We start from the raw sequence: 72,089 nt of genomic DNA on the forward strand, positions 1-72,089 counted from the left end.
CGAGGGTTAAATACATACCTGTCTAAAATATCCATTTCATATCACTTACCAATCGTCTCTTTACATCTCGAAATTTTCCTCCATTTGAGTAGAACTTTACCCGTTGAACACATCGAATATAATTCGGATACATGGATAACTTGCACATAAGTGCCATATATGCAATCAAGCAATCATGTAACCCGCCCATAAGCGAACTCGGACTCAACTCAACGAGCTCGGGCGTTCGTATCCATAAGTGAACTCGGACTCAACTCAACGAGTTCGGATGCCTAGTTACATCTCACGAACTCGGACTCAACTCAACGAGTTCGGACATTCGCATCCATAAGTGAACTCGGACTCAACTCAACGAGTTCGGATGCTCAACCATCCTAGTGACATGTCACTTGTATCCTAATCTATTCCTAAGGTTCAAACGGGCTTTTCCTCGAACACTTATCCTTGCCGTCTTCCGTAGAATGCGAAATCAATACTCAGTAACAATTATATTTAACAAGTAGTTCACATAATTTACATATTATTTGAAATTAACCACAAAGCATACATTTCATAATAAAATTCAGCATAACACATAATTAATATCAATAACTTAAAAATAACAATTATGCTACATTATTTACACATGAACTTACCTTGGTACCAAAATACAAAGATTTTGCAATTTAGTCCACAATCTTTTCTTTTCCTCGATTGAGGTCGATTCCACGTCTTTCTTGATCTAAAATAACACATTTAGCTTATTTAATACTCACATTATCAAATTAATCCTTAACTCAAATTTTGGAAAAATTACAATTTTACCCTAAACTTTTGCATATTTACATTTTTGCCCCTAGGCTCGGGATTAAACTTTATTCCTTATTCTTATGTTTTACAACATGCTGATCACTTTTCTCTTCTATGGCAACATCAAATTCTCACTCTAACATGTACTTGTGACTATTAGGTATTTTTACCGATTAAGCCCTTTTACTCGTTTTGCTTAAAATCGAGTAGTACAAGTTGTCTAACATAATTTAAAACTTCATATTCTATCATAAAACATCAAAATACACAAATTTCACCTATGGGTATTTTTCCAAATATAAACCCTAGGTTAAATTATTGCTAACATAAGCTTTATCGAGTTCTGAGATCTCAAAAACGTAAAAATCATTAAAAGCGGGCTTGGAATCACTTACTATGGAGCTTGGAAGCTTGAAACAAACCCTAGCTATGGAGAACCCTTGAAATTTCGGCCTAATGAAGAAGATGGACAAAATTGGCTTTTAATTTTGTTTTTAATTCATTTTAATAACTAAATGACCAAAATACCCTTACTACTAAACTTTCCAAAAATTCCTTCCATGTCCTAATTTTGTCCATGAACTTAAAATTGGTAAATTTTCTATTTAAGACCTCCTCATTAATATTCCAAAACAATTTCATACTAAAAACTTCTAGAATGCAAGTTTTGCAACTTATTCGATTTAGTCCCTACTTTCAATTTAAGCACTTTAGGCATAGAATTTCATCACGAAATTTTCACACAATCATGCAATCATATCATAAACATCAAAATCATTGTAAAATAATTATTTCTATCTCGGATTTGTGGTCACAAAACCACTATTCCGATTAAGCCCTAATTTAGGATATTACAGAAGAGGATTCAGCCAACCTAGGGCTTCTATTTGGTTAGCTAATCCGGTGACTAATTTGTAAAACTGTTAAATGTTGTGGATTATGTCATTGATGAGTTTTGTATATTCTTGGAATTTTATGATGGATTATTAAGTTTAATTGTTAAATAAGACAATTCTGTAAAGTAGTTTTTGATTATTTTAACGTTTAAGGACTAAAACGTTTAAATGACAAAGTTACTTGTACTTGATGTGAAATAATTGCAAAAAATGGGTTGTAGAAAGGCACTTGAATATTCGGCTAAGCTGAAATTTGAATAAAAATGGTTAAATTGCATGTTTTGAGTTAGGGGCTAGATTGCATAAAAGTAAAATATTGGGAGGAATTTTGTAAAAATATAAAAAAGGATTTAATTGCATAAAATGAGTTAATTTTACTTTTGGAATTAGTTGATTAAATTATATTATTATTCTAGATCAAGTATGGTTGAAAATCGAGGCATAAAGAAGTTACATAATAGTCTCTGTACCTTATCGTGCTGTAGTTTAGTCAGGTAAGTTTGTAATATTTCTTTTTTGTTACAATGATTCCATATATATTACATGTTTATTATAATTAGATCTAACATTAAACTTAACTATTGAATGATTTGGTAATAAATAATAAATGAATATGGTGAACACGTGATGTTTCTGAATATCAGGCTTCGAGCTAGTGTTATCTAGCAGGCTTTGTGCCAGTGTGTTTATCGGGCTTTTGCCTAGTAGGCTTTGCGTCGGTGTTGTCCATCAAGCCTTGAGCCAGTGATACAAATCGTAGTTATGGCTGAGATCTTGCATGTGCTGTGGATTCTATACAATTTGTGTAAGCAACATCGTGAGCTGGTGATTATTTAACAGGTACTATGTATCATTGATACAGACTGTAACGATGGTTTGAGATCCTGCATCTGTTGTGGATTCTCTGCAGCTTGTGTGAGTAGCATTGTGAGCCGGTCAAAAATTTAAAATTAACTCGAATGAGTGATACCCTTTGATTACTTAAGATTATATCTTATTTATATGACGACTGAGAAAGTGATGTGAATTAATGCACTGTGTAATATTCACATGTTGTGAGTTGTGTTTGACAGGAACTTCATTATTTAATCTTATAATTTGATCTGTTATGTTAATTTGGTAAGATTTATCGTTTAATTTAGCGAATTTACTAAGCTTCAAGTAAGCTTACTCGTGTCTTGTCCTTTGTTTTATAGATTACATTTTGTGATCGAGAGTTCGGATCAACTCGTAGAATCACACAATCCCAATGACTCTTTTGGTAGATTTTGTAAACATTTGACTTATATGGCATGTAATAGGGCAAATTGTTATTATGCTATATTTCATGGTTATGTGTGATGTTTGGTACTTGATGATAAAATGATAGTCTTTGTAGTATGATTGTTAAACTTTAGGTAAATTTGAGTAGGAGGCTATGAAACGGTAAGTGTCATATTAAGTTAGCATGGTGTGTTTGAAATGGGTTAGTTTGGTGTATGTTATGGCTTATAGATTATTGTTTTGATATCGGATAACACGAGCATTATAATGTGTTTTAGTATATGATACTTGGTATGGTTTTAGGTGATTGAAAATTACATGTTTTGGTTGTTTAAAGGTGTGTTTATAGACTTGTGAACATGTATTATGAATTGGTTTAGGTACCTATGAAATTGGGAGAGGAGATAACATGATCTTAGTCATTTTTGGATACACACGGCCTGAGACTCGGGCTATCATACGACCACGTGTCACATGCAGGCAGCGCACACAGGCGTGTGCCTTGAGTGTGTTAGGTACAAGATTCACACAAGCTAGCACATGGGCTGAGACATGGGCGTGTGAGCCATGTCAGTAAGTTACACGAGTGAGCATACGGTTGGATACATAGATGTGTGGGGTAGCCACACGGGCGTGTGGTATAGCAGCACAACCATGTTTGGAGCCACACGATCTGGGTTCTATCACATGGCTTGAACACACCAAACATCTCAACTCTTTCACCGTTACGGAATTTTTATCCCTTCAAATTATATGCTCTATGCAAATTGCTACTCAAACGAATGGCAAGTAAGAAATACATATGGCAGCCCATGATTTGTCCATGTGTCAATTTTTATTAGGAATTAACACTGTTAGGTCAAAGTACTAAAGTGATAATCGAAAAAAATACGAGTACCAAAGCGAAGAAATTGAAAGTACAAGTATCATGTTGACAATTTTATTAAAGTACAGGAGTAAATCATACTATTATCCCATAATTTAATATATAAATTGTTGATGTGTCAAGCAAAACACTGTTCACTTTTCATCATTTTAAATATACAACCAAGGTTATTTCTAAAGAACTTGTAACATATAATACTAGTTTTTATCCTATGAGATGTTGATAGTTTATTCTATAAAAGTATTATTATTTAAACAATGATATATTAATTAAAATTATTTGTGAAACAATATTAGAATTACTTATTAATAAAAGTATATTAAATTACTTTCTATTTTATAGAATTATGTAAACAATATGTTCAAAAAGTAATAATAAATAGTAAATATTATTTTCTCTCTTGTACTTTTATTTAAAATGTTTATTAGAAATTTTAGAATATAAATCCTAATATTGATAGAATTGTGAAATTATTATTTTTAAAATATTAACAAATTTTTTAAATGTTAATATATATATATATATATATATATATATATAAACACAAACTTTAATAAACTTTTTTAAAAAATCTAACTAAATTATAAGAATATAAAAAGAAAAACTATAAAAATATTCAAAATCCGAGTGGATTTAAAATAATTTTTAGTATAACTTGAAATTGAAATTAATTAATTAGTTAATTAAGTGGGTTTAATATTGTAAAAGTTTTTTAATAAGGTGAGTATTTTTTATTTAATAAGCTATTTTAAAACATTAACATGCGTTTTTTAAATATTTAATATACCCCTATAGGACATTTGTCAACCTTTAATCCATCTTGTGGAGTTTAAAAACTCCATTGTCAGTGTAACAAATAATTTTTGTTATAAAATAAAAAGACAGAAAGTAAAGAACAAAGAGAATGAAAGAACAAATAGAGCGTATTTTATTGATCAATCTGGATATCTACAAATCTTCTCCAAAGTCTATTATAAATGAAGTAGAGATCTACTTTTAATGACAATTAGAATTTAAATTACATCAAAACTTATATTAATCTTGATGGTCATTCACTTAATAAGATATTCATAATACTCCTTTTGGATGTCCATTTGTAGATAATGTGTCTCGTTAAAACCTTACTAAGATAAAAACCCCGTGAGAAAAAAATTCCTAGTTAAGGGAAAAAAGTACACATATCCATAATACGCATAATATGTTGCCTCATTAAAAACCTTACCAGGAAAATCCAATGGAATAAAACCCTAGTTAAAGGAAAATGAGTACAATGCATATTTACTCCCCCTCATGAAAACATCACATAATATCTCACATTCTACGCATTCAATCTTGAATACTAGCTTTTTAAATGAGCATTTATATTACCATTCTTTTGAAAGTCATGAGTGAAGGAAAATTTTGGAGAAATATATTTTGATCTCTTCAGAGTTTCAATAATAATCATAATAAACTTTAATCATGATTCTTCTATAAAACACAAATAAATATTTTGGATCATTTTATGATCCCTTTCAACTACTATTCACTAAGTCAAATTTACCACATATGTTTAAATTATTTCAATTCATATAAATGAACAATTTCCCAAGAATTTCAATATGCTTCTAGCATTCTAAATCCTTCAAGAATTTTAATATAAACTTTACCATATAGTGATTCATAAAAGGTTGTAACAACAATCATTAGGCGTAAGTTAAAACTTTTATGAACTATCAATTCAATAATATATCTAAACATTATTGTATCCACCAAAAATAATATTATATCTTTTAATAATCAATGTTAGGAGTTAGCGAAAAACTTCATTTATTTTGCTTTTGCAAAACTATTTCATTTGCACCCTCATTGGCTTTATACCTTTAGATATTTGTACTATTGATCCAAAAACTCCACGGATTTAATTTTACTTAAGTTGTATTTCTATTTTGACCAATTTATTTCATATCTATATTTCTCAATAGATTAATTCAAGATCCTCCTTTTATTTCATTATTTCAACAATAATATTCCATGCAAAACCATTGTCGATTAATTTTATTATCGGTTCCACATTTTCTCAATTGACATAACTTATCGAGATATTTTATTTTCACTATTTTAATCTTCAATTTCAGATATCTGAATTTCTTTTGGAGTTTTAGTTATTAGTTATGTCTTGGGTCTCTTCTAGAGTACCCACCTCCACTATATGACCACCTAGAAGAATTTTCATCTTTGAAACCGATCAATCTATTATTTATTCTAACTGATTGTAGGACTTTGATTCAAAATATTAGATGGTATATACATCTAATAGGTAACTTGTAATAATGTGAGTTATCCTTTTTTGAACTTCTGGTTCAAATTACTCTATATAAGAATCTAAATAATGATAACTCATTACAAGTAGTGATTTCATTCAACTATTATTTCTCTCCCCTAATATCGGGAAAACTATCAAATCAAAATAGTAATCACACATCATCTCATAATTGAATCTCCAAAACATTCAAAACATCTAATAATATAAGGAGACTTGTAATTAATATATATTTCCAACTTTCTTTGAGGATTCACTCATCTTTGTGCATTGTAGTGGAGCAATTTCAACATATACTCACATAAAAAAAAAATAAAGATGAGAAATATTTAGCTCTTGACTAAAAACTAATTGTAATAGAGAGTATTTATAACTTATTGGCTTGATGCGTACAACACGTAAATCAACATAATCTCATGTTAAAATAGGAAATTTAGTTTTCATTAGTAATGGTTTAGATATTAATCAGATGTGTTCAATTAATAATTTCTCTAAACTATTATGTGCATAAATAATAAGCTTTTGCGAAAGTTTTTCAAACTCAATCAATAAAAGTTTGAGATATAAACTCATCAGCTTTAGCAATATGAATTGTCTTAATTACATAATCTGAAATTAATTATTTAAATAAGAAATCTTGCAAACGACAGGTTGTAAGTTGATAACACATATGTAATTATTTTGTAAATGCATCTATCAAAATCATATAATATCAAAATTATCCATATGGTGGATGAATGAGCTCATATTCATTTTAGAAATACAAGATATTAAATCTCAACTTCGGTTAGTGAGTTTTTAATAATCAATTTTCATTGAGAACAAGAAGAATCTTCTGGTTCTTTAATGAATGTCCGTATAAATTATCAATTAATTTTCGCATCATATATGATTCAAGATGGTCTATGTAATACCCCGAAATTTTTTACAGTAAAATATTATCCGTGATATAGTAAAATAAGGAAATAAAGTGACAAAAAGGGAATTTTTGAGTTATATCAATATTGGGAAGTATATTATGATATATTAATTCAAGAAAGGACTAAATTGCAAAGATGAGAAAAGTCTTGTTGAACAAGAGTAAATACTCAAAATTTAAGGGGTTGAAGTGTAAATATAAAAAAGTTGAAGGACTAATGGTGCAAATATTTTAAGGGTGGAATGATCTAGAAACCAAGAAAAATTGATGAATTAGGACCAAATTGAATAGGTGAAAACTTATGAGGGACTAAATCGCAATTTTACCAAATTAAGTGATGACTCAAGGATGGAATTCTAAAAGATCATGAAGGGCAAAATGGTCAATTAGTAAGAGAGAGAATTCTAGAATGTAATGATTATGTTGATGATATTTTAAATTAATTAATTAGATAAATATTATTTTATTAATATTTTTATGAGATGTTTATTATTATTATATTATTATTTATTTAGTATAAAAGGAAGGAAAGATGAAGAATTAACATCACATTTCCTTTCCCATGCAACCAACGTTAGAAGAGAAGGAAAAGAAAGGAATTTTGTTTTCTTTACAATTTGGTCCTTCCACCAAAAATTCACCATTTTCACCTAGAAATCAAAAGAATTTCCATAGCTACTAAGAGAGAAAAATGTTAAGGAGACCATGGGGAGTTAGAATATCAAGCTGGATTCAAGAAATAGAAGCTGGAGGAGAGAGAAAATCAAGTTAAAGATTAGTATCAATAGAACAAGGTAAGTATATCAAGATTTCAATATGTTTTTAAGTTTGTTATTATTGACAAAGCATGGAAATAATGTTATAGTAGAGTTTTCTTACATAAGGTCCTATGTTCTTGATATGTTAGTGAAGAGAAAATAAGAGAAAGTGATGAGAAATGGTGTAGAAAAAGAAAATAAGGGTGTTATAACATGGTAATTAATATCTTGTACTAAAATAGTTTTAGACAGCAGTTGTAGTCTAACATTGAAAAATCATCAAAAAATTGTAGAAATATAATTATAGGATGAATAAAATATTAAATTAAATCTTATTAAGTCTAGTTTCTTATAGAAGAAATGATGTAAGCAATGGAACTGTAAATCATGAGATATGATGAATTTTGTGAGACAAGGTCAGAATGATTTTGGGTTCCCCTATTCTGACTTTATAAAATAATAAAAAATTGGATAGAAATAATTATGGGATTAAATTTATATTTTTAGAATCCTGAATGAGTCTATTTTCAATAGAAACAAACGGGAACATCATTTGAATTCATACGAGGAGATAATTAATTTTAGTGAAGAAGGGCGGAAGCTGTTAGGCAATGAGCAGGGGTAACTTTAAAGAATAAAATGTACTTATTGGCTAAACCAAAATTCTAAAATTTTTTTAAGAATATATAGAAGTCTAGTTTCAGTAAAATTATTGGATCTTAATTTTGAGTTATATAGCTCTAGATATAAATAATTTAGTGACTATGATGCAGATAGACGACTTGAATATTCATAAAAGTAAATAATAAAAATTATGGATAATGTTACTTACAAGTGTGTTATCTACATTAAGGATGTGGAATGGAGATGAGGAGGAAAAATATGTATGAATATTCATCTAGCATGGCTAATTTGTATATTTTAGGCTCAGAGACTAAATTGAATAAAAGTAAAACTTTATGGGCAATTTTGTAAAAATGTCAGAAATGACCAAATTGCATGAAATGGATTATTTTATTATTTAAATTACAAAATTGAATGAAATTATTAATTTAGTTCAAGATCGGGGGAAAACATATTTTAGGGATTAAATTGAAAAGTGTTGAAATTATGGAAAATTCTGATATTTTATAGAATTCATGAACTGTTATCAATACATATGAGAATAATAGCTGGAAATAAGGATTAAATTGCCAGAATTTTATTTTCCCTGACCCTAAGGATGAAATCGTCATTAATTAAAAGTTTAGGGGCAAAATGGTAATTTTGCCTAGTGCATTAATTAAATGCATTAGAATATGAAATAAATGAAAATGATGATCAAATTTATTTATAAAGATCCGGACGACTCAAATATGAGACTTGATCGTAGAAAAGAAAAGATATCGGATTAATGAAATTATAAACACAAACAAGCAATGAGGTAAGTTCGTGTAACTTGAATTATATTCTTAAATGCTTGAAATGTATGTTATTGATGTGAAAATAATTTGAATGTTCATTGTATGAAAATTGATGGAACATTAATATATTTGATAAAAAGGGAAGAAATCCGGTTGAATAAAAGGAAATTTCGATGGATCTCGAAAAGGAATTGACAAGTAAAAGGATCTAGCCAGACGGGTGATCCTATCTGATATAGCCCTCTGAAGAATACGTGTAAATGGATTTAGCCGGACGGGTAATCCAAATTAGGGTCTAAATTTAGCCTGGACTGGTAATTCAGATCCAAGCTCATTAGACTATTTTGTCGTTCTGGGATTTAGCCCGGGTAGTAATCCCGACAATACTCTATGAGTTTATATTACGGATTTAGCTTTGACCGTAATCCCATTGTAAGGATGAGGTTCATGGAGTGTGCTCTCGATATGAAATGTGTAAGACCATGGTTGAAAGATACCATGGCAACCTGATATGAAATGTGTAAGACCATGGTTGAAAGATACCATGGCAACATGACGGGAAATGAATAAGACCATGGTTGAAAGATACCATGGCAGCGTGACATGAAATGTGTAAGACCATGGTTGAAAAATACCATGGCAACATGACAGAAAATGAGTAAGACCATAGTTGAAAGACACTATGGCATCATGTCAAAGATAAATAAGACCGTGGATGGGAGATGCGATGACATCTATTGAACAATTGATATTCAGGTAATATGTATCAGATGACGAATGGTTATATGAAATAGTTGTGTGAAATGTTTACAAGAACTGGTCATATGGAAATATATGTACAAAATAGTTGTATGAAATAATTATGAAGATAGATAAACAAAATAAGAATAAGAACATGGAATATAATTTATGTTAAGTTTGATATAAACTTTACGAATAAATATATATAAAATATATGGAAATGATGTGCATGAAATATTGATATAATGAAATGATTGATATATACTTATGAAGAAACGGTAAGAGAATGATATGTTTCATGACATGTACATATATGATTATCTTTGATATGTTAATACAAGGAAATTATGTAAGTAAAGACAATTATTAAACTCAAGTGTAACATGTCGAGAAAATAAGTATATAAATGTTGAATTTATATGAAATATATGCAAGTATACTAACAATGATGTTGTTTGACGCTTAGACAAGTGTCAAGCTATTAATTGAATGGTAACATGTTTAATTATAAGAAGTATTGAAATGGTAAGTACTTAGATGAAAATAAAATTTAAGATTTTGCGAAATTTTTTTATGATCCCGATTTAATTCAGTTGGTTTTAATGTATGTTTGGGGCTTGAGGGCCCAATAGAGATGTTATGATTATTTTCAAAATATGAATAATAAATGACTCAGAATTATCTGAAAGTATTCAGTAAACTCCAGTAATGCCTCGTACCTTTTCCGACAATGGATACGGGTAGGGGGTGTTACAGTCTAACTGGTCACGGCAAGTAGTTAATGCATTTTATCAGTAAACGTCTGATTTACTTTAACATGCATTTCAATTGTACTAATAATGTCAATATAAATTGTGACAAATTGATAATTTTACTGCCATTCATTTTACTTTGTATCCACATATAAGTACTATTGTAACATTTACTACTAAAAATGTTTAAATTAATGTGAAGTTTATAATGCCACTAAGTCAACAAAATAAATATAATTTCCAAACAATTATATGCAGTATTCGCTTCAAGGAATATGCCAAAATATCCATTATAATGTATATTTTTAAAACTAATGTATTAACCATATCTTTTATTTCTTTATGTTTGCATTCACTTCGGGGAATACAACAAATCTAGTAAGACAAACTTCTAAATGCCTCCATTGATTCTTTATTTCATAATCACCATCCGAACATGCATGGATTTCAAATAAGAATCTATCTATTCATGTGGTCATGATTAGTCTCCAATTATAATAAACAAGATATAATAAATAAATCATAGTAAAAAATATTTAAAGATCTTTAACATCATTGTCATCACCCATATAAGGATTATATAAATTTCTTTGGATAATGATTACCTATAGTGCGCAAGCCTCAATTCAACAAATTTGGAGTGACCATATTATAAAATAAAAGAGAACCGTGCTGATAACGTGTTATAAAACAAAAAAGAGAGAAAGTAAAGAACAAAAAGAATGAGAGAACAAAGAGAAAGCGTATTTTATTGATTTTACAAAGCTTATCCAAAGTCTCTATTTATAGGCATAAGAAGTATAAATGAAGTAGAGGTTTACTTCTAATAACTATTAAAATTTAAATTACATCAGAACTTATCTTGATCTTGATGGACATTCATTTAGTAAAATATTCATAATATTTTTCTTTTTAATATGGATTAGTATTTGGTACATTGACAGTGCACTTTTTTTTTCCACAAGTAGTCCTAAAAAAATGTTATGTCTCTTTTTTTTTAAAAAATATTTATTTTTAATATTATACTACATCTCTATAAGACACTTGTCAATTCTCTAACCATGCTTATGGAGTTTTTAACTCCACTGGCAATATACCAAATATTATTCCTTTTAATTATATTATTTAAATATTTAAATAGTATTTTAACAAATTTTTTACAATGTATATAAAAAAATGATTGGTAAGTCGGCTTTAAATTTTAACAATACTTAAAATACTTTATTTCTATTTTTAAAACCGTTAAATTATCTATTAGCATTTATGAAGAAAATTAAATATTTTTTAAATAAATTTAAATTTCATATATATTTTTACTTTTTAAACAAATATTAATTATGTTTGTTATTAGTTTTAAATAGTATTGTTGAGAAATATTTTTAAATTATATTTAAATAAATTTTTTGTTACTCGTGTAAGAATACTGAAATGCCAAATGGCAAAAAATATAACGTTAGTACAAATTTTTTAGGAACTTGTAATATAATATATATTATTAGAGATTTAATCTCTATTCTTCAATTTCTAATATAATTTGGTCTTCATATTTTTATAATATTTGTAATTAATTCAAATAATTAGTATTGTTGATATGTTATTAATTAGTCTAAGTAATTAATATTGTTAATTTTTCGATTAAAATATTACGTGGTTATATATAATTTGAATACTTTAAAAGTTTGTTGAGATAAACAAGTTTGTGTCGCTTATTTGACATTAAGGCAATGGTTAAATTTTAATTTTGGCCTTAAACTATGTTGAAACTATCTATATATTTTAATTCTTAACATAATTCAATCCTTCTACTTTTACAATATCATTAGTCAGTGTAAATAGTTAATATTGTTAACTATTCCAATCAAAATATTGTTGTCCAATTTTCTCAAAAACACTTTTTTAAGTAAGGGTGAGTAAAATTCGATCTGATTCGAAAAAAAATCAAATTTTGAGTTAACTGATTCGAGTTATTTGAGTTATTTGAGTTAACTCAAATAAGTAATTCGATTTTCGAGTTAGAATCGAGTTGAATTTTTCAATTTGAATAACTCAAATAATTAAAATAATATATTGATGTAAATACCTTTTGGTCTATGTCAATTATAATAAACTAAAAAAAATTGTAGAAAGTTAAAATTTTAAAAATTTTATAAAATAATAATTTTGAGGACCTAAATAAGTTAGTTAATGATTCAAGTTTATCCTACTAAAGTATCTTTTATTATTATTATTTTGCTTTAAATTTTTTTTCAAATATATATGATTTTAAATTTATGTGCTCTAACATAGAATTAGTTATATTGAAACAAGATTTTAATTTTTTAAATTTAACTCGAACAATTGCACTTGATTCGGCTCGAATTTCATTTCACTCGACTCGATTAGAAAAAATTTCAAATCAAGTTAGTATGATAAAATAGGACTCGTCAACTCGGAATTTTTTCACTTGTTTCGATCGAACACTCACCTTTATTTTCAAGAGAAAAATTATCATGAGAATTTTGAATGAGTATTTTAAGAAAAAATCTTAATAAATATTTCCATTATTATTGTTACATAGCTATCAAGTGAATTTATTTTAGAATTTCAAAACACAACAAATTCAGTAAAAGAAATTTAATGGCACTAATTGAACTTAAAATTTTAAATCCAAAAGTAGGAATATATATATATATATATATATATTATAGAAAGAAATATATATTTTTTAAAAATAAAAAGTAAGTGAGTAAATTATAAAGGTATGAAATGTATAGAAATTTAAAGCATATTTTAACTAATTTTTATTTTAGAACAAATAAAAGCGTGGACTGGAACCATGTTCCATGCTGGCAAGAAAGAACAGAAAGGGGCAGAACTAGATTTTTGTTTCACATCACAGTTCACAACAGCCTAAAACACAAATCAAAAACATAGTAAAAGGGAAAAAGAGATGAGCACTATAATTAAAAAGGTCTTGGCCCAGGTGCCCCAGGTGGCCCAGGCGGCCCGCCGAACATTGGCCCACAGCAGCTTTCAAATATGCAGCAGCAGCAGAGAACATAAAAACTGTACCCCCAAAATAAAAGAAAACAGGAATCGAGGTTAGCAATTTAGTCCCCTAACTTTGAAGTGGAAAAGGAAAATGCTAGAATTATTAGTAACGTGTAATGAAAAATTGAAATACTCAAATACATAAACTGAGCGTAAAACTTTAATAACAATGCAATTAACTTAAATTCAGATCATATTTAGGATACGTTTATACATTGGATTTAAAATTCATATATATTTTAATATCTAATATTACAATTTTAATGATTTACTTCAAAATTAAAATTAATTAATTTACTCCTAACAACTTTTAGATTTTGCATCTAAGTGACTTGCACAAATATGATACCTCTCTTAACATATTGACACCATGTTGGTTAAAAATATCTAACAGTAATAGTCTACATTAAATAAACAATTAAATGTTTTTAATCTATTTAAAATTGATGGAGGATTAATAAATTAAAAAAGAGAGAAAGAAATAAGATATAAAAAATGCAAAACTAACATAATTTTCTTTTGTCACAACATAAGAATTAACAAGGCATGATAAAGAGTTGAAAATGCATATATATATATATATGTGTGATCAAAAAAGGCTAGCAAAGGCAATAAAATGACATACCCAAACAATACATTTATATGATCTTTGTAATCATAAGATAGTAAGCCTATTTAACTCACCAAGAAGAAAGAAGACGGCAAATACCACCGCAAATAAAATCAAAGCAGCCACATAAACCGGGAGGCCCCGGCGGTCCTCCTGGAGGCGGTCCCCATCCTGGTGGCGGCATTTTTCTTTGTCTCTTCTTCTGTCTGTCTGAATGTGCTTTGAGATTATTATGTATTTATACACTTAAAATATTGGAAAGAAGCTTAATGGATAAGCAATGTCTGAATGCTGGCATTGGACTGGTAGGTAAGTTAGTATACTGTACATCCCATCTGCTTTTCTTTCAACTTTCAACCTCTACCCTTCAAACTAGCAATCAGTTTTTGCCGTGCTTTCCAACGTGCCTTCTTCCTTTAGGCCACTGGATTTTTGGTCAACAAGCTCCTCTAAAATAACTTGTCAGAGTTTGATCCATTGAGGACATGGGTGAAAGTGATCTTACCGTGTGAATTCTTTGAAACTCTTGGTAGAGTGGTGTGATAAAACATGGGGTAAAACCAAAGGGAATATAAATGAATCGAGTTTGAACAAATAGATCTCTGTTCATATTTATTTGTTTATTTTTAAGCTTATTCGTATTCATTAATAATTTTAAAATGTTTGTTCATGTTCTTTTACTTTAAATTATATGTTCATGTTCGTTCGTTTAAGGTAAATGAACATTCATACAAGTCGTAAGGCCCAAAATCAGGCGCATGAACGCGATGGGCTAAAATTTCCTGGAGGCCCAATAACGAGGTTGAAGGCTAAGCAAATTCGAGCAAGATTGAACAGGACCATCCAAGACTTCGTTACCAAGGGCCTAGATGCGCACACAATCAAAAAAGAAAATCAAGATTCAGTTTCTTATTTTCAAGAATCTTGGTCCAATTTGATGTTTCAGACAATTTCAAGAATCAAGAAAATCAATATTTTAAATCCTGAAAATCTTGGTCCAAGAAACCGAATCTTGTAGCCAAGACGCATTGGATTTCATGTATGAGCTTGAACAAGTCAGTTTTAAGAGCAAACGAATCACAAGACCAAGTTCTTGAAAAAATGATCCATTAAGATGTCTACAAGCCCATCCAGAAGTTTGAAAAGTAATTTAATTGAATATCAGGCTAAATTATCAAAGTGGCCCAAATTGTAAAATATTTAAACTTTGGTCCAATTTTATTTTAATAAGTGGATCATTATGTAAGAATTCAGCCAAGGAGCCCATTTAATTCCTTTGATCGAATTCCCGTTAAAAGTCCACACTTAGAATTATTTTGTTTTGTTTTTTTATTTGATGAGTTGTCATGTCAGTTATTCCATTAAGGTTAGGAAAACTTATTTTGGGGGCCTGTAAGTAGCATGGTCGTCCACCCTTATACAAATATAATTGATTTTTGTTAATAATAATTCTCTTTGAGTGTTTCTTCAAGAATTGCTCTTGAGTTTCGAAGACGTTTTAACAATCTTTTAGGTTGTAGGAATACCTTCAAGCTTTTTCTTGTCAAGATCAAGAAAGGGGAATTAGAACCATTGAAAGGAGTTGTGGATTCTTAATGCTTCCAAGGCTTCTTAGGACGTCATATTCTCTGTTCTATCCTTAATTGATTGTTTCTTATTTATTTTAATTTAGTTCTTGCTATTTTGGTTTGCTGATTTTATTTATTTTCGTTCTAGGTTGAAATTGCTTCAAGAAAGACGTTCTTCTATCTTGTTCCATCAAGAAACACACCAAAACTAGGAGTTTCAATTTTTTTCTTGTTGTTTCTAATATTCTTACACAAATTTGTTTGTTTTTGTCTTTAAAATCGCTTTTAGCAAATTTGTTTTGTATTTTGTTTTCCAGACCTGGTTGGGGTCTTTTCTTGAGGTCAAATGATGATTTCTTTCCATCCAAGAAAACCTAATTCATTCTTTATTGGACTCTTTACAAGTCGGATCATCTTTCTTTTGTTTTAATTTCATTTGACTCTCCTTTGTGACAACTAATCTGTTTCCGTTATTTTTCGTTTCAGTTTACATTCTTCTATAAATCTAGGACAAATTTGTAACTTAGACAAGCTACAATCCTATACCATTCGCGTGTCCTTATTATTTCGTATCAAATTTGAGCGTTTTAGGTGTTCTTTGTGTTCTTATAAATTGATTTTTAGCAAACAGCTTCAAAATAAATTTTTTTTATGTAGTAATTTTCGGGGAAAAAAATATTTTTAGTGGGTAAACATTTTTCAAACGATCTGAAATTTTACATACTATTTCTTGGAACTATTTAAGAATATAAAAAAATATTTCCACAAAAAAAGTGATTGAAAAAGTACAGAAAAAAGAAAATATAAAAAAAAAGAAAAAAGAAAAAATATTATGTGGGTTGAATTTTGTGCCGAAAGTTTTTAGATCAGTTCTACATTATTAGGGGAGGCCCCAGTTTAAATTTTGTGATATTTGGAAACCGGGAACACCTCGAACGAAGTTTGTCAAGTTGTTTTGCAATTTTTTAGGTTTTCGAGTTTCAACAATTTTCATTGACTCTTTTGCTTTTTGTTGTTTCTTTACGCATTCTAACACTTTATTGTTTCTTGTGTTAGTAGGTTAAAGCATGTTGCACATTCCTTTCTCCGTGCAACATAATTCTTTGGTGTCTAGCTGGTTTTGGACTCTTAGTGCTACTAGGTTTTCTTTGTTAGTTTGATTCTAATACATTTTGATTGATTGATCTAGACATTTTTAAAAAACTCACAAGATTAGTTATTACCTCATTGAGAATTTAATTTTATTTGTGAGTGCATAACAGTGAGATTTGTTTAATTTTTTTCTTTTTGAGTGCTGTGATTTTTTTTTTCCAGATTTGTTACAATGTTTCGTAGTGGCAAAGGAAGTGATGACCAGAGTAACACACCACTAGTGCCCATAAAAAATCTTGCTGGTTTCACAACAAAATTACAACGTGACCTTAATGAAGTCAATGATAAGTTCAAACAAAGGTTCGATAGGTTGCAACGAAATCTAGAGGATCGAGATCCAATAGAAAGACAAAGAGATGCTATACTTCAGACAATGAGCAATACCTTAATCAGTTGCGGACTGAGCAAAAGGCTTAAAATTGGGGTGCTAATGATGATTTTGAGGTTGAACAACATCGTGCTCATAGACATAATGCTAGACGTGTCCCTTGTGCAGATGATGATCCTTTGGTTACTAATGACTGTGGGCAACCTTCTTTGGTAAAACCAAAATTCACAATCCCTTAATTTTGTGGAAAGGATGATCCCAAGGCATACTGTGACTGGGAATAAAAAATAGAGCTTATGTTTCATTACTATAGATGCTTGAAAGATGAAAAAGTCTCATTGGCAACCCTTAAATTCTTAGACTATTCGTTGAGTTGGTGGACTTAACTTGGAATAAGTTGTTAATGAAACTACGATAGAGAAATTACCAAATGGGATTAGTTGAAACAAGTCATGCGAAAATGCTTTATTCCTTCTCATTACTATAGGAAGGTCAAAACCAAACTTCAACGACTTGTTCAAGGTAGTAGATTAGTTGATAAGTACTTCAAGGAGATTGATATGCTCATACAACAAACATATGGACGAGGATGATGAGACTGCCAACACTTTGCAGTTACACTTACATATATCTAGAGGAGGTAGTTTACAAAGCCATTGAGATTGAACAATAATTGAAGGAACAAGGTCCTCGTTCGTTCTCTACTTCATAATATTACAAAGGTAATAGTTCCAATTCTAACTTTAAGCATTCGAAACCACCTTTTAATGCTAACAAGTTCTCTTTAAGTGGTGAGACTAAGAAATCAGATTGGAAGATTGAGACTCCTATGAAAACGCAAATACCTTTTAAGCAGCTCAGTTCAAGTGGTTCAAACACGAAAAAAACTCGTGAGATAGAGTGTTTTAAATGTAAAGGGCATCAGCACTATAGTAGAGATTGCCTTAGCACAAGACTTCTCATTATCAAAGAAAATGTTGAATATACTTCTGATTCGGACAATCCAGGTATGGCAGAATTTATGGAGAATATGATCCATGCCATGTAACACTCCTTACCCGTATTCAATGTCGGAACAGGGTACGAGGCATTACCGAACTTACATTGCATACAATCATACAATTCGAGTCATAAATTTGCATCCAAATTAAAACCATTTATATTCAATCATAAAGCCCCTAATACGAGCCTACGAGGCCCAAAACATGCTTTAAAAATGGTCCGAGACTAAACCGAGCACTTAGAAAATTTTTAAAAAACTTAGAAAATTTTTGCCATGTACAGGGGTCACACGCCCGTGTGGTCTGGGACACGCTCGTGTGGGTAGGACGTGTGGTCACACACACCCGTGTTCCTAGCCCGTGTAACTCTTTAACTTGCAATGCATGAACAAATTGAAGTCATACGGCCAAGTCACACGCCTATGTGGTTAATTTAATTTTTGTAAAATAGGTGCAGACTTCACACGCCCGGGACACACGCCCGTGCCTTAGGCCGTGTCCCTTACACGGCTGAGACACACACCTGTATTTTTGCCCGTGTGCTCAATTCTGAGCATTCTGTTTCTCAAAAATTTAAGGTGCAGGAGACACATGGCAGGAACATATGCCCATGGGGCAGTCCGTGTGTCACACATGGCCTAGACACACGCCCGTGTATCTACCCTTATGGACAAAATAAAGGCTATTTACCAAGCCATTTTTCACCCTCATTTACACCTACACATACACAAATTCAATGGCACAAATCATGGCATACTTAGACAACCAATGCATCCACAATCAAGGTTAAAACATGTCAATGCAATTCCATCATCTATCATGCTCATGACATTTCATTATGCCAAATCAAACATACCAATTTCACATTCAAAAGCATTAACACACATACTTTCATCATGCATAATTCAACTTAGATTTCCTAGCACACCAATGAGCCAATCTTAACCATTCACCAACAAACCATTAAGCCACATTCAACCATTTACCAAGCATTTGTAGACCACACCATAAAAGATATATTGCACATGTATGAATATATAAATATATATAAGCTTACAACCAATTCAACCTAAATGAGCCAAGTTACATGGCCAAATACCACATCAAACATTTGACAATTACAAGCCAATACATTTGGCCAAATTCATAATGACACATGTAACAAAATGACCAAGTCCCTATACATGCCATATTCTCAAAATGTTTAAAATCATTGGTACCCAAAATAACAATTCGATAGTATGATGCGACCTCCGACGATCTCCAACCCGAGCTAGCTTGGTGACACTATAAAACATGGAAATAAAATGGAGTAAGCTATATAGCTTAGTAAACCCGCATGTAATAAATAAGCAAATCTTACCATAAATTAATCATGCAAGTAATATAACAGAAGATAATGTAATTTACCATAAACTCATGATCACAATTCACTTCCATCACAAACTTACCTTGAAATCGTCATTTCACGAATTAATAATCATAAGCTTTCCATATCGTAATAATTTCATACTTAGTCTCATCATTGTCATACCCAATGAACCACTCGGAATAATAATATCAGATACTCGGGAAACCTTGCACACAAGGTGCCACATATGTAGCCATTGTTACCTTTATCTCATAACACATATGAGCTCGCTCTCGAGCTATCAGCGGGCCTGCTCACACAAGCTGTCAGTCTAGACGTAGCTACACGGTGCTACTCACACAAGCTGTCAAGTAACCGCAACATATGCCGGTATACTCAGCCACCGGTAGGACGTACAAGACCAGCACCCGGATCATATAACATAAAACCTTAGTTACATGTCACTTGTATCTTAATCTTTTCCTAAGGTTCGATTGGGATTTCTTGCTTGCTAAATTGTCGTCAAATGTGCCCGTAAGGTCGATTTCACAATTCATGCATAAATTAAAGCATTTAAAATACATTTAAAGTAAATCTTATTTAACATATGAACTTACCTCGGTTACAAAAACGACTAAAGGGATTTATTTGTCAATTACTTTATTTTTCCCCCGATCTAGATTCGAACTTCATTTTTCTTGATCTATAACGTCAAATTTAACTTATTTAATCATCACATTATTCAATTCAGTCCAAAATACCTGATGACAAAAATTATATTTTTTCCCCTAGCATTTCAACCTTTTACAATTTAGTCCTTAGGCTCGTAAAATGAATTTCATTCAATTTCATCACAACCCAAGCCTAGCCGATTGTTGTTTATCCTCATAACAGCACACATTTTTCATTTATTCACACTTTTCTACACATTTTATAGACTTTTACAAATAAGTCCCTATTTAATGTTTTTATCGAAAATCACTTTACAAACGTTGTTTAACTAACAACGAACATGTATTTTCTACCATAAAATATCAAAATACATGCACATCCAACATGGGTAAAATTTTAGACTTTAATTTTCTTTCAAATTAGTCCTTGAAATAGCTAAATCAAGTTACAACGATCTCAAAAATATAAAAATCATTAAAAATGGGACAAGAACGGATTTACAATCAAGCTTGAAAGTGGCCAAAACCCTAGCTATGTTGATGCGATCCCGGTCGCATCATGTTTTGGTACATCTCGACGACATCGAGATTGGCCTAAACTCGAGGGGCCCAAATGCAAAATGAGACCTTTAAATTCATTTATGTTGTTGGAATAAAGACTTGATTTATCTTAGTTACTTTAGTCTTTAATTATGTCTTATTTATTAAATACATATTTTAATTATGACATGCATTATGTGTTCGCATGTAATAAAGTCATACATTATGTGACTCGATGTTAGTTTAAGTCGACTTCATTAAATTAAGTCTTGCATTAAGTAACTCATTTGTTCATTTAGTTTGCATTTTAAACTATGCATTTAAGCATCTTAGTTTAATAAATGAGTTCTTGGACATTTATTCAACTCATCTTAGTTTAATTAATAAGTGTTTTTGTTGAACTTTATTTAATAGTTGCTTCTTTAAATAATCTAGTTCCTAGGATAATTTATTGATGCATGAATTTAAGTTCATTTAATAATGCTTCTCTTAATTAAACTAGTTGTTGGAATAAATGATGCATAAGTGTTAGTTCATTTATTAAAGTTAGTTGTTAATTTGTTTTAAGCTTAATAAATGAATAAATGTGACGGTTACATGTGTTAATTGCGGTGACTTTTAGCTCCCATCTATTATTATTAAAGGTCATTATGCATTCAATAAGGTGACTTTTCAAGAGATTTCAGTTACAAAAGAGAGGTTGTTACAAAGAGGCTTTAAATATCATTAAGAAGTTGTTTCTATCAATTAAAGGAGAGCATTATTCTTCTTTAAATTAGGCAGACAACTTTGTTTCATCTTCCATAACCGTTTGCTTCATGAGTAATCACTACATGCATTCAATTCTCCATCAAAGAAGCTGGTGTCTTTTCGGTTGCTCATGGAGACTTCAAAAGACTTTGAAAGCAACTTAATTGAAGAAGTAAATCACATTGAAGGCTGGAGTTACTTGGAATAGAATTTCTATAGTTGTGACTTTTCATTAGGCCTCATTATTAGCTTCATTAAAAGTGACCTTTCAGCTAGCTTTCCTTTTGACACTATAAATTCATGTAACCAGCCTTTTGAAGAAACACTACTTTTTCGACATTTTTGAATGATATTCTGCCAAATTTTTTAGGCAAACTTTTCTCTGTTTTCGTTCAAAGATTTGTTGGCTACCTAGTGTTCTAGTTGTGTCATCCATTTTCTTTGTTGAAAACTGAACTTATCACTACTTGTAGTGTGGCGTTCAAACATACCAAGGTTCCTACTTTGCTAAGTAGCGGGTCGAGGTTCTCATATTCTCCATTCGACCACCATGAAAACTTATAAACATTTGGGTCAATATTTTCTAATATTGGTTCATGCATTTTGAGATCATTTTCATTTCCATTCCAATCCATCTTTTCGTTTCATTATAACCAAACCTACAAAAACTTTATATCCATAAACCCATCTACATAAACTTCATATCCATAAACCCATCTTTGAATCCTTTTACATGGCTTCCGCCATTATTTACGTTAAAATATCCTTTTGAACAAATCGAACGCTACTTTTTCGTAGACGATCGGGCAAACTCACATACGACTCGACTCACCCCGAGGCGGATCGTATCATATGTCTTCTTCAAAGAAGATGGACACTTTTATTTTACTTATTTTGTCCTTATTAGCCAAATTACTAAAATACCCTTAATGTATAACTTTGAAATTTCACCTAAACATGTCCATTTTTGTCCATCTTAAGGTATAATGGTCTAATTTCCATTTAAGGACATTTAATTAAAAATTCGTAACAATTAGACACCTTTAACTTATAGAATTCAAGTTTTGCACCTATTACAATTTAGTCCTTTTAGTCAAATTGGGCGTTGAATCTATAAAATTTCTTAACGAAATTCTCACACAACTATTCTATCATACCATAGACCCAATAAATATTTCTACTTCGGATTTGTAGTCCCGAAATCACTGTTTCGATGTGACCCAAAAACGGGCTATTACATGCCAATGATATGAATGAGGAGGTCATAAAACCACCAAATAAGGAGGATGATTTTGCTAAATCGCATTGCTTAGTAGTGCGTCGTACCCTCAACATTTAAATGAGGGATGATCTTGACAGTCAAAGGACTAATATATTCCATTCTCGGTGTTCCATTAAAGGTAAATTGTGTTTGCTTATTGTGGATAGTGGGAATTGTGCTAATGTTGTTAGTAGTTATCTTGTGGACTCTTTGAAAGTACCTTACTCAAAACACCCTAAGCCATACCACCTTCAATAGATTAATGAATCTTTCAAAGTACGAGTTGCAAAATAGTCATTGATTACATTAAACTTGGAAATTATGAGGATGAGGTATGGTGCGATGTTGTCCGTATACATGCTGCACATTTACTTCTTGGAAGGCCGTAGCAATTTGACCGTGATGTAATACACCATAGCAAAAAAAAATTGATATTGCCTTATCTTTAAAGGGAAGAAATTTACTCTAGCCCCTTTGAATCCCAACGGCGTGTATAAAGATCAAATAAAAATGATGGAATTCTTTGAGGCGGTTAAGGAGATGAATGGAAAACAACCTTTAAAACTAAGTTTGGATTGTATAAATGACTTGTCATGTCTTTTGGTCTAACTACACCTAGTACTTTCATGAGATTAATGAATCATGTTTTAAGGCCTTATTTGGGTAAATTTGTGGTAGTATATTTTAATGATATTCTAATTTACTCAACTTCTTTAGATGCTCATGTCTTTCATGTTAAATCTATTTGGACATTTAGAGAATTGAAAAATCATTTGCCAACCTTTATAAATGCACTTTTTGTTGTGATGAACTAATCTTTTTATGGTTTATAGTAAGTTCTTAAGTTATTCATGTTGATGAGGATAAATTAAAGGAAAAAAAGGAGTGGCCCACTTCTAAATCGATTATTGAGGTGAAATCTTTCCATGGTTTAAAAAGTTTTTGTATACATTTTGTGAAGGATTTCTCCACTATTGCCGCCCCATTAACTGAGGTTATAAAAAAATAGTGGGTTTCAAGTGGGGTGAAGCTCAAGAAACGGCTTTTTAAGCCATAAAGGATAAGTTATGTTCTGCTTCAGTTCTTAAATTACCTGATTTTTCTAATACTCTTGAACTTGAATGTGATGCTTCAGGTATTGGAATTGGTGCCCTGTTAATGCAAGATAAAAAGCCAATAGTATATTTTAGTGAAAAACTAAATAGGACGCAATTGAACTACTCAACTTACAATAAAGAGTTATTGGCATTGGGGCGAGCTCTCCAGGTGTGGCAACATTACTTGCTGCCTAATGAGTTAGTTATACATGCAGATCATGAGTCCCTTGAATGGCTAAAGGGACAAGATAAGTTGAGCAAAAGACACGCTCGATAGGTAGAATTCATAGAAACATTCTCATATGTAATTAAGTACAAAATAGGTAAAGAAAATGTAGTTGCTGACGCCTTATCTCATAGATATTATTTACTAACTACATTAAATACTAAAGTCTTAAGATTTGAGCATATAAAATATTTGTACACAAATGATGCTGATTTTGCACATATCTTTGTTAATTGTGAGAATAGTGCATTTGACAAAATTTATCTTGTAGATGGGTTTCTTTTTCACCTAAACAGGTTATGTGTACCACATTGCTCCATGAGATAGTTACTAATTCATAAGGCAAATAGTGGAGGCTTAATGTGATACTTTGGTGTCGCCCTACAAGAACACTTTTATTGGCCACACATGAAGAAAGATGTTGAAAAGGTATGTTCTAAATGCATTGCTTGTAAACAAGCAAAATCTAAGGTAATGGATTTCATTCTTGGTTTGCCACGAGCTAAAAAGGGTCGAGATAGTATATTTTTTGTTGTTGATAGGTTTTCAAAAATGACACTTTATTCCTTGTCACAAAATAGATGATGCTACACATGTGGCAAACTTACTATTTAAAAAGGTGGTACGACTACATAGGATACCTTGCACAATTGTTTCTGACAAAGACGTAAAGTTCCTAAGCCACTATTATGGGGTAAGCTTGGTACTAAATTATTAGATTCCATTACATGTTACCCTCAACCAATGGCCAAACTGAGGTAGTAAATCGAGTTTTAAGTGCTTTACTACGAGTTGTAGTGGGTAAGAACCTTAAAAATTGGGAAGACTGTTTGCCATTTGTTGAATTTGCATACAATCGATCTATTCACTCTACAACTGGCTATTCACCATTTGAACTTGTTTATGGTTTTAACCTACTAACCATACTTGATCATATGTCATTGCCTATAGAAAATATTTCTAGTTTAGGTGGTGAGAAGAAAGTTGAGTTCGTGAAATCAATGCACAAAAAGGCAAAACAACAGATTGCCAAAATAAATGACACATATGCCAACAAAGCTGACAAGGGGCGCAAACAAGTTATCCTTAAACCCGGTGATTGGGTTTGGGTCTATATGCGCAAAGAGCGATTTTCAAGTAAAAGGAGGACTAAATTGGACCTTAGGGGCGATAGTGTGGATCAATGACAACGCCTATCAAATAAATTTTCCTTGTGAGTACAATGTAAGTTCTAATTTTTATATTGTTGACTTATCTCCCTTTGATGTTTCAGATTCGAGGATGAATCTTTTTGAGGAAGAGGGGAATGATACGAGTCGTAAGGCCCAAAATTAGACTCATGAACGTGATGTGCTCAAATTTTCTCAAGGCCAAATAATAAGGTCGAAAGCCAAGCAAATCCGAGCAAGATTGAACTAGACCATCGAAGACTTCATTACCAATGCCTTAGATGCGCACACGACCAAAAAAGAAAATCAAGATTCACATTCTTATTTTCAAGGAAATCAAGAAGCCAAATCTTGGTCCAATTTTGATGTTTTAGATAATTTCAAGAATTAAGAAAATCAAGATTTCAAATCTTGGAAATCTTGGTCCAAGAAATCGAATCTTGCAGCCAAAGCTCATAGGATTTTATATTCAAGCTTGAACGAGCCAATTTCAAGAGCAAACAAATTACATGACCAAGATATTGAAAAAATGGCCCATTAAGATGTCTACAAGCCTATCCTGAAGTTTGGAAAGTAATTTAATTGAATATTAGGCCAAATTATCAAAGTGGCCCAAATTGTAAAATATATAAACTTTGGTCCAATTTTATTTTAATAGGTGGATCATCATGTAAGAATTCAGCCCAAGGAACCCATTTAATTCCTTTAGTTGAATTCCCATTAAAAGTTCACACTTATAAATTTTTTTATTTGATGAGTTGTCATGTTAGTTATTTTATTAGGGTTAAGAAAACTTATTTTGGGGACCTATAAGTAGCATGGTCATCCACCCTTATACAAATACAATTGATTTTTGTTAATAATAATTCTCTTTGAGCTTTTCTTTAAGAATTGCTCTTGATTTTCTTTTAAAAGCTATTTTAACAATCTTTTAGATTGTGAGAATCATCTTTAAGCTTTTTCTTGCCAAGATCTCTTTCTTGGATGAAGAATGATACAGAATGAGGTGGATGAATGTAGAAGAAGATCGTAAAGTTTGTTCAAGTTGTGGATTTGACTTAAGGCTCTAGACGTTCGGAAAGGCTCTTAACGTTCTGAAAGAAACTTAGATTTTAAAACAACCTGAAATGCAAATGAATCCAAGTCAGATAAAAAATAAAGAAAAAAATTAAAAATAAATAATCAATATGAATAAAATAGAATAATGAGATAAAATATTCTTGCACATTTGCTCTTTGTATAAGCATCTCCATCTCCTTAAAGTAGTCATCAACAGATTGATTACCTTGAATAAGGCGTCGAAGTTTTGTTTTGACCTTTCTGTAATAATGAGAAGGAAGGTAATGCTTTCGCATTATTTGCTTCAGCTCGTCCCATGTTTCAATTACCATTTCTTAGTTTCTTTGATGATTAATTATAAGTTGAACCCACCAACTCAATGTATAATCTAAAAATCCACAGGCCGCCAATGGGACTTTTTTCTCTTCTCGACATTTATAGAAACTAAACATAAGTTCAATTTTTTATTCCCACTCACAATATGCCTCAGGATAATTCTTTCCACGAAATTGTTGAATTGAGAACTTTAATTAAGCTAAAAAAAGGTTGCCCATGATCATTATTAACTAAAGTCTCATCATTTGCAAGAGAGACACGTAGAGCATTATTTGTACGAAAATGAGGTAGATCAACCTTATCTCCCCAATTACGATTCGGATGCTCAATTTTGGTAATTAAATGTTCCAAATTTTTGCTGATCGTGTCTAGAATAGTGTCTCATTGCTGATCTTGAGCAACTTGAACCTCTTGATCCCTTTGCAACTTTCCAATCATAGTATCGGAAATAATTATGAAAGCCTGAAAAGAATACAACATTCAATAAACCAAAAAATAAGCAAACTTCACTGTAATGCACTCAGAAATAAAATAAATTCTCAGTGAGGTAAGAATTAATATTATGAGTCATTTAAAAGTGTCTATATCAATCAATTAGAATGTATCAGAATCAAACAAACAAAGCAAACCTAATAGCACTATGAGTCCAAAATTGGATAGACACCAAAGAACTGTTTTGCACAGAGGAAGGAATGCGTAATATGCTTTAACCTACTAACACAAGAAATAATACAGTGTTACAATGTGTATAGGAATAATACAAAGCAAAAATAAATGAAAACCTAAGGCTAAGATTCAATGAAAATACTTGAAACTCGAAAACCCGAAAAATTGCGAAGCAACTTGACAAACTTCGTTTGAGGTGCTCCCGATTTCCAAAAATCACGAAATTTAAACTGGAGCCTCCTCAAATAATTTAGATTTGATCTGGAAAGTTGTGGCACAAAATTCAACCCACAAAATAGTTTTTTAAATTTTCTTTTTTCATAATTTTCTATTTTTTCCACTTTTTTGATCACTTTTTTTTTGTGGAATTTTTTTATATTTTAAAAGAGTGCTAAGAATCAATATGTAAAATTTCAGATCAATTAAAAAATGTTTACCCACTCAAAAATATTTTTTCCCGAAAAAATTCTGGGTAAAAATTGTTTATAGGTTGTTGTACGATGGAAATTAGTTTAAAAATCAACCATAAACACCCAAAATGCCCAAATCTAATACCAAATGATAAGGCAAGGGTATGGAAGAGGATCGTAATGTTTGTTCAAGTTGCGAATTTAACTTAGGCCTCTAAACATTCTGAAAGAAACTTGGAATCTAAAACAACCTGAAAAGCAAATGAATGCAAGTTAGATAAAAAAAATAAAGAAAACAATGAAAAATAAATAATCAATATGAATAAAATAGAATAATGAGATCAAATATTAGAATAATAAAGAAGAAAAGAAATAAGATAGATGGAAAATATAGAACGTGGCATGTAGAAGTCCTAAAAAACCTTGGAAACAAGAAGAATCCACAACTTCCTTTAAGCGGCTCTAATTTTCCCTTCAAGAAAGAAAACTTGAGAAGAAAAAGTTTGAAGATGATCTCACAATCTGAAAAGATTGCTAAAACTCTTCTAAAAGAAACTTAAGAGAAATTCTTGAAAAGAAAATTTAAAGAGAATTTATTAACTCAAAAGAGAAGTTGAATAATAATCAATTGTATGATTTAATAAAAATTAAATATATTTTGAAAAAAAACCAATAATTGTTATCCATTAATTTAAGCTTTGCCACAATAAATAAATATAAACACATCTAAATATAAAGAATAAATAAGTATTTTTATTAAAAATTAATCCAATTGTACTGTTAAAATCTAGCTTGAGTAACATACAAATCTGGTGTATACTAATTTTAATAGTATAAATGAAGGAAAATTTTAACAAAATGATCGGTTTGCTATTTGACCTAATATATAGAGATTAAATTGCTCATTTTTGAGATCGATTCTTAGCCTATATTTAGGCTAACTAAATAAATCTAAATAAAACTCTTAAGTATACTAAACTCTAATTAATCTAAACAAGAAGTAGTTTTAAATTAAACTTTCTTATTGACATAAAACTCCTAAATAACTTAAACTATTTAATAATTATTAAAGTTCAAATAATAAAATAATAAGAGCTGATAAATACAATATTGGGCTCATATATAAAACAAATTAAGCCCAAAACCCGAACTCAATATGATTTAAACTTGAATTAAAAGCCTGAAACTTGTAATTTTCATCATAATCCCGTCCAGAAATTCTACTCGTGCAATCTTCACTAAAATGATTATAACTTGAGCTCCCAAACTCAAAATTGAGTTATTCAAAGCTCGTTTCGAATCTAAGAGATAGATCTTTGAATGCCATGTAGACATCTCAACCTAGAAACACCTAAATCCCATCCAAAAAGATGTCGCAAGTCTACTGATTTCCTAAACTTGAAAATTGGCAGCTTCAGTGAATGAAATTTAATAAATTTCACCCTATCCGTGCTTGTATCATTCTCCTTTTCCTCAAAAAGATTTATCCTTAAAAAGATTTAATAAATTTAATCATATCCTGACTTTTTAGGAAGAGTTGGGAAAATGTTAACCTATACCAACTTTTAACTTTCATTGGCAAATATTCTAAATCGATTCTTTTCTTCTTTGAATCGATTGTTTTTAGAATCGATTAATATTTGTAACAAATTGATTAATATTCATTATTGTTGTTTTAAATCGATTCTTTGAATTGATTGCTGGTTGTTTTACTTATTAAATTGATTCTTTAAATCGATTGATGTAAATTAATTAATAATATTAATAAAAATCATATCCAATTAAAACACAAAGATTAAATTTCAAATTCAATCATAATAAAGGATTAAAATCTTAATTTAATATTTTCAAAAATGCCCTTCAAAAATGACACAATTACCAATAGGAATGAGCAAAATTCGTTTCGATTCAAAAAAATAAAAAAAAAATTTTGAATCTTGAGTTGTTCGAATCGAGTTATTTGAGTTAATCGAATCAACTCGAATTTTTTTCAAATTTCGAGTTCGAATCGAGTTAAATTTTCGAATTCGAATAACTTGAATAATTCAAATAAACCGAATATATTATTTTAATAATATAAAATTTAAAGTTATATTATTATTTTTTATTTCCCCCCACCCAAAAAACCCTTCTGGCTTTTACTTGCCCCATTTGCCCTCCCCATTTTCCCCAAATCAAATCTTATTTCATTTTTTCTCCCAAAATCAAACCCCCCGACCCCCTTTCCCAAATTAAAATACCTAAATCATAGTATCAAACCCTCCTTCCTTTTTCAGTCTTCTTCTGTTCTTCATCAATCTTTGGGTTTATTCATTTCCTTGTGGGTTGTTTCTCACCCTTTTTCTTTAGGTTGTACTTGTTTCATTAGGTAAGTTCTTTTTTTTTTGTTCTGTTAATCCTTTTAGGGTTTTTTGAACTTTTTTTGTTCCTTTTTTTCTTTCATTTTACAGCTTTGATTATTCCCTTCTTCCTTGAACCAAAATTTTTTTTGTTCTATTGATTGTACTACATTCTTAGCTTATGAATTCCATTGGAAAATCTATTTAGGTTTTCCTTAAAATACAATTTCCATTGAATATCTATACATAATTTTCTTTTATATATTTGAGCTCAACTAGAAGAGCCATTTGAAGTATTTTTTCTTCTTAATTTTTGGTGAGTATTTTTTTCTATTTTAAGCTTTTAAGGTTTGTGTTTAAAATCGACTTTGTTAGAGCTTTTTAACATTGAAAAGAAGTGAACTTTTGTTTTCCACCATTAATGGCAGACGTAGATGTTATTCTAGATTGTGTTGGAGTAGCCTACCTCCAAAGAAACCTTGACTACTTAAACGTTGATTGCAGACTTTTCATCATTGGCTTCATAACTGGATTTGTCGCAGAACCAAATATCGCAGCTATGTTCGCAAAATGACTTTCAACCCAATGTATTAATCAGGTTCTAAAAAACAATAGACCAGACTCTTTATTGTATAATAATATGTTGCAAGACAATTGAAAGTGGAAGCTTTAAATATAAATGCATCATTTTAAGGAAAGTCACATTCTCTAAGCGAAAAATCAGGTTGTTGAAAAATGCTTATGATGGATGCTCGTGAGAAGGAGTATAAGACTCTCCTTAACGAATGTATGGCAAAGGGAATGTTATGTAACACCCCAAACTCGACCTAGACGTTATGGCCGAATCTGGAGATGTTATGAAAAAAGGCTTTGAAACAAAACTTTGATATTAAAACTTCTCGTATTAATTGTTCTAAAAGAGTCCACCTTTTTGAAAAAAAACTTATTATTATTCTCTTTAATGAAACAGTCATTTATTGCTATTTTAAGTAAAGCATAAATTTTGCATCGGAAGTTTATAAGTCATTATAGTTGAAAACCGAGCTTGTGTTTTTAAAAACATTTGTTTGTGTAAAACCATAGTTTGTCAAATATCACAGTTTAAAAATCTAAACGCATCCAAAACCAAAATTATAAACATAGTCTAGAGAGCCTCAAAATTACAAAACTCTCAAAGAAAATCTTGAAAATTAAATAATTTAATAATTAAAAATGATTTTTGGACTAGTGGTCTCCACTAATCCTCTATCGCACCGACTCGCCTATGCTTGAGGATTACCTGAACAGAATAGTCAAATAGATGTAAGTTTTTAAAAACTCAGTGTGTAACTAAACAGAGTCATACATACACATAAACTCAGATTTCTTAGAATATCAAAACAGAAGCGAACATAAGTCCTTAACAGAACCAGATCATATCAGAATCGGATTATAAGAAACATACAGATATGCAAAGTCCTACCCCCATCCTCTACACACCATCACTAACCATCCCAACACACCACGGGGTATAAAAACTCACCTATCCCTACACACCACATAGTGCCTTTACAACAGTTTTCAGAATAGTTTGCAGCCAAGTTGCCAGTATATCGGTGAAATCTCGCCTTACAGAACACTTCCTCCACATATACAAATCCCACCCCATATACAGATACATAATACAAATATACAGATATAACAAACTTAACATAACCTACATGCTCGTATACAAATATCATACATATTTATACAAAATAGTCAAACATACATATCGGTTTTTCTAAACTCAAATCAGTCTATCAGAATAGTAGATCTCATGCATCAGGGTTTTTTTTGCCCTTATCGACCCTACGGAAGGCCCATAGTCGATCAGAATGATATATGTGACCCTAGGGAAAATTTTAGAATTTTGGGCCCACGTGTGGGCTCACACGCCCAAATCGGCCTAACCCGTGTGACCTACATGGCCACACACTCACCCGTTACACGGTCGTGTGTCGTATACGGTCGACCACATGGCTAGGCACATGCCCATGTGGTGTCGACAGGCCAGTTTTTCAGCTTTCGCCGAATGTTATTTTCTTGTATTTTTGTTACACACTTGATTCATTTTTTATGCGAAAATAAACCCGAGACCACCAGAACCTCAAAATCGACATTACACGCCCCAAAATCAATCTTTAATCCTCAATTAAACCGATTAAAGGAATAGACTACAGTGAAACTTAAGCATTCATTACTTACCCAACTTTCATAACGATTCCAATACTACGATTCCACAGGAGGAGAGTTCCGTTACTCACGATTCGTTGCCAACAACCCAAAAACATCATTAACTAAAAGGACAGAATTTATTTAGAACAGCTTAAAAAGTTACCCCCAACCTGGGCAGAACCCCACTATCTTTACTTACCAAGTTGCACAAAGAGACCAGAAATTCGAAGCATTGCGATTTGAGAGAAAAATATGACAGAGACCAAGAAGAAAAGAAAAAGAAATTTTGACAAAGGGGAAAAACTAGAACATCAGAAAAGGAAGGAGTTTTGGGAAAAAAATAAAAAAAATTTAAATCAAAATTTTAACACCCAATCCTAACTCCTCCCATTATCCAACTAACAACCTTATCCCCTAGAATTTGACCCACTATCCTTATCCAACTACCACAGACTTTCAGTCCCACTGAACCTCTTATCAGCCAACCGAAACAAAAATTATCATCCATGCTCATACGGGGATTCGAACACGAAATCTCAGGGCAAGCTAAGGGATTCGAACACGAAATCTCAGGGCAAGCTAACACCTTACCACTCAAACTAGCAGACTTATTCTAATATGAGTTTACAAGAATATAACATAAGCCCACCTAAAAAGGATAGGGCTAAGACAAAAAATAACATTTTTTTCTAAAAGTAAGACTTGAACCCAATACCTCAAGCACACAATCAGAACACTTAACCACTGAAGCAGACACTCATTTATGACAAAATCCACAGAAACAAAGTTAAATAAATCAAGGCGTTACATGTTAAGTAAGTGAAATACTTACTAATAGAACTAGATTGTTGCTAATGGTTTAATATAGATTGATTGTTGTTATTTGGCTATTGGTTTGTGTTGTAACTAAATGTTAGTTTCTTATTTGATGTCTTCATTGTTTGCTCAACCAATAATTAATGGATGTACTGATGAAAATTGTTGATTTAGCTTCAACTTATGGTTTTTTGGCTATTACTAAAATATTCTTCCCACGTGTTCATGTTGTTTCTTATCTAACTCATTTAAATAGAAAAGTTACATTGTTATTTTTGCACTTGTTAATGCAGTTGAATTTCAAATTAGAAGACCTGATGATGAGGCCTTCAATTCAAATGATGATGGATGAGGCTTACTACATATTATGTGTGTATATATATGTTATAGCAGTTGATGAATGCAATTGTCCCGGAATTTTTGATGTCATAGGAAATAGGTTGACAACATGTTGGCAACACATTCACTAAATGCAATTACCAAGTGATGTAATGGACAACAAGCTGACAACATGTTGTCAACTGTTGACTGCTTTTATTAGGATTTTGTATATAAACTAATGAGTGCATTATTCAGTGGTAATTTTGAATTAATATGACCAGTTTATGTTAATTACTTGTTCAATTAATATTGTCTCAAACTTGTCCAAACGAAAAACATACAAATTTGCTCATATTTCACCACAATAGGCTTTTCAAAAGTCGGGAAAAATGTTGTAAAACACATGGGACCTAAGCCAACTATGTAAGGTGTTGGCGTAGACAAGGTTTATCCCAACCTTTTTAAGGTTGGCATAGAGTGGTCTATCTCAACTCTTTAAAAGTCGGTATATGAATGCTTTTTCCGACCTTTTTTAGGTCGCCTATGTCCTCATATCATTTTTTAAAGGTTGGCCTTGACTAGGTCTTTGCCAACCCTTCAATAAAGGTTGGCCTATGTTGAATTATGCCAACGCTTTTTCCGAAGCGTTGCGGTACTCATGCCAATGGTGCTAACAGTAACTTTTCCAGAAGCATCAAGAGAATCGTCAGAATGGCCTATGCTAACTTTTTTTGCGTCATCCTAAATAAAAAAGTGTCGTCGTAGGCCTGTTTTGTTGTAGTGGTATAGTAAAAAATTTAACACGATGTTCATTTATAAAAGTGCTTTTGTTAATTAATTCTTTGGGTTAAATTGGCATGCGAACGTAGCATTGAGTTTGGCGGAGAACTAAATAAATTGGAAATATGTTCTTACGTAACGATTTAACTATGACATTTCGTACCTGGACTCGGAGACCGGGTCGGGTATAAAGTGTTACAAGTCAAATCAATGTCATTCCAAGGATAAGATGAAGGCATCACGAGAATGGATGGGGGAGAATGTTACAGGTCACGAATCAAAGCCCGTGACGAATGTGCACAAAATGTCCCATAGAGGTCAACTGATGAAATGGGCTCATTTGCTCATTTAAACTGGCCTGATTCGTAAATGGTGAAACCCATCTACTTGAAGCCTTGGTGGCCCAATGAAACACTAGTGAAAGTTGAGTTACCATGGTTAATGTAAATCTTAATGGATAAGATTGTATAGAGTTTAAATCTCTTATGACTCTCATCTTGTAGATAGACACTAATCTCAACCATTGATATAATTCAATCTATACTGTCGGATCAAGGGGAGCTCAACTATAAATAAAGGCCTTCCCTTCATTTGTAATCACTTCATCCCATTGTACTTTATTCTTAAGTTAAAGAATATATTTGTGAGCATTTACTCAAACACTTGGTGTGCATTACTTTCTTGTGGCTTTTTTGTTTTATTCAAGTTCATTTGTCTTTGAGTGGCTTTCGTTTTATTTTGGTGACTCAAAGAATTTTCTTTGTGAATTCTCATTTTCAAGAGTTAAGCTGACTTAGGGGCGTATTTGAAGTACAGAAATCACTTAAAGCCGTGCAGTTTGCTAAACTAAAATTCTAGCCCCGTGACACGTGCACAAAAGTATAATAATAACATAAATTATTTCTAATATATTATTTTTCAATTATTTTCATTCTTTATTTATATTATTTGTAAATATTTTAAAATTAACAATTAATATATTTTAATTATAGAACGTGATTCACGAAATAGAAAACTAGTATAAAAATATTTAAAAGAGCAAACAAATATAAAAATCGAAAACTATAAAAATATTATAAATGTCACAAAATGATAGAAATTAATAAAGCTGCAAAAAATTAATAAAAGTAATAAAATAATAAAAATATAAATTACAAAAAATATAAAAATATGAAAAAATATTTAAAAATATAGAATCTATTCTATTTTAGTGGATTTGTGCTCGTTAGCTTTGAAACTTGGAATAGAATCCCACCATTGCACTTCATTGAAGTGATCTTTGACTGAATAGGTAACTTAAGCTACATAGATTATGGGGTTTTCATGCATTCTATGGTGCGAAATTTGTTGCTCCAAATGCATTCGAAGTAGCATAACTTGATTATCTCTCTAGACTTGCATTTTCTACAATATTGTCATTTTAAAATAATTTTTACAATTTTTTCATAATTTTTTTATAAATTTACTTTTTAATATTTTAGTAAATTTTAATATTTTTCCATTTCTTCTTCTTCTTTTTCTTCTTCTTATTTACAATTTTTATAATCTACTATGATTTTTTTGTCATTTAAAAAGTGGCTAAGCCACCTGCACTAACCTCTACAGCATCCTGCATAGTTACACAACATCACACACCAACCATGCCAGCTATCATGCCTACAAATTTCCGCTATAAACGAGCTGCGATAGAAAAAGCACATGAAGTTAGCAATAGATGTACATATACTAACTGGACGCTTGAGACTTGAAAGAAAAACGTCACTCTTAGTTCTTGCTTTTCATATAAACTCATAAGTCCACCGTTTGCTTATGTACATCTTTCTTCTGTTGAATTCTCTTATTTTCTTCACCATATAACCTATGAAGTTAAAAATGCTCGAACCAGAAATGGAAGGAAGAGATTTGTCCTATATGAAAATTGCCAGTATAATCCAAGTTGTTCGCCATTAGCTTTTAGAAGCAGCTTACAAACAAGTTGCTGAATACATCGTCTAAATCCCACATCCTGAAGATACAAAGCGACGAGGCGAGCAGCAGCTATAAAAGAAGCCGGCTTGGATAATACAAAGCATACCTTTCTCGGCCTTTTGGCTAAGATCAAGTGTAGTATCTGTTCTTATCAGTTTAATATCTGATACGTCGGCCATTAGCCCACATGATATTAAATTTATTTTTTGAGGGGAGGGTTTATCACAGTAGCTTGCTACTGGGACCCTCGAGTGTCGCCTATGCGTTGCACTATTGATCGGGCCTGGCGCAGCCCAACCAATTTGAAGTACAAAAATATTTTGTATCATCTGCTGTTCCGTTCCAGAATGTAAAATCCAGATAACAGGGGCATTAAATTACAGTGTTGCGTTTGTAAGCGTAGCCTTTGCTTGGGAAGAAAATATAATAAAGAGGAGCAAGTGGGAGATGGTGAAATCATCGTTTGCCACTGCTTCAGCACATTCTTTATAGACTTTTAGAATAAAAGACATTCAATAACGAACTAGAATATCTGTAAACTTATATACCATCCGATTTGAATCTTCACTAGTTCCCTAATGTGATATGCAAAATCGGATAAGTTTGTGTTTATGATAAGTTTGTAAACTTATAGGATAAGTTTGTGTTTATGATAAGTTTGTGCTTGAGAGTCTTCACTAGTTCCCTAATGTGATATGCAAACATTGTAGTATTAACTCAGTGAAGAAAAATTATTTTGGGATGTTGAATATGTTGCTATATGTCGATACAGGATATCAATATGATATTGGAGAAAGAGGAGGGGATGATGACAAGAAAGGTTAGTTTATCCATGCTGTGGTTGAGAGCCAGAAAAGGAGAGTGGATGGGAGAATTGAAGGGAAAGGATGATGACTTGGCCTTTTAGGCTTTGTTGGAAGGAAAAGAGAGACCCTTTCTATATTATGCTTTGAGGGTATGTATAGGAGAGGTGATGGTTCTCAGGTGGTCCCCTCTTGAGGAGAGTGTAATCATTAATAACGGATGGCGTAATAGAGGACTCAACTGGGTGGTCAAGGATGGATGGTTCTTCCATAGAGGGATAGTCAGTCACTTAGTGATCATATGGAAGGTACAAGGTGGGGGGATGTTCTCAAGTCTCTCTGGCTGGTTCTCGTATTGCCACGTGTCCCCGGGGTAGGGGTATAACAATAATCCTCTACCCTAGTCAAGAGGTAGGTCACAAAGTTACTATGCTTTGAGATCATCTGTAAGTTGCCCTCGTGGGTGGTAGCTTTTGCAAACGAAGCAACGAGACAAATGATGAACCTCCCCAACCCGGCCTAGGTGTCAAATCTGAATTCAGAAGATTATATTAGTCACCGAAGTGACCTAAAGAGCTATTGAAATTTTGGAAACAATCATTTTAAAGAATTTTTTAAATTTAGTAAAAAAATTTAGTTTAAATATCGATTTATCATGCTTCGAAATTATAATTAAAGTATAGCAGCAGAAAATGATAATTACTAATATTTTTAATAAAACTAGGGTTCTTGCATAACTATTTAATAATTAAAAATCCTAAAACTTAATTAAATGTCATGCGATATAAAAGAAATATAGACCTTAAGTTCCATGCCATAGTTCAAAATAAAATAATATGGTTTATGAATAGTAATAATAATAAATAATAACTCTAATGTGTTTTTAGTAAAAACAAAGGTGAGGCCCTCCAGATGTCTTGCCCGTATCTTAACCTAGTAGGTTATCTGAAAAGATAAAAAATAAAATGGAGTGAGCTATGAAGTTCAGTGTGCGTTCCATCACAGGATAATCAGTGCAACCGATTAGCATATAAAATCACATCATATAACATAACTCACAATAATAAAATCACTATATAGAAATAACAGATCAATTTAATTATGTATAAATGTATACACATATATCATATCGTATCAGAGATTTCATAATTTCAAGCACCTGTTTCACGAGTGCAAGTAGGTTCAGTTTAACAGATAGGATCATACCCTATGGCTGCACACCATAAGAGTTCCCCAGAATTTGTCCATCACTACACATTGTGTTGTGGGTTTAAACCACAAAGTGGCAAGTTAATACGTTGCTAGATGGTTGTGAATGCACAAGATAGTCACAGATAAAAGCTACCAGATGATGGGTGGGCGAACCACTATAATTGCAGATTAAGAGGCTTCCACATTTTTCTCCTTTAAAAATTGTAACACCCCTAACTCGTGACCGACGCCGGTGTCGGACACGAGGGGTTAACGAGACAAATCCTCTTAAAGTACCGACCAATTTGGCATTTCTGGACAGGCTGGAAAACTGCGTCACCGTCGCCTTAAAAATCATATCTCGAGTTCCAAAACTCGGAAACTGGTTTCGTAAATTTTCCCTGAATTTAGACTCATATACCCATCCATGGATTTATTTTTAGAATTTTTGGTTGGGCCAATTGGTACAGTTTATTAGTTAAAGTCACCCATGTTACAGGGATCGACTGCTCTGACCTCCGCGCGTTACAACTTGAATATCTTTCTGTACAGGGCTTTAATACTGGTGCCGTTTGTTTCTAATGAAACTAGACTCAAAATGGAATCTGTACATATAAGGCATGACTCCTAATTCTTTCTGGATAATTTATGGTAAATTTTCAAAGTCGCGACAGGGGACCCAGAAATCGTTCTGGCCCTGTCTCACGAGAACTTTAATATCTCCCAGTATACTGCTCATATGGTCGTTTCGTTTCGTCCATATAAAATAGATTCATCAAGGATCAGTTCCATAATTTACTCACTATTTAATTCTACTTATACTATTTTTAGTGATTTTCAATCTCATCTCACTGCTGCTGTCCGCAACAGTTACTGCAGTAGACTATGCCAATTTCATGAATTTTTCCTTGGCCTTAATCATCCATCATACATGACACAAATTATGGCCACCTTAACAAAATTTGAGTTTCTAAGACTCGTGGCTATAGGTTCTAGCATCCCACTCGACGACCACATAGGCCATTTTCACATGGCTTAAAGTTTACAACCCACAATTCGACAAAATATGATAGCCTATACATGCCAAATGTTCTTCAACAACAAAAACAATACCACAAGATTTCAGCCGGTGTGATGACTTCAACGACGGTTCCGAGCACGCATAACAATACGAGTCCAAGAGACCTAAAATGGGTGACAAGAAAACACCGAGTGAGTTTACAACTCAGTAAGTCATAAGCATTCGTCAATCCACCGATAAAGTTACTACTACATGTACAACAAATGAGGCTAGGTACTCGTCCATATCGAATCTATACCATAATACCTCGGACCTTTTGGTCCAATCTCGTACCAATTCATACATCCACATTTCATATTCTACACAACAAGATAATCAAGCATTTTACACATTAACTCATTTTCCAGCACAACCATACAATTTCAATCATCACATAGATTTAAGGCTTACCAAATTCAACCCCAAGCATGAACGTATTACCTATTCGTCATGAGCTCAAGGTACTTACCGATCCGCTGTCCATACTCACTCGATGGAGACACAACCTCCATATAATTGTTCGATTGGAGATATTTATATATATATAGAGTACGCACACACAAGGTGCTTAATACTCGATTTCGCACACTTAGTGCCATGCGATTTAGGCCCTTTTACAGTGCCATGCCCTTCGAGCTCGCACACTTAGTGCCATATATTTCCAGCATGCACACTTAGTGCCATATATTTCCAGCACGCACACTTAGTGCCAATCTCGTCACCGTACACACGTATTGCCCGCACACTTAGTGCCGAAAGCAAACTTTCTACACATTTCACTATTTCTTTTACATTCAACAATTGTCATCACTCCATACATATATATTTTCATTTATATATATATATCATCCCATTAAACACAATTGCATAAATTTTACAATCATTTAAGCAATATCAAATCGTGTAATGACTTACCTCGTGTTGGGTAAAATAGTTCCAAGTCGGCTACTCGATGACCTTCGTCTTTCCCTTGCTTGATTCTCCTTCTTTAACTCCTTGAGCTTAATCAATAAATCACTAGTTTAACCATCTTGCTAAACATTCATAATTCAACTACACATGCATATGTATGCTTGTATATTCGGCAGCCATTCTTACTAATCGTCCATTTGGTCGATTATACACCTAACCGAATATGCACCAAAACTTGATTCAACATTACCTACATACTCACTTTAATGGCGAATATATATATATATGTACAATGTCAACTAACATCTTTTAATCACCTAATTTCATCTCATGAACATTTAATCAAATTTTCCCAATCTAGCATATTTTCACATCCATTTGTAACATCATGTACAAACACATATACACATATATCAAAACACAAATTTTTACCTATCATGCAACAAGCATAAATCGCACTTATGAGCATGCCATGGCGAATACATCCCACACCATCCCCTTTCAATTTTTGGTCATGGTTAAACAAAGAAAACTCCATGTCTTACTCAAGAATGCTAAAAGAAATTTCAAGAGTAGTCAATTCATCATTGCATGCATCATTAGCAAGCTTCACATTTAGCATGCAATGGCTTTAACATAATATCAACCTTGGCCAAATACCATTTTTCATGGCATAACAAGGATTTGAACCATGGCTAACATGCACATCAAGTTAGCAACCAAAACAAGCATGAATCTCATGACACAACCTCATACATACCTTAATCTTGATGCAAGTTTAGCCAAATCTCCTTCTAGATCTCTTCTAAACAAAGAAAATGAAGCAAAAATCTCTTCTTCCTCTTAGGAATTTCGGCCAAAGGAAGGAGGGGAAAAGATGAATAATTTTTTTGTTTTTTTTTCTTTCTTAGTCTTTGCTCAAAGAAAGGATGAATGACAACTTTTTTTTTTCTTTCTTTCTCTCTAGCTACGGCACCATGGGGGGGGGCATCCATGCTCATTTTTTTTTTTTTTTTTTTTTCATTTCTTAATTCTTTCTACATAATGCACTAACTAAACATGTTGGAAACATGTCCCTTGCCCATAATCTAGACATGGTCAAGCCACTCATTCAAAATAAATGGAGTATTTGACATGCAACTCCATTTATTTTGCTTCATTCCTTTATTAACCTCTTGAAATTAGCTACATATTTTAAATCCTTTCACATGAGTCCTTTTCTTTCAATTCACAATCAAATTAACTAAATCAAAGAATTCAAAATTCACACATGTGCACACATATTATAGGCATCAAAATAAATTTTAAATTATTTTTATGCCTCGATTTTGTGGTACCGAAACCACATTCCGACTAGGGTCAATTTAGGGATGTCACAACTCTCCCCACTTAGAAATTTTCGTCCCGAAAATCTTACCGTAAATAGGCTCGGTATCGCTCTTTCATAGAGTCCTCAAGTTCCCAAGTGGCTTCTTCCATTCCGTGTTTATGCCACAACACCTTCACTAACGGGATTTTCCTATTGCGCAACTCTTTTACTTCACGCCTCATAATGCGAACCGGTTCCTCTTCATAGCTCAAATTAGGTGAATCTCAATCTCGAGATGGAGCAATTACGTGCGATGGATCGAGACCTATATCGTCAAGCATCGAGACATGAAAAACGTTGTGAATCCTTTCGAGCTCGGGGGCAAAATTAATCGATATCGATCGCCCAACTCGTTCGGATACTTCATATGGCCCGATAAACCTCGGACTCAATTTGCCCTTACGACCAAATCTAAGCACCTTCTTCCAAGGTGAAACTTTGAGAAAGACCTTGTCTCCAACCCGATATTCAATATCTTTTCTTTTCAAATCCGCATACGACTTTTGGCGATCCGGCGACTTTCAAACTTTCACGAATTACTCGAACTTTTGCTCGGCATCCTTAACCAAATCAACCTCAAGAATTTACCTTCACTAAGTTCAGTCCAGAATAATGGGGTACGGCATTTACGATCGTATAAAGCCTCGTAAGGCGCCATCTTAATACTTGATTGAAAGCTATTGTTGTAGGCGAATTCAATCAAAGGTAAATACCGTTCCCATGAACCACTAAACTCAAGGATGCAACATCTCAACATATCCTCGAGTATTTGAATTATCCGTTCGGATTGACCATCGGTTTGGGGATGAAAAGCGGTGCTAAAATGCAGCTTGGTACCCAAAGCATCTTGCAATTTCTTCCAAAATCGCGACGTAAATCTTGGGTCTCTATCCGACACGATAGAAATAGGCACCCGTGTAATCTCACAATCGAGAAACGTACAATTCCGCTAATTTGTCCATTGAAAAATCCGTGCGTCACGGGGATAAAGTGAGCCGACTTAGTTAGTCTATCGACAACGACCCAAATCGCATCCTTCTTACTCACTGACAATGGCAGTCCGGATACAAAGTCCATTGTGACTCGATCCCATTTCCATTCGGGTATCATGATCGGCTGAAGTAATCCCGATGGCACTTGATGTTCCGCTTTCACTTGTTGACATATCGACACCTTGAAACAAATTCGAAATGTCTCGTTTCATCTGGCCACCAAAATTGGCGTTTGGTCATTGTACATTTTAGTACTACCCGGGTGGATTGACATTCGATTGCAATGGGCTTCATTTAGAATTATCGAAATAAGTTCAATTCTTTGGAACACACAGACGACTTCTAAACCTTAAACAATCGTCATCATCAATTTGAAACTCGATTCCTTGCTCGAAACACACTCACCCGTTTTGCAAGCAACTCCTCATCAACTTTCGAGCTTCCGAATTTGATGAGCCAACAATGGTTTGGCGTTCAATTCGCTACTAACACATTGTCGGGTAGAATAGACAAGTGTAAATTCATCGTCAGTAAAGCAAACAAAGATTTCGACTTAAGGCATCCGCAACCACATTGGCCTTTCCGGGTGATAATCAATAACGAGTTCATAATCTTTTAACAACTCGAGCCATCGTCTTTGTCGCAGATTTAAGTCTCTTTGAGTCATCAAATATTTGAGACTTTTGTGATCCGAATACACATGGCACTTCTCACCAAATAAGTAATGTCGCCATATCTTTAAGGCGAATACGATGGCGACCAATTCGAGATCATGGGTCGGATAATTTTTCTCATGTGGCTTTAATTGTCTCGACGCGCATAGGCCACAACTCGCCTTCTTGCATCAATATGCAACCCAACCCAAGTAGGGATGCGTCACTATAAATGACAAACTCTTTGCCCGATTCGGGTTGCACTAGAATTGGGGCTTCATCAAATAAGCTTTCAGTTGATCGAAACTTTTCGACATTTCTCCGTCCATTCGAACTTAACATCCTTTTGGAGTAAGCCGTCATTGGCGTGGCTATCGTCGAGAAACCTTTACAAATCGTCGGTAATAACCGCAAGCCCCAAAAGCTCCTAACTTCGGTAACATTCCTTGGTGGTTTCCAATCGACTATGGTCAAATTTTGTTCGGTCCACCGACACCGTCACGGACATCACGTGCCCCAAAAGCTAACCTCTTTCAACCAAAATTCACATTTATTGAACTTTGCGTATAATCGCTTATCTCGTAAGATTTGCAACACTAGCCTCGGTGTTCAAAGATGTTCGGTTTCATCTCGAATAGACCAAGATGTCATCGATAAATACAACTACGAACCGATCCAAGTATGGCCTGAAAATTCTATTCATTAAATCCATAAACACCGCAGGGCATTAGTGAGCCCAAACGGCATCACCAAGAATTCGTAGTGACCGTACCTCGTTCTAAAAGCGGTTTTGGGTATGTCCGATTCTCGGACCCTCAACCGATAGTACCCGACCTCAAATCTATCTTTGAAAACACCGAGGCTCCCTTTAATTGATCAAACAAATCGTCAATTCGTGGCAATGGATATTTATTCTTTATCGTCACTTTATTGAGTTGACGATAGTCGATGCACAACCTCATGGTTCCGTCCTTCTTCTTCACAAACAATACAAAGCGCCCCATGGAGAAAAACTCGGTCGAGCGAAACCTCTATCCGTCAATTCTTGCAATTGAACCTTCAATTCCTTTAATTCCGTTAATGCCATACGATACGGGGCTATTGAAATCGGCGTAGTACCGGTACAACCGATGCCGAATTCCACTTCTCGAACCGGTGGCAATCCGGTAACTCCTCGGGAAAAACATCTGAATACTCACAAACCACTGTACCGATTCGAGTTTCCTTTCCGTCTCTTTACTCCCAAACACATACGCAAGGTATGTTTCACACCCTTTTCACATATCTTGACGGTCATAGAAGATATTATTGTCGCACTCCTTTAAATCGATGAGACTCGACTCGGACTACCTCATTATTTGCACTCCTCAAATTAATGGTTTTCCTTTTGCGATCCACCAACGCATCATGTACGGTCACCAATCCATACCAAGAATAACATCGAATTCATGAAATGGTAGAAGCATCGGATCGGTAGGAAAAGCAGATTCTCGAATTATTAGGGGCATCTCTTGCACACTTTATCAACAAGCACGTATTGACCCAAAGGGTTTGACACTCGAATTACGAACTCGAGAGACTCAACAGGTAGAGTCTTCTTTGGATGCTAAGGTTTCACATACATATGAGTGAGTAGAGGGGTCAATCAATGCAATCACAATAGTATCAAAGAGAGTAAAAGTACCGTGATAACGTCGGGGAGGATGCCTCCTCTCGTCTGCGGATGGCATATGCTCTAGCAGAGCACGGGTCTCGGATCGGACGGTAGTATTAGAGGCTCCTCTCGATTACCACCCCTACCTCCAGAGATTCTCGGGGCCTACCTCCACCGTCGTTCCACTAGGTCTTGCACCTTGCGTCTTATTCCTCTCATCTAGCTCCGTGCAATCTCTAATGAAGTGGTCCTTGAACCGCATCCATAATGAGCCCTATTAATGACTTACCCCAACATTCACCTAGGTGTCGTCTTCCACATTGGGGCATTCAGGTCTCTCTTGACGATTATTGCCCACACTAGCTACTCAAGTAGCTCGGAGTCCGTCAATGGTCGGGCTCTAATGGAAATTCCGCAATCGTCCTCGACTTCTGGTGTCCTCCCGAACCTCTTTACACCGAGAACGGAGCTTTACTCGTCGATCTTTTACGGTAATCTCTTGCTTCAAATTCAGCCTTCTTCTTCTCCTCCCAAGTTCTTCCGCCTTGCGTGCTCGTTCGACTAGTGTCACGAACTCCTTTATCTCCAAAATTCCCACCAAGAACTTTAACTCTTCATTCAATCCTTCTTCAAATCTTTTGCACATCGCAACCTCATCAGCCACACACTCCGAGCATACCGACTAAGTCTTACGAACTCATGTTCAGATTCGAGATCTGATCATCCGCCTTGCTTGAGTTCCAAGAATTCCTTACGCTTCGATCGATGAACCGTTGACTAATGTATTTCTTTCAAATTGGATTGGAAGAAATCCCAAGTAATTCGTTCATTTGGGACTATGGAAATTAAAGTCCTCCACCAATAGTAAGTCGAGTCTCGCAACAAGGATATAGCACACTTAAGACATTCGTCGGTGTGCATGATATCATCTAACACTCTAATGGTGTTATCGAGCGAACTTCGGCCTTTTCGGCATCATCAAGAACTATGGCCTTGAACTCCTCGCCCCACGCTTCCTAATCAAGTCCACGGTGGTTTACTCACCTCACAGATCGATGAATCGGAGGCATTGCGAGTCTTGGGGTGGAGTATTTAAATTCGGGAATGGTTGGACAGCCGGGTTGGTTCGGGCATATTGCGCGACCCACTCATTCATCATAGTGAAGAAGGCTTGTTTCGCCCTTCATTTTGATTATTCGCGGATGATCGAGGCTCAACAGGCGGTGTCCCTTGCGCAGGAGCAGCCGCTACACTTTCAACGTCATCCGCCAAGGGTCTCTCTACCCGGTTCCATCGCTAATCAAAACAAAAATTTCAACCGTCAAGTCATCACATTATTAAGCACTATCAATTTGGCATGTATAGCTAGACTCACACGCGCTATGGTAGTCCTAGAACCGACTAAACCATAGCTCTGATACCAATAAAATTGTAACACCCCTAACTCGTGACCGGCGCCGTGTCGGACACGAGGGTTAACGAGACAAATCCTCTTAAAGTACCGACCAATTTGGCATTTCTGGACAGGCTGGAAAACTGCGTCACCGTCGCCTTAAAATCATATCTCGAGTTCCAAAACTCGGAAACTGGTTTCGTAAATTTTCCTGAATTTAGACTCATATACCCATCCATGGATTTATTTTAGAATTTTTGGTTGGGCCAATTGGTACAGTTTATTAGTTAAAGTCACCCATGTTACAGGGATCGACTGCTCTGACCTCCGCGCGTTACAACTTGAATATCTTTCTGTACAGGGCTTTAATACTGGTGCCGTTTGTTTCTAATGAAACTAGACTCAAAATGGAATCTGTACATATAAGGCATGACTCCTAATTCTTTCTGGATAATTTATGGTAAATTTTCAAAGTCGCGACAGGGGACCCAGAAATCGTTCTGGCCCTGTCTCACGAGAACTTTAATATCTCCCAGTATACTGCTCATATGGTCGTTTCGTTTCGTCCATATAAAATAGATTCATCAAGGATCAGTTCCATAATTTACTCACTATTTAATTCTACTTATACTATTTTTAGTGATTTTTCAATCTCATCTCACTGCTGCTGTCCGCAACAGTTACTGCAGTAGACTATGCCAATTTCATGAATTTTTCCTTGGCCTTAATCATCCATCATACATGACACAAATTATGGCCACCTTAACAAAATTTGAGTTTCTAAGACTCGTGGCTATAGGTTCTAGCATCCCACTCGACGACCACATAGGCCATTTTCACATGGCTTAAAGTTTACAACCCACAATTCGACAAAATATGATAGCCTATACATGCCAAATGTTCTTCAACAACAAAAACAATACCACAAGATTTCAGCCGGTGTGATGACTTCAACGACGGTTCCGAGCACGCAACAATACGAGTCCAAGAGACCTAAAATGGGTGACAAGAAAACACCGAGTGAGTTTACAACTCAGTAAGTCATAAGCATTCGTCAATCCACTGATAAAGTTACTACTACATGTACAACAAATGAGGCTAGGTACTCGTCCATATCGAATCTATACCATAATACCTCGGACCTTTTGGTCCAATCTCGTACCAATTCATACATCCACATTTCATATTCTACACAACAAGATAATCAAGCATTTTTACACATTAACTCATTTTCCAGCACAACCATACAATTTCAATCATCACATAGATTTAAGGCTTACCAAATTCAACCCCAAGCATGAACGTATTACCTATTCGTCATGAGCTCAAGGTACTTACCGATCCGCTGTCCATACTCACTCGATGGAGACACAACCTCCATATAATTGTTCGATTGGAGATATTTATATATATATAGAGTACGCACACACAAGCTTAATACTCGATTTCGCACACTTAGTGCCATGCGATTTAGGCCCGCACACACATGCCATGCCCTTCGAGCTCGCACACTTAGTGCCATATATTTCCAGCATGCACACTTAGTGCCATATATTTCCAGCACGCACACTTAGTGCCAATCTCGTCACCGTACACACGTATTGCCCGCACACTTAGTGCCGAAAGCAAACTTTCTACACATTTCACTATTTCTTTTACATTCAACAATTGTCATCACTCCATACATATATATTTTCATTTATATATATATATCATCCCATTAAACACAATTGCATAAATTTTACAATCATTTAAGCAATATCAAATACGTGCTTAATGACTTACCTCGTGTTGGGTAAAATAGTTCCAAGTCGGCTACTCGATGACCTTCGTCTTTCCCTTGCTTGATTCTCCTTCTTTAACTCCTTGAGCTTAATCAATAAATCACTAGTTTAACCATCTTGCTAAACATTCATAATTCAACTACACACGCATATGTATGCTTGTATATTCGGCAGCCATTCTTACTAATCGTCCATTTGGTCGATTATACACCTAACCGAATATGCACCAAAAACTTGATTCAACATTACCTACATACTCACTTTAATGGCCGAATATATATATATATGTACAATGTCAACTAACATCTTTTAATCACCTAATTTCATCTCATGAACATTTAATCAAATTTTCCCAATCTAGCATATTTTCACATCCATTTGTAACATCATGTACAAACACATATACACATATATCAAAACACAAATTTTACCTATCATGCAACAAGCATAAATCGCACTTATGAGCATGCCATGGCGAATACATCCCACACCATCCCCTTTCAATTTTTGGTCATGGTTAAACAAAGAAAACTCCATGTCTTACTCAAGAATGCTAAAAGAAATTTCAAGAGTAGTCAATTCATCATTGCATGCATCATTAGCAAGCTTCACATTTAGCATGCAATGGCTTTAACATAATATCAACCTTGGCCAAATACCATTTTTCATGGCATAACAAGGATTTGAACCATGGCTAACATGCACATCAAGTTAGCAACCAAAACAAGCATGAATCTCATGACACAACCTCATACATACCTTAATCTTGATGCAAGTTTAGCCAAATCTCCTTCTAGATCTCTTCTAAACAAAGAAAATGAAGCAAAATCTCTTCTTCCTCTTAGGAATTTCGCCAAAGGAAGGAGGGAAAAGATGAATAATTTTTGTTTTTTTTCTTTCTTAGTCTTTGCTCAAAGAAAGGATGAATGACAACTTTTTTTTTTTCTTTCTCTCTAGCTACTACGGCACCATGGGGGGCATCCATGCTCATTTTTTTTTTTTTTTTTTTTTCATTTCTTAATTCTTTCTACATAATGCACTAACTAAACATGTTGGAAACATGTCCCTTGCCCATAATCTAGACATGGTCAACCACTCATTCAAAATAAATGGAGTATTTGACATGCAACTCCATTTATTTTGCTTCATTCCTTTATTAACCTCTTGAAATTAGCTACATATTTTTAAATCCTTTCACATGAGTCCTTTTCTTTCAATTCACAATCAAATTAACTAAATCAAAGAATTCAAAATTCACACATGTGCACACATATTATAGGCATCAAAATAAATTTTAAATTATTTTATGCCTCGATTTTGTGGTACCGAAACCACATTCCGACTAGGGTCAATTTAGGGATGTCACAAAAATGTCCTATCCTATGCAAAATATGACATGTTTTTAACATATCAAAAATGGATACAAACAACATGCTTATAACAGATCAAATATGTCAGCCATACTTATGTTCTCAACTAATCGTTATAATAGCCAAAATGCATTCTTTTCAAAGATCCAATTTAACAGTATCATAAGCTATGCTATCCTAACAAACTCAAATACAAATACAATAAGCATATTTATTCACAATTATTGCAAATATATATAGTTGTAATACTAATTTAGCCAATAAGATCATGTAATATAGCATTATTCATATTATCAAGGACTAATTTAAAAAAATCATAAAATTCTGTGCAAAATTGTAATTTCTAAGAAGCAGGGGAAAGATGACTGTGTGACCAGTCCGTGTGGGAAGCCCTGGACCGTGTTGAGGAGGTACACGGCTGTGTGGCTAGGCCATGTGAGAGAATGTGATTGTGTGGCATTCGAAAATTCAACCTACAGGGGAGACGCAATTGTGTGGCAGGCTATGTGAAGGGTTCTAGGCTGTGTGAGAAGCAAATTGTAACAGCCCGTTTTTGGATCAAATCGGAACAGTGGTTTTGAGTCACAAATTCGAAGTCAAATTATTTATTTTATTATTTTAATAAGGTCTACAGTATGATAGATTAATTACGTGAAAGTTCGTAAAGAAATTTTACTGTTTAAATGCTTAATTTGAAAAAAAGACTAAATCGTGTAAGGTGCAAAACTTGAGGTCTATAAGTTAAATGCACTAATTGCCTATAGAATGGAAATATATGAGCACTTGCATAGTAATTAGACCATTCATTTTGTGAGTGGACAATTATGTGCTGGGTAGGTGGAATTTGAATGTATACGAAAAGGGTAATTAGGTAATTATCGAAATAAAATATATTAAAACATAGAAAAACAAAATAACAAAATATACATGTTCATCTTTCTTGCTGAATTGAAGAAGAAAAAGGCTATTCAAGAACACAAAGCATTCGGCCATGGTGTTTTGATTGCATGTGCCCATTTTTGAGGTTAGTTTTTAATAATTTCTACGTTTTTGAGATCGTTGCAACTTAATCTAGCTAGCCCATATTTTCGATTTCAAAACTGTTAAAGTATTTGAATGTTGCCATTGTTGAATGCATGAGTATTTTGTTAGTTGATGATGGAAAATAAATCATTGTTGTTAGATGTACAAGTTTTGTAAAGTGAATTTTGGTAAAAATATCAATTTTAGATTAAACTGTGAAATATGAAAATTTAGTGGTTGAATTTAAAATAAATGAAAAATATGGGCTGATATGAGAATGGGTAATATTCGGCCAGCACGAATTTGTATTAAATTGAATGAATTGTGAATTTATGTGGTAAGGACTAAATTGCAAAAATGTGAAATAATAGGGGCAAAAATGTAATTTTTCCAAAATGTGTAAATTGTGCTAAATTGAATGAAATGATGATTAAATAAGTAAATTTTGATATTATATAGATTGAGATAAATGAGATTTGGATCTAGAACCAGAGAAAACAAAGTATCAGATTAGTCGACCTAATTCGTCATTACAGTGAAGGAGGTAAGTTCATATAATTAGAATCGAACTTTTAAATACTTGTAATTATTTGAAATGAATGTATATAATTGAGTAATTGATCTACTTGAAATACGAATGCCTTATTGATATAGTTTGATGGTTACCGAGCCCCGTTTGAACCATAGAAATTCGTAGGATACGAGTGACATGTCACTAGGGTTACTGTTTAGGTTGAGATCCTGCATGTGTTGCGGACTCACCACAGCTCGTATGAGCTTACCGATATATCAGCTGGTAAGAGCTTACTGTTTGCAGCTCGTTAGAGCTTATCGTTTCAGCTCAATAGAGCTTACTGTCCATCAGCTCAGGAGGAGCTTACTGATCATAGCTTGAAAGACTGGAAATGATAATAAATTGACAGATTACTGATTTAAATACTTAATGTATATCACCCAAGTATTCCTCGATGTTCTAATAGGTTCAACGGGCATAAATTCTGTTATTGGTTATGTGAAAAAGCTATGTGTTCATACGGATGAATTACTGTTTATATGAATGAAGTACTATTTATACGGATGAATTACTATTTATATGAACGAAGAACTGTTTTTACGGATGGATTACTGTTTATATGGATGAAGTACTATTTATACGGATGAGTTACTGTTATTGAATGAATTATTGTTTATATGATTGAGAGTGAAATATTACAAATGATGTATGTGATATATGAATTTGATATGATACAATGTATTGATTAGATTGAGATAATGGATGACTACATTCACTTATGTGACAACTTGTTGATGAATGCTTGTGTTTAGGCATTTGGTAATTGAATTGAGTATACCTTATTTATTGTCTTGATTATATATAAACTGTAAGTTTAATTCTGAACTATACGGACTTACTAAGCTATAAAGCTTACTCTGTTTCTTTTTCGTGTTTTATAGAGTTTCGATAGCTCGCTCGATTCGGATAAAGTCAGAGATACGCATCACACTATCCAGTTGCCGATTGGTACTTTTGAACTCATGGATATTTGTAAATATGGCAAGTATAAGATAGTTATAAAGATGATAGTTATGGTTACTTGAGCTAGTGGTTTTGGTATATGTTGTGGTATAAGATAAAGCCATGTGATTTGGCTTAACTTGGTATAATATTTTGGTTGCATATAAGTATTCAATATGATATGTTTTGGCAAGTAGTAAATGGAATGGAAATATGCAAATGTTGTTTTGATATGTGATTGGCATATGAATGGAAAATGCTTGATTATAATTTAAGTATTTGATACCATGTTCGGTTGGTTTTATAGTTTGAATATTGAATTTAAAAATGATTGTAGTTGAATTGGGTTAATATGTGTATGAAATGTTATGGATTTGCTACCTATTGGGTTATAAAATGTTCCAAATTTGAGCTTGAATAGGTATGTGCAAAATGGGTCGCAAAATGGCTTTGTAAATAGCCTATTTTTGTCCACACGGGCATGTGTCTCAACCGTGTGTGACACACAGTTATGTTACAAGGTCGTGTGTCCCCTGGTGTTGAATTTGAAAATAAGTCAGTATGCTCCACATGGCCTCACACACGGGCGTGTGACTTGCCGTGTGGCATAATTCAGTATACCCTACAGGATTGGCATGGCCTAGCACACGGGCGTGTATGGCCATTTTTAGGGCACACGGGCTAGCCACACGGGCGTGTGTGTTGGCCGTGTGACCAAGTTAGTAAGTTCACTTGTTTGGACACGGGGTAGGATACGGTTTGGGACACAAACATGTGCTCCTATTTCGAATGTCTACATGGCTTGTGAAACGGGTGTGTCTTGTAACACCCCCTACCCGTATCCATTGCCGAAATAGGGTATAAGGCATTACTGGAGTTTATTGAATATTTTCAGATAATTCTGAGTCATTTATTATTCATATTTTAAAAATAATCATAAAGTCTCTCTATTGGGCCCTCTTTATTGGGTCCTCGAAGCCCAAAACATACATTAGAAACCAACCAGAATTAAATTGGGATCATAGAAATAATTTTTTTTTTTTTGCAAAATCTTAAATTATATTTTCATCTAAGTACTTACCATTTCAATGCTCCTTATAATTAAACATGTTACCATTCAATCAATAACTTGGCACTTGTCTAAGCATCAAACAACAACATTGTTAGTATACTTGTATATATTTTATATAAATTCAATATTGATATATCTATTTTCTCGACATATCACACTTGAGTTTAATAATAGTCTCAACTTACTTAATTTCCTGTATCAACATATCAAAGATAATCATATATGTACGTGTCACGAAATATATTATTCTCTTCTTGTTTCTTCATAAGCATATATCATTCATTTCGTTATATCAATATTTCATGCACCATCATTTCCTTATATCTTATGTATATTTATTTCGATAATAGTTCGTATTAAACTTAACATAAATTAAATTCCATGTACCTATACTTATTTCATACAACTATTTTGTACATATATTTCCATATGACCAATTCCTGTAAACATTTCACACAACCATTTTGTATAACCAATTCATATAACCATTTGTCATCTGGTACATATTACCTGAATATTAGTCGTTCAACAGATGTATTGGTGTCTTTTATTCACGATCTTATTTATCTTCGACATGATGCCTGTGACAGCCCTAATTTGGCCCTAGTCGAAAAGTGGTTTCGGGATCACAAAACTGAGTCCCAAAAATAATCAAATGTTATATTATGTGTTTATTTCATGTGAAAGTGCATGTGTGAAAATCCCATGCTTTGATTCTGCCATTTGTGAGTGAAATTATGAAATAGGACCTATGTGAAAATTTTTGAAAATGATATAGGCTAATATGTAGTGGCCTAATAAATAGTAGTGCAAAATAGGAGGATTTGCATGTCAAACTCCCCATTTTATGTGTAGTGGCCGGCCATGGTGTTAATGGTAGACAACATGTGCAAATTTTTTTATTGAATTTATGGCATAAGTATGGCACAAATAATATATGTTATTTTGTGTCATAAAATGTTTAGTAATAGAATAAAAAAAAGAAGGAAAAGGAAGGTTTTTGTTCATTCTTTTTCATGAAAGCTGAAAATAGAAGAGAAAGGAGAGGAAAAGAGCTCTTGAATGTTCGGTCACTTGGGGAAGAAAAATCCAAGGTAAGTTCATGGTGCTTTGCTTCTATTTTGATGTTCATGGGTTTTTCTTGTTTCTACCTTAACCCATGAAGCATATTTTTGATATTTGGTTGTGTTGTGAGCATTTGGTCATGAATGGAAATGAGAGAAATGGTTGTTGTTTCATGTTCTTTTGATGAAAAATGGAGAATAGATGAAGTTGAGCCAAGCAAATGAGCATGCATGTGCCTTAGATGCTAAGGGGAAAAATCGGCTAACATGTTGTGTGTATTATGGCCGAATGTGAACTTGGATAATATTGAGTAATGTTGTGCTTTAAAATGATGAAAGGAAGATTATGCTTAAGTGAAGTTATAGGTATGTGATGATTGATTTGTGATATGCATGTTTAAATAACATGCATGCAAGGTATGTGTGAAAGAGTGATTTGGTAATAAATCTGTTTGGGACAGCAGCAGTAACGTGATTTTGGCAAATCACCATAAATTGTGGGAGATGAGTTAGAAGCTGAATAAATTATGTAATTAAATCTTAATGAGTCTAGTTTCTTATAAAATAAATCGTGTAAGCAAAAGAATTTCCAATAATGAGATATTTGAAGTGATATAGGACAGGTTTAGAATGACTTCTAGATCCTCTGTTCTGTATTTTTAAAATCATTATAAATTGTACAAAAATGTTCATAAGATGAAATTTATATTCTTAGACTCCTTAATGAGTCTAGTTTCAAATGAAATAAACGAGAACATATTTTGAATTCTGTACAATGAGAAATTTGATTCGTAGTGAGGAGTGGTCAGATTAGTCAAACAATGAAACAGGGGAAACTTTAAGAAAAATATGGTATTGATTGGCCAAACCAAAAATTCTGAAAATTTTATGGATGAAATATATATGAGTCTATCTTCAGGGAAAATTAACGTCACTTGATTTGGAGTTTCGTAGCTCTATTTATAAATGATTTAGTGACTGTTGCTCAGGAAGACAGCTTGTAGTGAAATTATGATTATGTGGTAAACATTGACAAAAATTTGTTAATGAGTTGCTTATTGATTTCTTATAAGCTTACTATGATCAGTAGATGTGAAAGTCGAATATATATATATATATATATATATATGTATATATTATATTTTGAAAGTGATGCTCGAATAGTCGAATAATGACTAGTTTAAAATCTTTGAATTTAAGCTCAAGAGCATAGAGGGGCAAAATTCGGATAAGGGAAAAGAGAAAGTAATCGAATAGCCGTTGTAATCGTTCGGCAACATTCAAGGTAAGTTCTTAAGTGTTTAAGTTTGATTCCTTTTTATATGCCCAAGAGTTAAATTAATATGGAAAAGGGAATGTAAATTTTACTTAGTTAATGTGCCGAATATGTAATGATTTAAGGCTATAAGCCGATTATGGCTATTATGCTTAAGTTGAATTGGATTTGGAAATTTGATGCACTAAATGAGTGTTACAATGAATAAACTGTATGATATGTGCTGGTGGAGATATCACGATTTGTGATTATTAAATACCTAAAGGAAACCATGATGTGTATAAAATTATTATTATTAGTCCTTTGTGGTAGCGAATATGGCTTGGCACTAAAGTGATTAAATGTGAACTTCGATGAGGTAAACTATTAAAAGTGTGGTGCTATAAGACTATGGGCTAATACGATATGTGGATTCGTTCCAGTAAAGTAAATTATTAAGGTATGTGATATGTACTTATGCATGTTAAATCGATTGGAATTGAATCATGAATGTGAATTGCGAAGCATAGGTAAAAATGCCTATGACATATATGTGAGTAAGGGTAAAACCATCGTAAATTATCGATAAGGATGGGCTATGTGCGAAACCATCTTATAATTGCTAATTTGAAAGGTTGTGTGTGAATCAGTGAGAAATATGTATATATTAGATGAATCGTGACCTTTTGGTTCTACTTGAATTAAGTTGTGCGATAAATAATTTATGTATATGACTTATAGTCGAATGGTCACTATGGGTTAAGTTTGAATGGTGAAATGGATATGTGATATTTATGAATGACTTTTGAACCGAAATGTAAACGATGGTGTTCATATGGAGCTTATACCCGAATGTTGCAAATAACTACGAATGTGATATGTTGAATGAGATGTATTAATATATGATTAAATATGAATGATATTTGATGTGTATTCGTTAAATCCAAAGAAGCTTCGTCTTTGGTGATGTGTATTCAGCCTTCGTGCCTAGCGAGCTTAGTCTTGGGTGATGTGTATTTGGGCCTTCGTGCCTAGCGTGCTTCGTCTTGGGTGATGTGTATTCGCCTTCGTGCTAGCGAGCTTCGTACAGTGATGTGTATTCGCCTTCGTGCCTAGCGAGCGTAATACTGGTGAAATGATATGTTATGTGAATTTGGTGTTCCTTGTAAGATAAGGGTTTAGCCAAATGTTAAAGATGAAATGATAGTGTATTGTATCATGCTTATATGGCCTAATGGCAAGTATAACATGTTGGTAAAAATGCAATATGCTTTTATAATCGAATGATAAGTTTGAAATGAACGTGAGTGAAATGTTATGCATAAGCTATCAAATGCTAAGTGTGAAAATGAGATGAAAGAAAAGTGTTTGAGATGTATAATTATATACGTTCGAATGATGTTAGTACTTAATTGATATGAATATGTTATATGGAACTTGTTGACTTGATTATTCGGGCCTTTGAGCTTAGCAAACTATAATGCCGGTGAGATACTATTCGGGCCTTCGAGCCTAGCAGGCTATAATGCTTGGAATCGATATCCGGCCTTGAGCCTAACAGCGTAAATGCCTGGTGATTTGAGAATAGTCCATGACTAAGGTACCTCGTGTTAGGTTGACAAATGAATACATTCAGTACGTTAAGTGGGCCAGGTACGCATTATGTACTCATATGTGAGTTTGATCTGCAATGAATCATAAGCGTGCATTGTGATACATACGTGAATAAATGTTATAACTATATCTATGATCATGATACACTGGGTCAGGGTGTGAAATTATGTGAAAGTATTCAATTTAATTATGTTATACGAATTCAGATTAAGTGTGATAAGAATGCTGAACGTGCATTATGTGTTTGTGTGTATTCGGCCAGATGGCAAAATACCCAGAATATGGCCACTTAAGAAATTTAATAATCGAAGTATAATTGCGTTTATTTGTTTGCATTGCTTAAGACTTACTAAGCTTATGAAAGCTTACTCCGTTGATACATTCCTCTGTTTTATAGATTGTTGACTTCGATTACCTGCTCGGGTTGGAGTTCACCGGAGATATTATCACACTGTCGAGCTCACGCTATTGGTGTAAGTAAATCCTAGTATTTCGAGTCTATAGCATGTATAGGGTTTTAATGTTGAGTATGTGATATTATAATTTAGCCAAAGGTGTTGGCTAGTGATGTTTTGGGCCTCGTAAGCCCATATATGGGACAGATTGCATGTGAAAAGAAAAGTTTTAAATTGATTGAAATTTTTCGGCACTGTTTTTGTGTGATTGACTGAGTTTAAGTCGGGCAACACCTCGAACCCTGTTCCGGCGAGGGATACAGGCGAGGGGTGTTACAATGCCATAGTATCTTTCAACTATGGTCTTACTCGTTCTCTTTCATGTTGCCATGGTATCTTTCAACCATGGTCTTATTCATTTCCCCTTCATGTTGCCATGGTATCTTTCAACCATGGTCTTATTCATTTCATGTCACGTTGTCATGGTATCTTTCAACCATGGTCTTACACATTTCATATCATGTTGCCATGGTATCTTTCAACCATGGTCTTACACATTTTCTATCATGTTGCCATGGTATCTTTCAACCATGGTCTTACACATTTTATATCATGTTGCCATGGTATCTTTCAACCATGGTCTTACACATTTCATTTCGAAAGCACACACTCCGTGAACCTCATCCTTACAATGGATTACGGTCGAGCTAAATCCTCGTAATATAAACTCATAGAGTATTGTCGGGATTACCAGTCCAGGCTAAATCCCCTGCAACGATAATTATTCTAATGAGCTTGGATCTAAATTACCAGTCCAGGCTAAATTCAGACCCTAATTTGGATTACCTGTCCTAGCTAAATCCATTTTCCACATATTCTTCTAGAGGGCTATATCATATTAGGATCACCCATCTGGGCTAAATCCTTTTTACCGTCAATTCCTTTTTAGAGATCCATCGAATGATGAATGCATGGATTGAGAAAATGTATGCAAAATGGATGTTTAATTGTTTTGTAAGTCCAGTAATGCTCCATAACCCTATTCCAGCGTTGAATACTAGTGAGGGGTGTTACACGAATTCCTAGAGTTTCAAGGTGAACATGGTCATGTGAAGGGGCTGTATGGTCCACATAGGTGGCCTATACACCCATAAGATTGGTTGTATGGTCTATTCTAGGCTCAATTTTGCCTCTATTTTCTCATGAAAAAACACACATCTGTTATTGAAAGACCGAGCGATAATCCTCATGTCCAAAATTGATCCGAAATACCTACAACGGGTCTTTCATCTAAAAATTACGTAAGAATTAGAGATTGTTTTCAAGATTTAACAAAATTATCGGGATTGTCGGCAAGATTCAAAAAAGAGTCGTTAATTTAGATGAAAGATTAACATGGAATGTAATTACTATGCGAATTTGGGATTAACTCTCGAGATTGAATTGAAACTTACCGATTCTTGGCAAGATTAATGATGAAATTGATGGTGCTACACTAAATCGATACGAAAAATGGGTTGAATAAAGATTTTTTTCTGCTTCAAGATCAAAATTAAATTCCAGCAATGATGAGCAAAAAAATTGTGAAAAGGGATGGTGAAAAGAAATATGAAGAGAAATATGGAAGAAGAGAAAAAAATCAATTTTGATTTGGAAAAAGAAACTAGTTTTAAAGTTTAATTAGGAAAAATGGCTAAATCTTTAAGGCTTCAAAACTTTAAGGGTTGCTAGGTAATTTCCCATAGCTACCGAAAAAAAGAATTGGAAGGGGAAATGGCATTATTCAAACCTGAGTAGTAAAAGAGATGGATGTTTTAACCAATTGGGCTGCTACCCATTCTTGGTATGTTATAAAGCTATTTAATATATATCCTAATTTAATTTTGGTCATAGGTTGCTAAAAATAGAAAAGAAAATGGGAGGAGTGTGGTTTGAACCTTGGATCTCTAAGGGAATACACTAGCTACATAACCATAAGACTAAGCCATTTCTAGGTAATTTATTTCTTCTAACCCTATATATTTTGGGGTGTTACAAATGATACAATTATTAGCCCTATAATCCTAGATTATACAAGACCTTGCGAGACTATTAAAATTCAAGTCGACTCATTTTAACAATGTGTTGATGGATCCCAAAAAAGGTATATATAGGGGTTTTTGGGGGGATCCACATTGAGGCCAACATTCACGTCTATAATAATTGCCCCCTTTTTCCTAGTAAAAAAAATGTTTTAAATTGACCTTGCCTAAGACGAAAAGCAATGGTAAGATTTTTGAGTTGTAAGTAAGCTCAATTTGGTTTAAGGAAAAATTTATTGTATTTCTCAAAAAAATTATGGTAATTTGCAAATATTTGGAATTGTTCTTGCATCATAGGCATTGCAAATGTTCGTAGGTATTTAAAATTACGCTAATGCTGAAGGTATAAGTAGCCCTTTGATGAATAAACTTTAGTGGAAGGGTGTGAGAGCAGTAACTTGGGTGGTTTCATAAGAGGGTATCATTTGGGGTGGGGTACTCGTGGGAGGTAGCCGTGGAAGGGTACTCTTACAAGAAGGTATCGTGAAAGGGTACTCATGGGAAGGTACTATTGGAGGGTATCGTGGAAGGGTATCATAGAAGGGTACTTGTAGGAGGGTACTCTCGTAAGAGGGTATCATGGAAGGGCACTCGTAAGAGGGTACTGTGTCTTGATTTTTAAAGATATGCCTCACCTTTGCAAAACCGTTGAATGGTTCATTGAAGGACTTGAAAGTTGATGTTTGAAGTCAAATGTCTTACTCCCACACATGAGGGGAGGCTTACAAGTGGTCCTACTCCCACATAAGGGGGAAGGCTTACAGGATATCTTGCCCCCACACACGGGGGAGGCTTAAAGAGAATCCTACTCTACACATGGCGGGAGATTTACGAGAAGAATTATATGTCGATCGTACTACTGTCGGCTCTTGTAACCAAGAATTACGTGGAGAGTGAATCCTACCACGTCGAATCACATTCGTCTGCCAAATTTACTCACCTTGGATTTACGTGATTAATGTCATGTTTAGCTTTCCAACATTGCGCAAAACTTAAAAAAAAAATGAAAAATCAATAAAAATGACAGTATAAAAATTCTTATGCCAATAAAACTGATTTATCGTTTGACGAAAATGTATAATTTTAAATATAATATAAATGAAGGCGGTGAATGTGACCACCTTTGGGAACCCCTCATGGGTTCCCTTTCTCAAACTTTTAGCTTTTTTTTTTTTGTATATGTGAATATATATATATACGCATAGGGATGTTACATCATTTTGGGCACTATTACTCTTTTTTATTTAATAAATCTCTAATATACACATAGATGCATACGAGTACATCCCATGGGAGCTATCTATGGGTATTTTCTCTTACCACCATATATATATTATATATATATATATATAACACCCGGGGGGGTTCTACTTTCTTTACCTTATTTTTTCAAACCCCACTAAAATGGCATCTTCAATATATAATTTTTTTTATAAGACACGTGCATTGCGAAATGGGAACTTGTTCAACCAATTTGATTTTATTTATTAGTGCTACTATTAATATGTGTGTGTATATATATATATATATAGGTGAAAAAAATGGTGGGTTCATGTCCTAATTTTTCTTAATAAAAATGAAAATATAAATATGTGAGGGATGGTAATCTCCAATTCTTCTACTTTCATTCCTCTTTTTTCTAATAGTTGTTACCATTACATGTCTTGCAACTCGGTTCGAATGGTGACCCAACTTGGGAACCTGAACAGCTTGCCTCTCCTATGTCCATGGCTCACAATCTCGTTGTCTGTCTGACGTCCACAACTTGCCTTCTTTCTCATCCACAGCTTGCCTTCTCTGCGTCCATGACTCACCATCCTCTTGTCTGCCTGACGTCCACAACTTACATTTTCCCACGTCTACGGCCTGTCATCCTTTGTCTGTCGGATAGCTACAGCTCGTCATTTCCTTATTTGTACATCTCATTATCCATTAGTCTAGGAGGGATAATGTAACACCCTAATACCCATGTCCAATATTAATTTAAGTAATTACAACAATAATAGCACGTTTCCATGAGTAACTTCTATAGTATGCACATACTAAAACAGGGGTAAAAATTGTAAGGTGATTTTTCTCCTCTTGACCGAATATACATACATAATTTATCTCGAATGCTTAACATGTTAGTTCAAGCATAACATAATCACACTCATATCACAATATGAACTCATATGTCAAGTTGATTTCACTTCAAGATTTATATTTAAACCATTATCACATCCATACATAGAACTTTAGCCATATTCGCATGGCCTTATATATACAATACTATCAAAATAGCAAACCTCCCAAAATATTATTCTATACATGCCATAATGTCTATTTGAGTTTTAAACAAAGATACCAAAAAGGGGTTGTCAAAAGATGCGATGACTTCGTAACGGATCCAAGCTTTCCTCGACAAGATGATCTATACAAAACCAATAAACACACCAAGTGAGTTATTAACTCAATAAGTCCTAAGAAATTTTAAAAAGAATGTAATGATCCAATTATCTTAACAAAAATTTAAGTTTCAATCCAATATTAGCCGAATTCAAACAGGATATCACAAGGAAATCTTATGTCACATTTGTACATTATGAATTTGGTACATAATCTTATGTCACATGTGTACATTATGAATTTGGTACATACTTACCCGAATTCACTATGTACTCCTACACCATTTAATCGCAAATTGAAAAGACCATGGTAAATATCATATGCACATCGTTGGCATATATATATATATATATGACAAACAAGGTTCAATTAATCAAAAAAAGCACAAACCAAGCCGCTCCATCTATAAATCAAATCTCCAATCCATTTAGATTCATTTATCACTAATTTATATCTTTGTTAAATTATATACTAATTGAGCCGATTACCTTTCTCTTCTTTCTCTCTTCCCAAGCATTATTTATTAATATACAGATTTAGATCAAGTCCCATGTCTAATATCCATGCACATTTCATTATTCCCAGTTTAAAGTTTTAAACTTTTTCATTTGCACAAGCAATTCTCTATGATCGATATCGCACACTTAGTGCTCGATTTAAAGGTCCACACACATAGTTCTCTTACTCATTCGCACACATAGTGCTCTTACTCATTCGCACACATAGTGCCACGTTTCCTCGCACACATAGTGCTATGTAATCTTGCACACATAGTGCCACGTAGTTTTTGCACACATAGTGCCGCATAACCTCGCACACATAGTGCTAAAATATCTTATCTATAGCTACCACAATGTCATAGATAGGTTGATAAATCTCACATTCGATTTTCACAAATTCATACATACCATGATTTCTTATCCAACCCATTTTATGTACAATTTTGACCTAAACTTAAATTACTTAGGAACTTACCTTTTTAGTCGATGAACAACTCCGATCAGCTACTCAACCGCTTTCGCTTTTCCTTTGGCCGAAGTTGGCTCCCTTTGATCTTGAGCTCCAACTAAGCAAATAAAATAATTCAATCATCGTAGCCCCAATTTATAATCATTCCTCATAGACACCCACACAGATTCAGTATTCCATCTAATATTAACCAAGCCATAACAATTTAAAGTTTAACCCTTAAACTTAATGCACATCCAAACATACTTCTCATCTATCCATTTATTCGCTACATATACAAGATAATTTCGGCAAATTCACATTTCCAAATTTTTCAATACTAAATAATTTGTAAATTAATTAACTAAACTCATTTTCGGTTAGTATCTGTTTAAATACTATCAAGCTCGTATACTTCTAATTTCATGAGTTCAACATCTTAATGTCAATTGTAATCACTCAAATAAATTTCTAATACATAAATTAAGCTACTCAAACAATCCAAATTTAAATTCGGCAAACACCATACCAAACTATTTTAATCAAATTCTCCATAGCACATAAACTAAAATATGCACCTTAAAACTTACTCAAATTTTTATTATGCCTTTCCCTCCTAAAACATAAAAATATAAGTTTTACTCCTTCTTCCATGTTTCGGTCAATTACTCAACTTACCTCTTAACATGAATTTTTGCATTTCAACTTATCAATCAAAACTCATTCGGCCTTAACAATGAACCATTTCTCATACAAGGAAATAACAATTAAAAAGAACATTCCAATTAAACTCCATATTGCCGAATGCACAAAATATTACCCAACACTTATTCAACAAGTTCAACCCCATTCTATCGTCTACTTATTCAATACAACATGAAAACAACCTCTAATTCTAACACTTTGATACACGGCTTAGTGCCCAAACCACCATAGAAGTTTAAATTTTCATGACCTTGCCAAAGGTGCATTCAAAATTAACTTAACATATAAAAAGATTTAACCAACACTTCAAAACTTACCTCCTACTAGCAAAAGAAGATGCCAAATTGCGTTAGTGTAAATTTCCCTTTTTCTTTCCTTTTTGTTTCGATTTTGGAAGAAGAAGAAGATGATGAACACTTTCTCTCTCCTTCATTTTCTTCTTTTATTCATCTTTTTTCTTATTAATTCATTTTATTTAGAATATTTTAATCATTTGCTAACAAAATATTATAATTAATTAAACTTAGTGGAGGGGCATCATTACTTGGCCGACCACTTATTGTATTTTGGGCATTTTGACATGCAAACCCAAGCTTTCACACTTTGTAGTTGTTTGGTCCTTACAATTACCTATCATATTTTCTAAGTTTCTCAACTAAGTCTTTTCAAGTAAAATTCACATTCATAAGACTAAATTAAAACATCAAATTTTCACACATGCACTATCACACATAGAAGATCTGTAAATTATTTTAAATAAATTTTATGACTCGGTTTTGTGGTCCCAAAACCACATTCCGACTAGGGTCAAATTAGGGCTGTCACAACTCTCCCCCACTTAAAAATTTTCATCTTCGAAAATCTTACCAGTGAATAAATTCGGATAACGTTCTTTCATAGAGTCTTCGAGCTCCCAAGTAGCCTCTTCTACTCCATGTTTGACCCATAATACTTTTACTAAAGAAATCTTCTTATTCCGCAATTCTGTCACTTCTTGAGCTAAGATACGGATCGGTTCTTCTTCATAGCTCAAATCCGATTGAATCTAAACTTCAGATAAACCAACCACATGTGAAGGATCTGATCTATACCGTCTAAGCATCGATACATGGAACACATTATGAATCTTTGCGAGTTCAGGTGGCAGAGCCAATTTATAAGCAACCGGCCCTATCCGCTCTGCTATCTCGTACGGTCCAATAAATCTTGGGCTCAATTTGCCCTTACGGCCAAATCGGAGTAACTTTTTCCAATGTAAGACTTTCAAAAATACTTTATCACCAATTTGATACTCAATATCTTTGCGTTTCAAATCTGCATATGATTTCTGACGATCCGGTGCTGCCTTCAAACTATCACTAATCACTTTCACTTTTTCTTCAGCTTCTCTGATCAAATCAACCCCGTATATCTTATTTTCACTGAGTTCGGTCCAATACAATGGTGTGCGGCATTTGTGACTGTATAAAGCCTCATATGGTGCCATCTTGATACTTGATTGGAAGCTATTGTTGTATGCGAATTCAATCAAAGCTAAATATCGTTCCCACGAACCACTAAACTCGAGAATGCAACATCTCAACATATCTTCGAGTATTTGAATAACTCGTTCAGATTGACCATCTGTCTGGGGATGGAAAGCAGTGCTAAAATGTAGCTTACTACCCAATGCTTCATGCAATTTTCTCCAGAATCGGGATGTAAATCTGTGGTCTCTATCAGAAACAATAGAAGTAGGTACTCCATGTAGTCGAACAATTTGAGAAACATATAATTCTGCCAATCTATCGAGTGAAAAATCTATACGAACAGGGATAAAATGAGCGGACTTCGTCAATCTATCAACATACCCAGATTGAGTCTTTCTTGCTCTGTGTCAACGGTAAACCAGATACAAAGTCCATCGTTACTCGATCCCATTTCCACTCAGGTATCATGATCGGCTGTAATAATCTCGAAGGCACCTGATGCTCCGGTTTCACTTGTTGACATATCAAACATTTAGAAACAAAGTCAGAAATGTCTCTTTTCATACCATGCCACCAATATTGTCTTTTTAGATCGTTGTACATTTTCGTGCTACCAGGATGGACCGACATTCGGCTACAATGGGTCTCACTCAAAATCATCGAAGTAAGTTCTGAATTTCTCGGGACACAAAATCGACCTCTGAATCTTAAAGAATCATTGTCGTCAATTTGAAACTCTGAACCCATATTAGAATCACATTGAGCTCGTTTAGCAACCAATTCTTCGTCGATTTTCTGTGCTTCACAAATTTGCCGTATTAACACTGGTTTTACTTTTAATTCCGCTACCAGCACATCATCAGTGGAAATAGAAAGATGTACATTCATTGCTCGAAGAGCAAACAGAGATTTTCGATTTAGGGCATCAGCTACCACATTTGCCTTACCTGGATGATAATCAATGACAATTTTGTAATCCTTTAATATTTCAAGCCACCATTGTTGTTTCAGATTCAAGTCTCTCTGAGTCATTAAATATTTTAGGCTTTTGTGATCAGTATAAACATGGCATTTCTCTCCAAACAGGTAATGACGCCAAATTTTAAGAGCAAACACAATCGCAGCTAGCTCGATATCATGAGTTGGATAATTTTTCTCGTGAGGCTTTAGTTGTCTCGAAGCATATGCAACAACTCTACCTTCCTGCATCAGCACACAACCCAAACCGTTCAAAGAAGCATCACTGTAGACTACGAACTCTTTATCAGACTCTAGCTGAACTAACACAAGAGCCTTCGTCAAAAGGGTTTTCAACTGGTCGAAACTTGTCTGACACTTCTCTGACCACTCAAACTTGGTATCTTTCCGAAGTAGTTTTGTCAACGATGTTGCGATCATCGAGAAACCCTTAACAAATCGTCGATAGTACCCCGCGAGTCTCAAAAAGCCTTCGAACTTCAGAAACATTCCTCGAAGGTTTCCAATCAAGAATGGCTGAAATTTTGTTCACATCAACTCTAATACCCGAAGCGGATACAATATGTCCTAGAAAACTAACCTCTCTTAACCATAATTCACATTTACTGAATTTTGCATACAACTGATTATCTCGCAAAATCTGAAGTACAAGCCTCAAGTGTTCGGCATGCTCCGACTCTTTGTGAGAATAAATTAGAATATCATCTATGAACACCACTACAAATCGATCTAAATACTGTCTGAATACCCGATTCATCAGATCCATGAAAACCGCAGGAGCTTTAGTGAGCCCAAACGGCATCACTAAAAACTCATAGTGTCCATATCTTGTTCTGAAAGTAGTCTTAGGAACGTCAGAATCTCTAACTCGCAATTGATAATAGCCAGATCGCAAATCAATCTTCGAAAACACGGAAGCTCCTTTCAACTGGTCAAATAAGTCATCTATTCGCGGCAACGGATATTTATTCTTTATCGTCACTTTATTGAGCTGTCGATAATCAATACACATTCGCATAGTTCCGTCTTTCTTTTTCACGAACAGAACTGGAGCTTTCAATTCTTTTAACTCGATCGGTGCTATACGATACGGAGCGATCGAAATTGGTGTCGTACCCGAAACCAATTCTATGCCGAATTCTACTTCTCTAACAGGTGGCAATCCAGGTAATTCTTCAGGAAACACTTCTCGATACTCACAAACTACAGGCACAGTCTCGAGCTTTCGTTCCGATACCTTGCTATCCAGTACATATGCAAGATAAGTTTCATAACCCTTTCTCACATATTTCTGAGCTAACACAGAAGATATCACTGCTGGTAACCCACTCAGATCACTAGACTCAATTCGAATCATTTCACCACTCGAACATCTCAAGTCTATAGTCTTTCGCTTGCAATTTACCACAGCATCATGTTCGGTTAACGAGTCCATTTCGAGAATAATATCGAATTCGTCGAAGGGTAATAGCATCAAATCCACCAGAAAACAGAAATCTTTAATTATCAATGAACATCTCTTGCATACTTTATCAACTAACACATACCGACCCAAAGGGTTTGACACTCGTATTACAAATTCAGTAGACTCAACAGGTAGAGTCTTACTGGTCGCTAATGTTTCACATACGTAAGAATGAGTCGAACCAGGATCAATTAAAGCAAGTACACTAGTACTATAGAGAGTGAATGTACTAGTGATAACATCAGGGGAGGATGCCTCCTCTCGTGCACGAATGGCATAAGCTCTGGCGGGGGCACGAGTCTCAGATCGAACCGCCATATCAGAAGTCCCTCTCTGATTACCACCCCTACCTCCAGTATTTCTCGGTGGTCTACCTCTAGTTGTTGCACCACTCGATCTCGCACCTTGCATCTTATTTTTCTCATCAGATTCCTTGCAATCTCGAATGAAATGATCCCGCAAACCACATCTATAACAGGCTCTGTTAATAGACTTACCCCAACATCCACCTACATGTTGTCTTCCACACTGTGGACATTCGGGTTTTTCTTGCCGATTGTTGCCAACACTAGCAACCGAAGTAGCTCGAGAGTCCGTTGATGGTCGCTCCTTAATAGAAATTCCTGCAGTCATCTTTGATCTGTTAGTATCATCTCTGAACTTCTTTGCAGCTGAAAAAGAATTTTTACCCGTCGATCTTTTATGAAAGTCATTAGCTTCATATTCAGCTTTCTTTTTCTTTTTTCCAAGCTCTTCAGCCTTGCAAGCTCGTTCAACCAGTGTTACGAATTCCTTTATTTCTAGAATACCCACCAGCAGCTTTAAATCTTCGTTCAATCCCTCTTCAAATCTTTTACATATGGCAATTTCATCAGCTACACACTCCCGAGCATAACAACTGAGTCTTACAAACTCACGTTCATATTCGGATACTGTCAAACGGCCTTGTTTAAGCTCCAAAAATTCTTTGCGCTTTTGATCGATGAATCGTTGACTAATATACTTCTTACGAAACTCCGTCTGAAAGAAGTCCAAGTAACTCGTTCCTTTGGAACAATCAAAATCAGGGTTCTCCACCAATAGTAGGCCAAATCTCGTAATAAGGATATTGCACACTTTAGACACTTATCGGGTGTGCAAGACAGCTCATTGAAAATGCGGATGGTATTATCAAGCCAAAACTCAGCCCTTTCAACGTCATAAGTAGTTGTGGCTCAAAATTCCTCAGCTCCGCACTTCCTAATCAAATCAACAGGAGGTTTACTCAGCTTCAAGGGATTAGTAGTTGCTGGCATTATAGGCACCGGAGGAGGATTATTTAAATTCAGAAATGGTTGAGCAGCCAGGTTTGTTCGGGCATATTGTGCAACCCATTCATTCATCATGGTAAAGAAGGCTTGCTTAGCCCCATCATCTTAATTACTCGCAGATGGTTGAGGTTTAACATGCGCTGTCTCTTGCGCAGGAGCAGGCGCTACACTCTCAGCATCATCCGCTAAGGTTCTCTCTGGAGTGGATTCCATTTACTAATCAAAACAGCAATTTCAACCGTCAGAAGTCATCACACTATTATATACTAGCATTATGGCATGTATAGCTAAACTCACACGCGCTACGGTAGTCCTAGAATCGACTAAACTGTAGCTCTGATACCAATAAAATGTAACACCCTAATACCCATGTCTAATATTAATTTAAGTAATTGTAACAATAACAGCACGTTTCCATGAGTAACTTCTATAGTATGCACATACTAAAACAAGGGTAAAAATTGTAAGGTGATTTTTCTCCTCTTGACCTAATATACATACATAATGTATCTCGAATACTTAACATGTTAGTTCAAGCATAACATAATCACACTCATATCACAATATGAACTCATATGTCAAGTTGATTTCACTTCAAGATTTATATTTAAACCATTATCACATCCATACATAGAACTTTAGCCATATTCGCATGGCCTTATATATACAATACTATCAAAATAGCAAACATCCCAAAATATTATTCTATACATGCCATAATGTCTATTTGAGTTTTAAACAAAGATACCAAAAAGGGGTTGTCAAAAGATGCGATGACTTCGTAACGGATCCAAGCTTTCCTCGACAAGATGATCTATACAAAACCAATAAACACACCAAGTGAGTTATTAACTCAATAAGTCCTAAGAAATTTTAAAAAGAATGTAATGATCCAATTATCTTAACAAAAATTTAAGTTTCAATCCAATATTAGCCGAATTCAAATAGGATATCACAAGGAAATCTTATGTCACATGTGTACATTATGAATTTGGTACGTACTTATCCGAATTCACTATGTACTCCTACACCATTTAATCGCAAATTGAAAAGACCATGGTAAATATCATATGCATATCGTTGGCATATATATATATATATATATATATATATGACAAACAAGGTTTAATTAATCAAAAAAAGCACAAACCAAGCCGCTCCATCTATAAATCAAATATCCAATCCATTTAGATTCATTTATCACTAATTTATATCTTTGTTAAATTATATACTAATTGAGCCATTACCTTTCTCTTCTTTCTCTCTTCCTAAGCATTATCTATTAATATACAGATTTAGATCAAGTCCCATGTCTAATATCCATGCACATTTCATTATTCCTAGTTTAAAGTTTTAAACTTTTTCATTTGCACAAGCAATTCTCTACGATCGATATCGCACACTTAGTGCTCGATTTAAAGGTCCGCACACATAGTGCTCTTACTCATTCGCACACATAGTGCCACGTTTCCTCGCACACATAGTCTATGTAATCTCACACACATAGTGCCACCTAGTTTTTGCACACATAGTGCCACATAACCTCGCACACATAGTGCTAAAATATCTTATCTATAGCTACCACAATGTCATAGATAGGTTGATAAATCTCACATTCGATTTTCACAAATTCATACATACCATGATTTCTTATCCAACCTATTTTATGTACAATTTTGACCAAAACTTAAAATTACTTAGGAACTTACCTTTTTAGTCGGATGAACAACTCCGATCAGCTACTCAACCGCTTTCGTTTTTCCTTTGGCCAAACTTGGCTCCCTTTGATCTTGAGCTCCAACTAAGAAAATAAAATAATTCAATCATCGTAGCCCCAATTTATAATCATTCCTCATAGACACCCACACAGATTCGGTATTCCATCTAATATTAACCAAGCCATAACAATTTAAAGTTTAGCCCTTAAACTTAATGCACATCCAAACATATTTCTCATCTATTCCATTTATTCGCTACATATACAAGATAATTTCGGTAAATTCACATTTCCAAATTTTTCAATACTAAATAATTTGTAAATTAATTAACTAAACTTATTTTCGGTTAGTATCCGTTTAAATACTATCAAGCTCGTATACTTCTAATTTCATGAGTTCAACATCTTAATGTCAATTGTAATCACTCAAATAAATTTCTAATACATAAATTAAGCTACTCAAACAATCCAAATTTAAATTCGACAAACACCATACCAAACTATTTTAATCAAATTCTCCATAGCACATAAACTAAAAAATGCACCTTAAAACTTACTCAAATTTTTATTATGCCTTTCCCTCCTAAAACATAAAAATATAAGTTTTACTCATTCTTTCATGTTTCGGTGAATTACTCAACTTACCTCTTAACATGAATTTTTGCATTTCAACTTATCAATCAAAACTCATTCGGCCTTAACAATGAACCGTTTCTCATATAAGGAAATAACAATTAAAAAGAACATTCCAATTAAACTCCATATGGCCAAATGCACAAAATATTACCCAACTACTTATTCAACAAGTTCAACCCCATTCTATCGTCTACTTATTCAATACAACATGAAAACAACCTCTAATTCTAACACTTTGATACACGGCTTAGTGCCCAAACCACCATAGAAGTTTAAATTTTCTTGACCTTGCCAAAGGTGCATTCAAAATTAATTTAACATATAAAAAGATTTAACCAACACTTCAAAACTTACCTCCTACTAGCAAAAGAAGATGTCGAATTGCCTTAGTATAAAATTCCCTTTTTCTTTCCTTTTTGTTTCGATTTTGGAAGAAGAAGAAGATGATGAACACTTTCTCTCTCCTTTATTTTCTTCTTTTATTCATCTTTTTCTTATTAATTCATTTTATTTAGAATATTTTAATCATTTGCTAACAAAATATTATAATTAATGAAACTTAGTGGAGGGGCATCATTACTTGGCCGGCCACTTATTGTATTTTGGGCATTTTGACATGCAAACCTAAGCTTTCACACTTTGTAGTTGTTTGGTCCTTACAATTACCTATCATATTTTCTAAGTTTCTCAACTAAGTCCTTTCAAGTAAAATTCACATTCATAAGACTAAATTAAAACATCAAATTTTCACACATGCACTATCACACATAGAAGATATGCAAATAATTTTAAATGAATTTTATGACTCGGTTTTGTGGTCCCGAAACCACATTCTGACTAGGGTCAAATTAGGGCTGTCACAGATAACATATCTTCATGCATAGCACCTAGTTATCCCTTAATACGTCCCATCAAAGA

General features: G+C 33.7%; 1 long non-coding RNA gene and 1 other non-coding gene across 2 annotated transcripts; one reads left to right on the forward strand and one right to left on the reverse strand.

Annotated features, from left to right (window-relative positions):
- Positions 1 to 13,457: 13,457 nt before the first annotated feature.
- On the reverse strand, positions 13,458 to 14,946 carry LOC108463041 (uncharacterized). Its single transcript, XR_001867984.2, has 2 exons — positions 14,424 to 14,946; positions 13,458 to 13,754 (listed from the first exon to the last, which is right to left on the reverse strand). It is a non-coding gene; the product is annotated as an uncharacterized LOC108463041 (long non-coding RNA).
- Positions 14,947 to 36,456: 21,510 nt separating this feature from the next.
- Positions 36,457 to 36,651, forward strand: LOC128287481 (U2 spliceosomal RNA). Its single transcript, XR_008278181.1, has one exon. It is a non-coding gene; the product is annotated as a U2 spliceosomal RNA (small nuclear RNA).
- Positions 36,652 to 72,089: the final 35,438 nt, after the last annotated feature.

Source organism: Gossypium arboreum, chromosome 13, assembly GCF_025698485.1.
Source record: "Gossypium arboreum isolate Shixiya-1 chromosome 13, ASM2569848v2, whole genome shotgun sequence".
Taxonomy (NCBI): domain Eukaryota; kingdom Viridiplantae; phylum Streptophyta; class Magnoliopsida; order Malvales; family Malvaceae; genus Gossypium; species Gossypium arboreum.